General features: G+C 48.7%; 2 protein-coding genes across 2 annotated transcripts; both read right to left on the bottom strand.

Moving 5' to 3' along the window:
* Positions 1–45,544: 45,544 nt before the first annotated feature.
* On the bottom strand, positions 45,545–47,898 carry CSF2 (colony stimulating factor 2 (granulocyte-macrophage)). The gene is made up of 4 exons (XM_011969283.1): positions 47,714–47,898; positions 47,570–47,611; positions 46,779–46,904; positions 45,545–45,966 (listed from the first exon to the last, which is right to left on the bottom strand). Exons 1-4 carry the CDS (start codon positions 47,870–47,872, stop codon positions 45,859–45,861), a joined length of 435 nt encoding a protein of 144 aa, XP_011824673.1. The 5' UTR covers positions 47,873–47,898; the 3' UTR covers positions 45,545–45,858.
* A 10,353-nt stretch (positions 47,899–58,251) lies between these two features.
* IL3 (interleukin 3) lies at positions 58,252–60,429 on the bottom strand. The gene is made up of 5 exons (XM_011969284.1): positions 60,219–60,429; positions 60,080–60,121; positions 58,694–58,783; positions 58,525–58,566; positions 58,252–58,421 (listed from the first exon to the last, which is right to left on the bottom strand). The coding sequence occupies exons 1-5, from the start codon at positions 60,378–60,380 to the stop codon at positions 58,326–58,328; spliced, it is 432 nt and encodes a 143-aa protein (XP_011824674.1). The 5' UTR covers positions 60,381–60,429; the 3' UTR covers positions 58,252–58,325.
* Positions 60,430–62,927: the final 2,498 nt, after the last annotated feature.

The raw sequence follows: 62,927 nt of genomic DNA on the forward strand, positions 1-62,927 counted from the left end.
TTCTGGGGTACATGTGCAGAATGTGCAGGTTTATTACATAGGTTTACACATGCCATGGTGGTTTGCTGCACCCATCAACCCGTCATCTATATTAGGTGTTTCTCCTAATGCTATCCCTCCCCTAGCCCCCCACTTCTTGAGGCCCTGGTGTGTGATGTTCCCCCTCCCTGTGTCCATGTGTTCTCATTGTTCAACTCCCACTTGTGAGTGAGAACGTGCAGTGTTTGGTTTTCTGTTCCTGTGTTAGTTTACTGAGAATGATGGTTTCCAGCTTCATGCATGTCCCTGCAAAGGACTCATCCTTTTTTATGGCTGTATGGTATTCCATGGTGTATACGTGCCACATTTTGTTAATCCAGTCTGTCATTGATGGGCATTTGGGTTGGTTCCAAGTCTTTACCATTGTAAACAGTGCTGCAGTAGACATACATGTGCATGTGTCTTTATAGTACAGTGATTTATAGTCTTTTGGGTATATACCCAGTAATGGGATTGCTGGGTCAAATAGTAGTTCTGGTTCTAGATCCTTGAGGAATCACCACATTGTCTTCCACAATGGTTGAACTAATTTACACTCCCACCAACTCTGTAAAAGTGTTACTATTTCTCTACATCCTTTCCAGTGTCTTTTGTTTCCTGACTTTTTAATGATCGCCATTCTAACTAGCGTGAGATGGATATCTCATTGTGGTATTGATTTGTATTTTTCTAATGACCAGTGATGATGAGCTTTTTTTCATGTTTGTTGGCTGCATAAATGTCTTCTTTTGAGAAGTATCTGTTCATATCCTTCACCCACTTTTTGATGGGGCTGGTTTTTTCTTGTAAATTTGTTTAAGTTCCTTGTAGATTCTGGATATCAGCCCTTTGTCAGATGGATAGATTGCAAACATTTTCTCCCATTCTGTAGGTTGCCTGTTCACTCTGATGATAGTTTTTTTGTGTTTTTTTTTTTGTTTTGTTTTGTTTTGTTTTTTTCCTGTGCAGAAGCTCTTTAGTTTAATTAGATCCCATTTGTCAATTTTGGCTTGTGTTGCCATTGCTTTTGGTGTTTTAATCATGAAGTCTTTGCCTATGCCTATGTCCTGAATGGTATTGCCTAGATTTTCTTCTAGGGTTTTTATGGTTTTGGGTTTTCCATTTAAGTCTTTAATCCATCTTGAGTTAATTTTTGTATAAGGTGTAAGGAAGGGGTTCAGTTTCAGTTTTCTGCATATGGCTAGCCTGTTTTCCCAACACCATTTATTAAATCAGGAATGCTTTCTCCATTGCTTGTTTTTGTTAGGTTTGTCAAAGGTCCGATGGTTGTAGATGTATGGTGTTATTTTTGAGGTCTCTGTTCTGTTCCATTCGTCTATGTATCTGTTTTGGTACCAGTACCATGCTGTTTTGGTTACTGTAGCCTTGTAGTATAGTTTGAAGTCAGGTAACGTGATGGCCCCAACTTTGTTCTTTTTGCTTAGGATTGTCTTGGCTATGTGGGCTTTTTTTAGGTTCCACATGAAATTTAAAGTAGTTTTTACCAAATCTGTGAAGAAAGTCAATGGTAGATTGATGGGGATAGCATTGAATCTGTAAACTACTTTGCACAGTATGCCATTTTCAAAATATTGATTCTTCCTATTCATGAGCATAGAATGTCTTTCCGTTTATTTGTGTCCTCTCTTATTTTCTTGATCAGTGGTTTGTAGTTCTCCTTGAAGAGATCCTTCTCATCCCTTGTAAGTTGTATTCCTAGGTATTTTAGTCTCTTTGTAGCAATTTTGACTGGGCGTTCACGCATGATTTGGTTCTCTGTTTGTCTGTTATTGGCATATAGGAATCCTTGTGATTTTTGTACATTGATTTTGTATCCTGAGACTTTGCTGAAGTTGCTTTTCAGCTTAAGGAGATTTTGGGCTGAGACAATGGGGTTTTCTAAATATAGAATCATGTCATCTGCAAACAGAGACAATTTGACTTCCTCTTTTCCTGTTTGACTACCCTTTATTTCTTTCTCTTGCCTGATTGCCCTGGCCAGAACTTCCAATACTATGTTGAATAGGAGTGGTGAGAAAGGGCACCCTTGTCTTTTGCTGGTTTTCATAGGGAATGCTTCCAACTTTTGCCCATTCAAAATTATATTGGCTGTGGGTTTGTCATAAATAGCTCTTATTATTTTGAGATATGTTCCATCAATACCTAGTTTATTGAGAGCTTTTAGCATGAAGGGATGTTGAATTTTATCGAAGGCCTTTTCTGCATCTGTTGAGATAATCATGTGGTTTTTGTCATTGGTTCTGTTTATGAGATGGATTACGCTTATTTATTTGTGTATGCTGAACCAGCCTTGCATCCCAGAAATGAAGCTGACTTGATTGTGGTGAATAACCTTTCTGATGTGCTGCTGGATTTGGTTTGCCAGTATTTTATTGAGGGTTTTCGCATTGATGTTCATCAGGGATATTGGCCTGAAAGTTTCTTTTTTTGTGTCTCTGCCAGGTTTTGGTATCAGGTTGATGCTACCTCATAAAATGAGTTAGGGCGGATTCCCTCTTCTTCTCTTGTTTGGAATAGTTTCAGAAGGAATGGTACCAGCTCCTCTTTGTACCTCTGGTAGAATTCGGCTGTGAATCCGTCTGGTCCTGGACTTTTTTTTGGTTGGTAGGCTATTAATTACTGCCTCAATTTCAGAACTTGTTTTTTGTCTATTCAGGGATTCAGCTTCTTCCTGGTTTAGACTTGGGAGGGTGTATTTGTCCAGGAATTTATCCATTTCTTCTCAATTTTTTGGTTTATTTAGATTTCTAGTTTATTTGTATTTTCATGGGATCAGTGATTATATCCCCTTTATCATTTTTTATTGCATCTCTTTGATTCTTCTCTCTTTTCTTCTTTATTAGTCTGGCTAGCGGTCTATTTTGTTGATCTTTTCAAAAAACCAGCTCCTGGATTCACTGATTTTTTTGAAGGGTTTTTCATGTCTCTATCTCCTGATCTGCTCTGATCTTAGTTAACTATTTCTTGTCTTCTGCTAGCTTTTGAATTTGTTTGCTCTTGCTTCTCTAGTTCTTTTAATTTTGTTGTTAGGGTGGTGATTTTAGATCTTTTCTGCTTTCTCTTGTGGGCATTTAGTGCTATAAATTTTCCTCTAAACACTGCTTTAAATGTGTCCCAGGGATTCTGTGCATTGTGTCTTTGTTCACATTGGTTTCAAAGAACATCTTGATTTCTGCCTTAATTTTGTTATTTACCCAGTAATCATTCAGGAGCAGGTTGTTGAGTTTCCATGTAGTCGTATGGCTTTCAGTGAGTTTCTTAATCCTGAGTTCTAATTTGATTGCACTGTGGCCTTGAGAGGCTGTTTGTTATGATTTCTGTTCTTTTGCATTTGCTGAGGAGTGTTTTACTTCCAATTATGTGGTCAGTTTTAGAATTAGTGCAATGCGGTGCTGAGAAGAATGTGTAATTTTTGTTGATTTGGGGTGGAGAATTCTGTTGTCTATTATGTCCACTTGGTCCAGAGCTGAGTTTAAGTCCTGAATATCCTTGTGAATTTATTGTCTCATTGACCCATCTAATATTGACAGTGGGCTGTTAAAGTCTCCAATTATTATTGTGTGGGAGTCTTAAGTCTCTTTGTAGATCTCCAAGAACTTGTTTTATGAATCTGGGTGCTCCTGTATTGGGTGTATATACATTTAGGATAGTTAGCTCTTCTTGTTGCATTGATCCCTTTACTATTGTGTAATGCCCTTCTTTGTCTTTTTTGATCTTTGTTGGTTTAAAGTATGTTTTATTAGAGACTAGGATTGCAACCCCTGCTTTTTTTTTTTTTTTTGCTTTCCATTTGCTTGGTAAGTATTCCTCCATCCCTTTATTTTGAGCCTAAGTGTGTCTTTGCATGTGAAATGGATCTCCTGAATACAGCACACTGATGAATCTTGACTCATTATCCAATTTGCCAGTCTGTGTCTTTTCATTGGGGCATTTAGCCAGTTTACATTTAAGGTTAATATTGTTATGTGTTAATTTGATACTGTCATTATGATACTAGCTGGTTATTTTGCCTGTTAGTTGATGCAGTTTCTTCATAGTGTTGATGGTCTTTACAATTTGGTATGTTGTTGCAGTGGCTGGTACCAGTTGTTCCTTTCCACGTCTAGTGGTTCCTTCAGGAGCTCTGGTAAGGCCAGCCTGGTGGTGACAAAATCCTCAGCATTTGCTTGTCTCTCAAGGATTTTATTTCTCCTTCACTTATGAAACTTAGTTTGACTTGATATGAAATTCTGGGTTGAAAATTCTTTTCTTTAAGAATGTTGATTGCAAAAATTTTCTCCCATTCTGTGGCACTATTCACAATAGCAAAGACTTGGAATCAACCCAAATGTCCATCAGTGACAGACTGGATTAAGAAAATGTGGCACATATACACCATGGAATACCATGCAGCCATAAAAAAGGATGAGTTTGTGTCCTTTGTAGGGACATGGATGCAGCTGGAAACCATAATTCTCAGCAAACTATCGCAAGAACAGAAAACCAAACACCACATGTTTTCACTCATGGGTGGGAACTGAACAATGAGATCACTTGGACTCGGGAAGGGGAACATCACACACCTGGGCCTATCATGGGGAGGGGGGAGAGGGGAGGGATTGCATTGGGAGTTATACCTGATATAAATGACGAGTTGATGGGTACTGACGGGTTGATGGGTGCAGCACAAACATGGCACAAGTATACATATGTAACAAACCTGCACGTTATGCACATGTACCCTAGAACTTAAAGTATAATAATAAAAAAATAAATAAATAAAATAAAATAAAATAAAAAGAATGTTGAATATTAGCTCCTGCTCCCTTCTAGCTTGTAGGGTTTCTGCAGAGTGATCCGCTGTTAGTCTGATGGGCTTCCCTTTGTGGGTAACCCAAACTTTCTCTCTGGCTGCCCTTAATATTTTTTCCTTCATTTCAACCTTGGTGAATCTATAGATTATGTGTCTTGGAGTTGCTCTTCTCAAGGAATATCTTTGTGGTGTTCTCTGTATTTTCTGAATTTTAATGTTGACCTGTCCTGCTAGGTTGGGGAAGTTCTTCTGGATAATATCCTGAAGAGTGTTTTCCAACTTGATTCTATTCTCCCCATCACTTTCAGGTACACCAATCAGATGTAGATTTGGTCTTTTCACATAGTCCCATATTTCTTGCAGGCTTTGTTCATTCCTTTTTATTCTTTTTTCTCTGATCTTGTCTTCTTACTTTATTTCATTAAGTTGATCTTCAGTCTCTGATATCCTTTCTTCTGCTTGATCGATTCAGCTAGTGATACTTGTGTATGCTTCATGAAGTTCCTGTGCGGTGTTTTTCCGCTCCGTCACGTTATGTTCTTCTCTAAACTGGTTATTCTAGTCAGCAATTCGTCTAACTTTTTTTCAAGGTCCTTAGCTTCCTTGCATTGGGTTAGAACATGCTCCTTTAGCTCAGATGAGTTTGTTATTACCCACCTTCTGAAGCCTACTTTTGTCAATTCATCAAACTCATTCTCTGTCCAGTTTTATTCTCTTGCTGGTGAGAAGTTGTGATCCTTTGGAGGAGAAGAGGTGTTTTGGTTTTTGGAATTTTCAGCGGTTTTGCGCTGGTTTCTCCCCATCTTCGTGGATTTATCTACCTTTCATCTTTGATGCAGGTGACCTTCAGATGGGGTCTCTGTTAGTTTTCCTTCTAACAGTCAGGGCCCTCTGCTGCAGGTCTGCTGTAGTTTTCTGGAAGTCCATTCCAGACCCTGTTTGCTTGGGTATCACCGGTGGAGGCTGCAGAACAGCAAAGATTGCTGCCTCTTCCTTCCTCTGGAAGCTTCATCCCAGAGGGGCACCTGCCAGAGATGCCAGCCAGAGCTCTCCTATATGAAGTGTCTGTTGGGCCCTACTGGGAGGTTTCTCCCAGTCAGGATACATGGAGGTCAGGGCCCCACTTGAGGAGGCAGTCTGACCCTTAGCAAAGCTCGAATGCTGTGCTGGGAGATCTGTGCTTTTCAGAGCTGTCAGGCAGGGACATTTAAGTCTGATGAAGCTGCACGCACAGCTGCCCCTTCCTCCAGGTTCTCTGTCCCAGGGAGATGGGGGTTTTATCTGTAAGCCCCTGATTGGAGCTGCTGCCTTTTTTTCAGAGGTGCCTTGCCCAGAGAGGGAAGGTAGAGAGGCAGTCTGGCCACAGCGGCCTTGCTGAGCTGTGGAGGGCTCCACCCAGTTTGAACTTCCAGGTAGCTTTGTTTACATTGTGAGGGTAAAACCACCTACTCAAGCCTCAGCAGTGGTGGACGCCCCTCCCCCCACCAAGCTCGAGCATCCCAAGTTGACCTCAGACTACTGTGCTGGCAGTGAGAATTTCAAGGCAGTGCATCTTAGCTTGCTGGGCTCTGTGGAGGTAAGACCCACGAAGCCTGACCACTTGGGTCCCTGGCTTCAGCCCCCTTTCCAGGGGAGTGACCAGTTCTGTCTCACTGGCATTCCAGGTGCCACTGGGGTATGGAAAAAAAAAGTCCTGCAGCTAGCTCAGTGTCTCCTGAACGGCTGCCCAGTTGTGTGCTTGAAACCCAGAACCCTGGTGGCGTAGGCACTGGAGGGAATCTCCTGGTCTGTGGGTTGCGAAGACCGTGGGAAAAGTGCAGTATCTGGGCCAGAGTGCACCATTCCTCATGGCACAGTTCCTCACAGCTTCCCTTGGGTAGGGGAGATAATTCCTTGACCCCTTGCGCTTCCTGGGTGAAGCGATGCCCCACCTGCTTCTGCTTACCTTCCGTGGGCTGCACCCACGGTCCAACCAGTCCCAGTGAGATGAACTGGGTACCTCAGTTGGAAATGCAGAAATCACCCGCCTTCTGTATTGATTTGGCTGGGAGCTGCAGACTGGAGTTGTTCCTATTTGGCCATCTTGCCAACTCTCTCTATTTTACTATACCTATTTCATATGTTCTACTGTATACAATGCCAATTGATGTTTGCTTTTATTTATTTGCAATTTTGATTTCTTCTTTGACCCAAAGTTATTTAGTGACTTTAAAAACTTTTAAGGTGATTGAGATTTTTGTAAAAGAAAATATTTCTGTTCTTATGTCATTGTGGTCAAAGAATATGGGCAATAAAACTTCTGCTTTGAGAAATTTGTTGAGGTTGTTTTTATGACTTATTAAGCATAATGTATATCCAATGTTTATGTGCTATAGTGTTTAATGTTTCTAAGTCAAGTTTATTAATTATTAATAATAGTCAATTTCTCTGTCTTGATGAAAGAAATACGTTAATGATGTTCATTATTATTGTTTTATCAGTTTTTTCTTGAATTTTCTTTATTTCTTGTTGTTTTAGTTATTTTGTAAACTGTTATTCAGCCTAGAAATTGTTATGAATGTTTGTCTTCATTCTGTATTATCATAGCAAAATAACCCTCTGATTTCATTATCTATTATTGCTTCTGATTGCTTATTTTATGTATTTTTGCCCATCTATTTTAATCCATTTGCTTGTGTCTATATCCACTGCTAAAACCCAAGTCCATGTTTACTGTGATCCATTTTCTAGACTACTGAAATAGGTTCCTACTTGGTGTTCTTGCCCCGTCTTTTACCCTACAACAATTTATTGTTCACCCAGCAGCCAAAGGGAATATTTTCCAGCCAAAAGCTCTCTCACGACTTCCCTCATACTTATGCTTCTTATCATGCCTTACGTATATATGTATAAGCAGCCCCCAGCATACTTATCCAACCTCATCTCCTACTGCTCTCCTCTTTACTCACTGTGCTCTAGACATACTGACCTTATTTCTCTTCCTTAACTATGCTATACATTTCCCTCAGGGCCTTTGCGGTAGCTAGTTCCTGTACCTAGAAGGCTCTTTTTCATGATGAATGCTTTTTTTTCGTTGAAGACTAAGTACACTTGTCACCTCTTCAGAGAATCCTTCCCTGACACCTAAAGTAGCCATTCCATCACTAAGTCATCCTTATGTTTTATTTTTTCTTCAAAGTATTTATCAATATCTGAAATATTCTTGATTGTTTATTCTTTTACTCAGTAAGGGCGATTACCTTGTATGAGTTGTTGACTGTTATATTGCTGACATCTGTGACCCTGCACATCTCAAGCAAGTGGTGTGGGAGTGGGAGTTGTGATAAAGGCAAGAGTCGGGCCTGATATAAAGAATTGTCTGTCATCAAAAGGAGGTTCTCCAACCTTGGACAGTCAGAGGAAATGGAGACTGGCCTAGCTATGTCTGAAGGTGAAATGAATGTATTTATAAACTAGAGCCACCTCTCAGTTATCTGTATGATCCCAGGCAGGAACACTTAGCATGGTTTCTGATACAGAGTTGGTACTCAGAATGCATTTCTTGAAATGAATCAAAGTATACTGACTGATTGCTGTATGCCTCTATCCTAGGTGCTATGGGAAATACAGGGATAATAAAAGCACAGCCTTTCCTACAGGGGGCTTCATCTAGTGGGGGATATTAGCCATTTGAAGAGTTAAATAATAACCAAAGATTTCTGAAGAAATCTAGATATACTGAAAGAAGGGAGGGCTTTCCTCCAAATTGGATAGTTGGGGAAGGCTTCCAAAAAGGGACAAGGTTATCTACATCTTGAAGAAGTGGTTGGAAAAAGGAAGGATGTGGTTTGGGTGGACTAGAGAGTGGGAGTAACTGATAAAGATGATGTAGAGGCCCTAATCAGCATGACATGTGTGGGAGAAGTAAAAGGGTTCATTTGAGGTGGAAAAGGCATACAGGGCATAGAGTACGTAGGTCCTGGCCCAGTGAGCATTCATCTTGATTGCTAAGCTTGGGATTTGGGCCTTTAAGTTGTGGCTACAGGAAGGTATTGGAAGCCTTTGAGTCAGGAAGAACTATAGTTAGAAGTGCTTCAAGAAGTTCTATTCTGTATTAGGACAAGGGCTGTTAAAAATTTATTTAAAAAGCTCCATTGATGCAAGATGTCTCCTTTTGTCTTTTTCTGCCTTCACCCCATCTGCCTTCCCCCACCCCCTCGCTCTGTCAATGTGGTCTTACTCTCACCTAGGCTGGAGTGCAGTGGTGTGATCACAGCCCACTATAGCCTCAAACTCCTGGGCTCGAGCAGTCTTTCCTACCCAGCCTCCCAAGTAGTTAGTCCTACAGGTACACATCACCATGCCTGGCTAATTATTAAAAGTTTTTTCTTGTAGAGACAAGGTCTCGCTGTGTCACCCAACCTGGTCTCAAACTCCTGGCCTCAAGTGATCCTCCTGCCTCAGCCTCCCAAAGCACTGGTATTACATGCATGAGCCACTGCTCCCAGCTTGCCTTTTCTCTATTTCTTCCCTTCCCCCAATCTGGATCAGCCTCCTGATTACTACCATCCCCAAAGCAGTAACAAGGTCAGCACCAGACAGTTTACTTACTAGTGGCTACTGCAGTCTGAACCTGGCTAGCATGTCAGATATGGCAGATATATTAGAGTTTTCCAAAGGGGAATTCTGCATCCTGGATGCCTGAAATAGAGACTATGTTTGGGGCTAAGTAGACTACTTTGATGCCTTCAGTGTTGAACTTGTGGGGTTCTGGGTAGCCAGGGGCATTATCAAACATCAAAAAAACTTTTAAAGGCATTCCCTTACTCACCGGGTACTTCCTGATCTCAGGGACAAAGCATTGATGGAACCAATACAGAAAAGGGATTTTCATCATCCAGACCTTCTTGTACAGCTGAGAGACTGGCAGTTGGTATATAACTTTTCCCTGCAAGGACTGGGAGTTAGCAGCTTTATAGATAAGGGCAATGCTAGTGCTTGTTTCTGTTCCTTACTAATAAATATCCTTTGTGACAATTTTTTTTTTTCCAGAATAGGGCATTTTTGTCTGTATTAAAAACCTGTTGAGGCAGGTATCCTTTTTCCTTAATGATTTTCTTAATGCTATCTGGGAACCCATCTCCTGCTTTTGGTCAGCAGAAACTGCTTCTCCTATTACCTTGATATTTTTAAGGCCGAACCTCTTTCTAAAATTATCAAACCATCCTTTGCTGGCATTACATTTTTCAGCTTTAGATCCTTCACCTTCCTATTTATTTATTTAAGACAGAATCTTGCTCTGTCTCCCAGGCTGGAGTGCAGTGGTGTGATCTCGGCCCACTGCAACTTGCACCTCCCGGGTTCAAGTGATTCTTGTGCCTCAGCCTCCTGAATACCTGGGATTACAGGCATGTGCCACCACACTAAGCTAATTTTTGTATTTTTAGTAGAGATGGGGTTTCACCATGTTAGTCAGGCAGGTCTCAAACTCCCTCCTGACCTCAGGTGATCAGCCCACTTCGGCCTCCCAAAGTGTTGGGATTACAGTCATGAGCCAGTACACCTGGCCTCTTCACCTTCCTTTTGGTTTATGTTATCATACAATGACTCTGCTTTTTCTCAAGTCACAGTAGGGTCTACAGTTATACCTTTCTTTTAGCAATCCTCTACCCACATAAAGCTGCAATTTCAATATGAGATAAAAAGGTATTTCACACACACAAAAATGCAAGGTTTTTGCACCTGGTGATATAGTTGCAGAGATGGCTTCATTAATTTCATTTTCTTTTTTAGCAATGGTCCTTACAGTAGATTAGTTTATCTTGAAATGGTGGACACACAGCAGCTGCAGACCTCAATGTATAGTACATATTAATGGATTCAGTTTTTCTTAATGTCATGACTTTCTCTGCTTCTTGGGAGCACTTTCCAGCATGGTTAGAAAGTTGAGGCCTCTTTCAACTCATCACTTTTTCTTCCTGGGTCCCTGTCTATGGAAAACAGGTAAGTCAAATTTCAAAACTGTGCACTATGGTTCCAACCATAGTTTCCTTTGGCCACTTGCCAAAGCGGGGCTTCTCAGTAATGGGAGTAAAAATGAAGGTTTTATCCAGCTAACAGCTGGATCACACTGTTCTGTTATTCTGTTTGCTAGACTTGTTTCATATAACTCAGTTTCACTAATATTGCACCTTTCCTTGGGCTTTTCTGAAAATATCACTTGTACAAGATTTTCGTGTGTGAGCAGATTCTTGAGAAGACTTGAGGTGCCCAATGTGTTTTATGTTGCCATGGTGCTTGCTCTTAGCTTCATCTGTCATGAGGGTTTTGTTTCTCATAGTAGTGTTTTCTCCTACCAAATTCCACTACACAACCTCTCCTACCCTTCAGTAAACCCTGCCCCAAACAGAGCAATTAATCTAGAACTGTGTTGTTCAGTACAGTAGCCATTAGCCATATATGGCTATTTCATTAAATATGGCCAATTAATTAAAATTAAATAAAATTAGAAATTTAAAACTCTCAGTTGCTGTAACCATATTTCAGGTGTTCAATAGCCACATGTGCTAGTAGCTTCTATATTGGACAGTGCGGATGTACAACATTCTGATCACCACAGAAAGTTCTATTGGATAATGCTAATCTAGAGTAATACTGCCAAATTCCAGCAGGACTATCAAGGTAGATGTAGGTACTCCAAGGCACATTCCTATCACATCCCTGTTGCCACTACAGAAAGTATAACTTCTTCATTATTCCAGTTGGCCATCTGGTAACTGTTAGATCAGGCGCACGTGCACGTGTACGTGCACATGCACACACACACACACACATTAATTCTTACAGACTGGATATTCTAAATTTACAAGGAGAAGGAAAAGCATTTTCCTAATTGCTCCGTTATCTACCAACAATAATAAAGCGAGTACCTTACATTATTTTGCAGAGAAGTCCCTCCCTTTCAAATTGTGCCCCTTGGGCCTGGCATAAATAAGAAAACAAACCCATTTCTGCAGCTATCTCAGTTAATGACAGGTTGCTCAGCTATAAAAGGATGCAAAGAAAACTTTTCTTATCTATTTCTTTTAAGACCCTAATTATGCTCTCACCTTCTTCCCAGTTCCTGCTGAGTCTGTAAACGTAGGAGTGGGAAGTCTCGCATTGGAAAGGCCTTCTTAGGTGCAGTAGTATTTGTTATTTTATACCTTAACCTCAAAGGAAGTCCTTCTTTTTCTTGGGATGGAGCACTTTAGTTCTCATAATTCTTCTCTGAAGTCATTGCAGAGTGGGTGGAGGAAGGTGAGGGTGATGCTTTGGTCTGAACTTTCTTGGTAAACTTACAAGTGGATCTATCAAAACCAGAGGGTTTTTTCTTAACCACACCACCCCCAGAATTCCATTTCCTGCAGATGTAGCAGCAGCACCCCTAGCCATCTTGGCCCGGCCTCTGGACCATGCCTTGGGAGGGCTCTGCCCTGTGCCTTGAGTTCCACTGGAACTTCTCCAGTGGAAAGAGTGAGTTACTTTGTCCTGGCGTGGTGGGCAGGCTTTTTCCTCTCTGACTTGGCTAAATGAAATGGGATTTAAGGTAGCTCTCCCTGTGGGTAAAACACATTTTGCTGTATGCTGGAGAAAGAGGTAGGCAGTGGTTTCATCTGCCACTACTACCTATGGATGTGAACAGAACCTCTGCTCCTGATGCAGACCCCTGGCCCTTTCCCAGCTCCTATTCTGTTTTGACTTCTGCACACCCCTTTTTCTGACCCTGATACTATTCCAGATCATTCTTCTTTCTCTAGTCCTGCCCTTGTTCTAGCCAGTGCCCCAGACCCAAGGTGAGCTAAGGGACAGTCTCTCAAAGTCTGGGCAAACAGCCTCGGGAAGTGGGTGTATGGCTGAGAGGAGAGAGGGAAGTACAGGGGGATAGGCATACAAACTCTGAATGCTTGACCTTCCATGGCCTTCCTTCTTTTCTGTCTTTGAACTTATTTCAACAGAGGAACCCTTATCATCTAGCCCTGTGGCTCTCTAGTACCTTGTACCTGCTTCCTGTCCCATAATTGTAGGCCTTTAGCTGTGGTGCAGGTGAGAGACCCATTCTCCCACCCTGAGGAGCCAGGAAGGCCCACCAGTATGGCAGGGAGGCCTAGGCAGAGATATACAGGAGAGCAGAGGCACCTGGAGCTAGGTCACCCATGGTCAGCAGGGCCTCCTGCAGAGGGAGCAGCCTCCTTTGGTCTTTGCTTGGCTGACTTCTAATGATCCTGTAAAAATTTGTTTTGTTTTTTAAGCACCCCAATGATACATGAATACACTGTTTTGTCAAATCTTACAAGAAGAGTACATCCTTTTTTTTTTTTTTTTAATAAAAAGAAAGTTATTTAGTCTTAAGATTGTAAAATTGTAAAGTTAAATAAAGTGACTGCCCTTTGGCTGCCCTGATCCCCTTCCCCTACTCCAGCTTCTACAAGTAACCACAATTCTCAGCTAGTTGTATATCCTTCCAGATCTCTTTCTATACCTTTACCTTTCCTTATTGTTTAAACCAGTTTGAGTTGTGTTTTCTCTTACTTAAATCTGAAAGTGTTCCTAACTAATTTAATAACAGTTGCCTCAGTGCTGTTTATTGAAAGGTTCTTCGTTTCATACTGACATGAAATGCCAGTTGTGTTAGACCCTGGCCAGGCCTGCTTCCTCAAAGACCCAGAGTAAACATGAACTGTAAACTCCCAAACTGTACAACTAGTTAAAGAACGATTGTCCAAGATACTGGCAACAAGACTTTTTAAGGCCTGGGATTTACATATTAGACCTACGTAATGTGACTCACTGAAAAGCAGAGTTCTTGCTTTCTTTGGTAGTGTAAGCTGTTTCTGGTGCTCACACAGGAAGGACTGTAAAGGGCAGTGAGTGCTTAAATCTGGACTCCTCTGACATGAGGGACATCTCATTTTATGCAGGCTGCCAAGAGCATTGAACTTGGGGGATGCCTTTGTGAGAAAGCAAGAAAGGTAGTGGGGAGCTGCAGCCCCCACATGCACCTTCATCTCAGGAACATCCTTTGTACTTATAATTGTTAACTGCCTTAGGAATAAGCCAAAGTAAAAGTATCCTTGTTACTTGTTACTAACCAAGTTAACATTCTCACCTATTCCTGAACCTAGACTTTGTGTTACTCCATAAACCTATAAATATGTGAGTCTGTTTCTGGACTCTTCATTCTGGCCTATAGATTTATTCATTTATCGCAATACCAGCACCACTCTGTTTTGATTCCTATTGCTTTATATTTTGGTATAATATAGGGCAAATCTTTCACCATCATTTTTCTTCAAAATGATCTGATATATTCTTCCATATGGATTTTAGAATCAATTTGTCAGGCTTTATGAGAAGTTCTACAGGGATTTTGATTTTTATAGAATTAGGATATAATTTATAGGCTGATTGGGGAGAATTGATTTTGTGATATTTGAGAAAGCTGCTGAATTTTTGTTTGTTCATCTTAACTCTTGGATTTTCTGTGTAGAGTCTTATATCGTCAGGATAGTGATTAAGAGCACATACTCTGAAGTCATACTGCTTGGATTTAAATTCTGGCTCTGTAACTTATAACCAAGCACCTCAACATCTCTATTACTTAATTTCTTCCCCTGTAAAAATGAGTTTAATGCTAATACCTACCTCACAAGCCAGTTGTGAGGATTAAATGATTTAAGATAAGTAAAGCATTGAACATAAAAGTATTCAGTAATAATGATAATCATCATCATTTATTTCAAAATAAGTTTATCTGAGGTTTTTTCAATTCCTACATCAATTTTTCTCACGTTGATGCATGTGCTGGAACTTCAATAGTCAGACTTTATTAGCACTGATAACCGATATCATCTTGTTCTTAACTTAATGGAATTTCTTCTGTTTTACTATTAAATATATTTACTATAGGTTACTGGTATAATTCTTTTCTTTTCTTTCTTTTTTTTTTTTTTGAGATGGGGTCTTGCTCTATCACCCAGGCTGGAGTGCGGTGGTGCAATCTTGGCTCACTGCAACCTCCACCTCCAGGGTTCAAGCTATTCTCCTGCTTCAGCCTCCTCAGTAGCTGGGATAATAGGCACCTGCAATGACATCTGGCTAATTTTTGTATTTTTAGTACAGATGGTGTTTCCCCGTGTTGGCCAAGCTGGTCTCGAACTCCTGACCTCAAGTGATCCACCCGCCTTGCCTCCCAAAGTTCAGGGATTATATAGGTGAGAACCACTGCACCCAGCCTTTTTTTTTTTTTTTTTTTTTTTTTTTTTTTGAGACAGAGTCTCAGTTTGTCGTCCAGGCCGTAGTGCAGTGGTGCAATCTTGGCTCATTGAAACTTCCACCTCCCAAGTTCAAGCAATTCTTGTGCCTCAGCCTCCAGAGTAGCTGAGATTACAGGCACACACTCCCATGCCCGGCTAATTTTTTTTTTTTTTTTTTTGGTATTTTTAGTAGAGATGGGGTTTCACCATGTTGGCCAGGCTGGTCTCGAACTCCAGACCTCAAGTGATCTGCCTGTCTCCCAAAGTGCTGGGATTATAGGCGTGAGCCACTGCACCCAGCCGGTTTCTGGTATAATTCTTGATCTTATTAAGGATGCTCCCCAGTAGTCCTAGTAGACAAAGAATTTTTCTCATAAATGGATGTTTCTGTTGAGATGATCATATTTTGATTAACCCATTATTGTGGAGAAGTACATTGGTAGATTTTCCATAATCAAATTTGCATTCCTGGGAACGACCCTGCTTGATCATGATCTGTTATTCTTTTAATTCAATTTGGTAGTGTCTTAGTCCTACTGAGTTCTACCTCAGGAAAAATTTTCACCAAAACTGTGCCTAGCCTCCAGGCTGGGTGGCATGTTCCTTCTCTGTGCACCCAGAGCACCATGTCTGTCTTTTTCTAACACCTCTCTAGTTTTGTGCTTGCAATGTGGTATTATAGTTACCTGTCTCCCTCAGTGGAATATGCCATTGTTGAGAGACAGACTTTTATCTTCTTCCTAATTGTATCCTCAGTGCCCGGATAAGGCCTGACTTAAAGCAGGCCTTGGGAAAATATGTCTAGTCTATGTGAAAGTACTTACCACTCACCTGACAGGGACAAGTGCCAAGTCCCCATACTAGCTTAGCTTTGTGGGCAGAGCCCTGGCCTTGTTGGTCCAGCTTATCACTCAGATAAGAGCCATGTCAATACTGGTGGACCCCGCTTGCTGTGGGAGCTGGGCAGCCAGATATGCTCACAGCTCCCTTCTTAGTTACACCTAAGCAGCCCGTGGGGAGCTCAGGACTCTCCATGCGCCTCCACATCTTCAGGCTGAAGATTCTCCATCACTTCCAAGAAAGCACACTCAAATGTGAAGGCAGATAAATCATTAGCACCCCGTGCTGGAGCTTGTTACTGTTCAACAGGGGTTGTCTTTCTGGGAACCTAAGACACTTCATGTGTACCTTAGCAGCAGCTAATGGGGGTGGATGGAAGTGGTCACCAGGCATTCCAGTCACCCAGGGATGCCTGGGTCCCTTTACCAGGAAGCAGCAAGAGAGGCATAATGGACACAACTCTGTCTTTCTTATAGAAGACGCCTATTTCAGGCCAGGCCTTTAACTTGCTGAAGGTGACGCCACTGAAGGGTCATTGTGCTTTGGTGAGGAAACCACTGCAACCAAGGCCATCCAGTGACAGAGTAGTGGGATCCCTCCTACTGGAGCAGGCAGGCACCTACTGTCCCAATAGTCTCATGTCAGAAACAACACTCAACATACATTGTCTTTTGTGCCCAGGTTGGGAGCTGGTCTGTGAGGACTGAGGGATCCCAGGTACCTTGAGGTCTTGTAACCATACAGTGGATGGACATAGACATAGCACCATCCTGGCAGATACTCCATGCTCATCGGTGCCAGGCTGCTCATCAACAGAATCACCCACCTCCATTCTGTCACCCACCAGGTATTTACTGAGACTCTTCTACGTGACATGTGCCGTTGAGGGTACTGGGAGAATAGCAGCAGACCTATAATACAAAAGCTCATGCCCTTGCGGGGGGATACCTGGTTTCCAGGTACACCCCCAGTTTGTCTCATGGTTTAGATGGCACTATTTATGACTCGCCAAGTTGTGACAAATGATCAGTGTCTTCCTTCTGCTGCTGCAGTTTATCTGTGCACAGATGCTGGCATCCTTCAATCCAGGTCTCAGGTTTGGGTCAGGGCTTAGCTTGAGGCAGTAGGAAGAACAGAGCTCTCTGGAAGGTTTAGGCAAGCTTGTCCAACCCATGACTCACAGGCTGGATACTACCCAGCACAGCTTTCAGTGTGACCCAACATAAATTGGTAAATTGGTAAACTTTCTTAAAATATTATGAGAGTTTTTTTTTTTTTTTTTGGCTCATCAGCTATCGTTAGTGTTAGTGAATTTTATGTGTGGCCCAAGACAAGTCTTCCAATGTGGCCCAGGGAAACCAAAAGATTGGACATGTCTGGTTTAGAGATTCAGATGGTTCCTTCAACTTCAGTTGTTGGTGTACAGGGATGGCCTCTGACTTACTCCACATCCTCAATCCGGCCACCGCCTGGTTTTCTGCACACAGGAAACACTTGGCAATGTTGGCTGAAACAGTGAGTGAGAGCCAAGTGCCAAGTGCTGGGCTAACCTCGCTCACAGCCAACTAGGCATAAAGTAACCAAGGCTGCAAGAGAAGTGGAAACAGATGCAGATGCTCCAAGCAGGCCAGACACTTGCCGTCCTCTCTTGGTGAGTCCTGTGCTCAGAAGGGGCACAATGGAAACGTGCTTGGGCTGTCCATGTGGCAGTCTCTCTGTGGCAGTGGAGAAATCTCTGGCCTGTGTGTACAGTGTGCGTGCAGGGGAATGTGCATATGTGTGCATATTTGCATGCATGCACATGCATGTTCATGTTGGCTCTGGTCCCCACAACAACACCATTATAGGGTCCTGCGTAGCCATCCTTTCTGCAGCGGGGGGAAAAGGGGTTCCTGACTGCTGTGTCACTTTTGGATTGTCACTGTTTTTTGTGTGCAGCACTCCTACCTCACCTACCCCACCCCTAGAGGCAGGCAGGGTGATGACTGAAGTATCAGGCCTGTGGTTTCTGTAACAGGAAGTGATTTAGATGCTGAAAGCTAATTTTAGATGAGTTGATATGGGGTTTTTAAACAATCTTTCAGGGTTGGTTTCAGGCTCAAGGCTCAGCCCCCTGCTCCTCTTGCCTAAAGGGGATAGGCAGTTTCCCACTGTCCTTTTCACTGTCTAGCTGGGTGAGCTCATGCCTGGCTGGGCAGGGCTCTTGAGTAGAAAGCCAGTGCTGATTTTCCCTGGATTTCAGAATGTGTAAGTCATTGTTTTTGGCCTTGAACACCAGGCAGAGTCCTGTGACTCAGCTCAGGCCTGACTCTAGGCCAAGCAGACACAGGACCTCTTATCCCTGGAAGAGAACTGCCTCGAGGCTCCCAAGGATCTTGTTAGGACAGAGATGTCCACCCTTAGAACCCAGGCTGAGGCCTGGGCCAGAGGTCAGATGAGGCTTCTGGGCCAAGAAAAGTATAATCTCGGGTGGCAGACACTTAGGTGGGGCCTCTTCTCCCAGTCAGCTCTGTCCTGAGCCTCTTAAAAGGGGTGGCTTTCTGACCCAGATGCCACACTAAGGATCCCATCCTAATTGAGCCCTGTAGATTGGGACTCCTGATAGCAGCAGACACAAAAGAAACTGAGGAGTAGGCACAGAACTCTGAGAGTTCTGTCCTCCTGGTGTTGAGGTCCCACTGGTTGGGGACCTTGGAGCCTAGTGGTTTCTGTCTCTGCCAAGGCCTGAGCACAAGAAATAGAAGGTTGGGCCTCCCTGGTCACCTCTGCAAGGGTCTTCAAAGGCCATTTTAATCTGCTATCCCATTCCCTAGGGCTTCCACAGCACCCCCTATACCAGAGAATGCTGTTCCCATGATCAAAGAAGCAGCCAAATCTCAGCATGCTAAGAGAGATGTCCCGGGGTTACATAGCTTCACTCAGGTAGCATTGGAGACAGCCAGGCGAGGAGCTGACCCTGCCCCGTAGTACTGACGGGATGCCCAGCATTCAGGGAGAAGAGCTCACTCTGCAGGTCTCATCTAGACAGCAGCCAGCCTCATGAACCCCTACCACAAACTGGGACCTCTGGAAAGCCAAGTATAAGTCTCTGCCAGTTCTTAGTCCACCCCTTGCTCTGCTTTGTGTTGAGGTGTAGCTTGGGAGATGAAGCCAGGCCTATAGGTCTTGGTTGGTATACAAGAAGAAACACTTCTGCCTGGAGAGGCTGTCGACGGACATTTCCAGGGACACACAGCAGACGCTTTCATGGCCTTTATGACCAGTCAGTCCCTTGTGGAAGACAAGTAGGACAGGATGGATGACTAGCTCAGAGCCAAGACTGAACTCAGACCACAGAAGAGAAGAGCATTCTCATGAAACCTCCAGTGTTCGCAGCACAATGACATAGAGGTAGATGGTGTGAGCTAAGCCCTGTTTTGAGAGTTCCATAGAAGGTGTCTTTGACCTATTTTCAAGGGCTGTGGTGGTAGGAGGAATTTTTGGCCACATCATAAAGAGTTTTGTGGCCACCTCTGATACACCTAGCTCAGGAAGTTGTAATTTTCCATGATTAGGTTATTAGTCACCAAAGTGATCGCTGCCCCCAGTCCCTGGCCGCTGTGCTGCAGGAGGCTCAGAGATGCCCCTCCAGCACTGCAGCCCTGCCTCCCCAGCTGCAGGTCAGAAGCCACGGAGGCCCTGAGTACTGATGGTGGGCCCTCTGGGTGCCTGCCTTGTTTGTGGAGCCCCACAGCCCCATTCCAGCTTCTTGAACACTTTGCCCACCCCAGGAGATTTAACTGGGGCAAGAAATCCTGTAAGATCTCAACAAAGGGATGAAGGTAGAATAGCTCCCAGAAAATCTACTCAAGGGAAGACCCATATACTCCAATGTATCAATAATGGTGAGGGACCCAGTCTGTAACTTTCTAGGGCAGTTTCATTTCATTTAAAAAATCTTAAGATGAAGGAATATATTAATGGAAGTAGTTCATGAAGCATTTTCAGGAAACCACACAGGACTCAGAGCTCCTTGCCCATTAGAAAGATGGGGCTGTGTCAGCCTGTGTGGCATTCACACCTGGATTCCCAGGGTGGGCTTCCCTTAGGAAGGGAGAATTAGGTGCAGCCCATCTCTCTGTAGGAATCTCACCTGGTGGGCCCCTTCTCCCAAACTCCTGGAGTGTCTCACCCCAGCTCCTGGGCTCGACAGGGTGCCTCTGAGGAGCCTACCTGCTGTTGGAATTAGCGGAGCACTGCCAGACTGAGGAGCAAGGAGAGCCTGCCCCTGGGCCCTGCTACCAAAGCCTTGGGGGCATCCATGCTTTGCTTGCCAGTTGGTGGCAATTAGGTGGCATTAGGAATGTTTGTTGTTTCTAATTATTTGTTGGTTTGTTTGTTTGAACAAAGGCCTTTTTTCCAAAGGCCTGCATGCTGCCTTGATTCTGGAGGAGCCAGGGATTGGCCCAATGACCCAAGTGTTTGGAAGTCTGTAAGGGCCCTTCATGCCTGTGAAGTCACAGAAGTAGGTAATCACCCACCTACCCTCCCCAGGTACCTGATGCTGATGTGGTCAGAGAGGGTTGAGAAATAACTCAGACTCAAAGCCTTAGACTGCCTTCTCAGGGTATACTGTCTTCTCAGGGTGTAACTGCCTTCTCAGGGTATAACCGTCATCTCAGTATAGAGAATTCAGGAAGAAGATGCCTTGCCACACATGAGGAAGTGGGAGTGGCAAATGAGCAGGCATTGCATTCAGGGCAGGTTTAGAGGAAGGTTTGGCGGGTGAATGATGGTTTGTGTACAAACCACAAACAAGAAATTGAGAGGACAACTGGGTATAGGTGAGGTGACTACTCTGCCCTCAGAAAAGTGGAAGTCTGAGTTCATGGGGAAATGCCTCTTAAATAACACAGAAGGGCAAACTCCAGACATTAGTGAAACCTTCTTTGTTAGACATCCTTTTCAGGGGTTTCTCATACTTCCCCACCCACCTTAATCAACAGTGCTGACCACAACTGATACCTTTCTGGGTGACTCAGGGCCAGTGCTCAGGCTGGCCACTGTGCGTTGAATCCAGCTGAGGATGCAGGTGCAGCTGGAGGAAGGACTAGCCCTGAATGGGCACCAACCCCAAAAGAGTCCTCTGACTGTCACTCAGGCAAAAGTTCCACAGTCACATTGCTTTTGGATCCTCTGCCTCATTCTTCCTGAGAGGTATTTGGTGAAAATAGCCAGACCTCTGGAGTGGGAGACACCTGACTCCTGTTCCTGCCGCTTCCTCCTTCCTGCTAGTTGCCAGACCTTGGACAGTTTGGTAACTTTGAATTTGCCCCTGTCAGATTCATTCATTTACTTACGCACTCACTCACTCATTCACTCAACATAAATTCCTGAGCAGCTTCCATGTGCCAGGTACTAGTTTAGGTACTTGGGAGTGATCAGTAGAGGAAATAGGTAAGTGTTCCACCTTTAGAAATGTGTATCACAGCATGGGAGGTACAAAATAAACAACAAAGCTGTTAACAGGTTAGAAGATGGTAAGTGCTATGGGGGAAAACAGAGCAAGATAAATGGTGCTTGGAGTGGTGGCAGAAGGGGCTGCAATCTTAAACAGTATGGACATGGCAGATCTCTGAGAAAGTAACATCTGAGCAAAGACTTGAAGGTGTTGAAGGCATTAGCCCCTTTTAGGCACAGGGAAGAGCCAGTGCAAAGGCTCGGAGGCTGGTGTGTTCAAGGAGCAATGTGGAGGCAAGTGTGACTGGAGCAGAATGAGTGAGTGGGGAGGGTCACAGGGGAAAAGAGAGGGATGGAAAGATAAAGGGGAAGATGATGCGGACCTTGTAGGCCACTGTGGGAACTATGACTTTTCTCTGGTAAAACACAGAACTCCGAGAGGGTTTTGAACAGAGGGTGTGATCTGACTGGAGTGTAACAGGATCACTCTGGCTGCTGAGTTGAGAATAGATTATAGAGCAGGGAACAGGTAGAAGCAGAGAAATTAGCTAGGCTTCCACTGAAGTATATATTCTAGAAGATAATAGTGGCTGGAATCATAATGGATTCAGTGGAAGTGGGGAGAAATGAGAAGTGTTGGATTCTGGACCTATTTTGGAAGAAGAATCATCAGCATTTGCTGATGGATTAGATGTTGAGTATGAGAGAGAGGTCAGAGTCAAGGATGACTCCAGGGGTTTTTGTCTGAGCAGCTGGAAAGAAGAATTTGATATCAACTGAGACAAGAAGACTATAGGTGGGGCAGGCATGAAGGGGAAGATTAGGAGTTCACTTTAGTGCACATAAAATGGGATAATTAAACTTCACAGGCTGTAGTGAGGGTTAAATATGATAATATATGATAGGCCTTAGCACTAGCACCTAGTTAGCTCTTCGTAAATGTCACTTTCCCTTTTTCTTTCTCAAAGAGGTGGTGAAGCATGAACAGTTGGGGTCCCCAGACCAATTTGACTAATTGCCTTTCCGTAGAAATAATGTGCCAATCAGATGCCAAGACAGCCTCCTCCCTGTGGTTTTCTCACTCTTCAGGACACTTTCACTGTTGCTAACAGGGTCTTTAGATTTGTCAAAGGTTTCTCAGTGATGTTGACACACTGGTGTGATGATGAGTTTCTGCATCAGGGGCACTGTGGCGCCCAGACAGCCTCCATCTCTGTGCTCACTGTTTCCATATCAGTCACCCTGCTGGTGTCAGATGAGCAAGAGGCATGATCTCTTCAGCAGAACAGTTTGGTTCTGCAGACACACACACCCACATCCATATCACCCCTTGACCCCCCACCCCCAGATTGTTATGGGACTGTTGAAAAATTACTTACCTGTGAGGTAGGTACTGTTAGTCCCATTTTATAGATGAAGAACAAAGGTTCAGAGAGGCTTGTTATATGAATTAAGTGAGTGAGTACATGCAAAAGTGCTTAGTAGCATTGCGCCTGGAACTTAGTAAATGATTGAGAATGGTTAACTATTGTTAGTAAATGTTAACCATTGTCAGTAGTTCAAGAAAGGAAGGAGTTTCTTCAAAACTACACTTTTGTTATAAAAGATAGTAAGCTGACTTAACATTAGGTCACAACTTTATCTTAGCTATTTGAATCATTTGATTCTGAATAATATTGTTGGTATGTGGCACATCACAATTTTTAAATGAACAAAACAAAAAGGGTTATAGTCTGTATAGTAGAAGCATTTTCATACAGGGAATAGTTGGATATGCTTGTCTTTATGGATGAGAAAATCGAGGTACCTGGAAGGATGCTACCCAAGGGCCATCTTTGGATATGGGATGCTGTTTACTTGTATGAATTTTTAACAGTAAACAGAAATCCGTCTTAGGACAGTAGGCTAGTTTGTAAAGATGTCTCTGAAATGTCCGAGTAAGATTTGTGTGTTTTCAGTGGTTACATTGCTTCATCTGAGGGGCCACCTGACTGTGCTGCCACCATGATGGACAGCCCAAGGCAGGGTGCATAAGATAGTGAAGCCTAGCAAAATAGATTCCTTAGAAGTGCCCAAACTTCCCTCTTCAGCTGAGGTTGGTGACCGCTCAGACCCAGAGCCGTGCACACTCTTAGTCATTTGCCCACTGTCTGAGAAAGCCTTCTCTCCAGGTAGAAACACAAGAACAACTCGAGATTTGTAGTGTCCCTCTCAAGCTTGTCCGATCCATGGCCTGTGGGCCACGTGCGGCCCAGGACAGCTTTGAATGTGGCCCAGCACAAATTCGTAAACTTTCTTAAAACTCTTATGAGACTTTTTTTTTTTCTTTTAAGCTCATCAGCTATCATTAGTGTATTTTATGTGTGGCCCAAGACACATATGGGGAAGCCAAAAGATTGGACACCCCTGCTCTATACACTGGTTGGTGGTGAGTGAGGGCTCAGGTAAACATGAGACATCTTTGACAGCTTCAGGATAACAAAATCTTTAGGTACAGAAGTTCTACTTGCAGGCCTCCTGTAGAACTGGCATATATGAGAACAGGAATCTCATCTTTGTTCTGTTTAAATCCTGGAGATTTGATTCATGGCTCCTGCCAGTGTGGATATTTGCATGTGAATCTCAAATACACTGGCTTCAGTAGCCTGTAAAACAGTTCAAGAGACAGACCAGCTTCCCGAATGGTCTCTCAAGAAAGCTATAAAATTGTGCAGAAGCAGAACATTTGAGTACCTGCCTTTCAGCCATGATGTCTTCTATATTGGAAGCCTAGTATCATCCTGATTCAACTACATTTTCCTGGACTCATTCTTAGAGTCCAGGGCAGCTCGATTTGAAAATGGCATAATTCTCATACTCTCTGACCATTGGGGTCCCACTACCGGGTACCAAATCATGATGGGGGTATTGCTGGATGTGTCACAGACATCCACCCTGCCCCACGCCACTGAGATTTGCTGATTGGAGTGACTTTAATGGACCATTTCTGCCCCAACACTGAATGCTCACACAAGGCCCTTGACTCTTCCCTGATATTCCCATTTATGCTTCAGCTGTCCTTGCTTCCATTTCTTCCCCCTTCACCTTGGCATCCCTAGCCCTCTGCTTTGGTATCTTTGTGTCTTGGATGCTAAGTGGAGAGGAGAGCTCTCTTTGGTGGTGAGCAGGGGGTGAATAGTGGACCTCTGATGACAACTGACTATCTCTCCTCCTGGCAGCCGCCTTCCCTCGGCTCTGCACCACTACCACTGTTCAAACACTCCTCTCTGCCCTCCCCATGGCCAGGAGCTCAAAAGATGCTGCAGACCAGGAGGATTCCAGCTTGGGCACATTATGACCAATGGGCTACAACTTTAGTGGGCATCATCTGGGTATCAGCTTGGATTATGACCACCAGGTCAAAGTGCTGAGTGCCAGACAGTCAACAAGCAGCTGCTATGGCATCCACCTGTCAAAGTTCTGTCAGTTCAAGATACAAGAGCACCAGGTGGAAGGGCACTTGCTGCATGTCAAGTTCAGTGTTTTTTATGGTCAGGGTCAGAGTTCCCTGCAAGTGAGGACAGAACCCAGCTAGACCTGGCCCCAGGGCTCCCTTGCGGTCTGTTCCCACTTCCTTCTGGATACTTCTGGCCCTGTCCCAGGGCATTTGACAGGAGCCAAGTACCTAGGCCAACTGAGGAGCAGAGTATAGAAGTGTTGAAAAGCCTCCACCTGCCAAGACCTTGAACACTGAACCCAGCCAGCCTCCTGTGCCCCAGCCTCTGTCCTCTATTCCTTTGTGAGCCCTTCCTTGACCACTTCTCCTCCTTTTTACCCTCACTCTCCAGTTCAGGCCATCAACTCTGGCAAAGCAAATATAAAAACCTCACTGATCCCCTTACTGACTTTTGGCCAGCACAATAGCCTAAGGGATCCTTTAAAAACATAAATCCAGCTTCTTCTTGTCAGTCAGGTCTCAGCCAAATGTCGCCTTCTCAGAAAGGCTCCCATCGACCATCTAAAATCTTCCATGCCATTATCACATATTCTATTTATTTTATTTTTATTTTAAAAATAGGTTTAAAGGGCACAAGTACGGTTTTGTTACATGGATATATTGTGTAATGGTGAAGTTTGGGCTTTCAGTGTAGCCATCACGTGAATAGTGAACATCGTACCCAATAGGTAATGTTTTAACCCTCACTCCCTCCCATCTCTTGAAGTCTCCAATGCCTGTTATTCCACTCTGTATTTTATTTTATTGTATCCACTGACATTATCTTGAGCATTCTTTTGTTTACTGCTTTACTGTCTTCTTTACTACCTTGTAAGCATCAAGAGGGCAGACAATTTGTCTCACTTGGTCCTAATGCCCAGGACAGTGCCTGATAACATGGTAAACTGGTACTCAAAAAGTATTCACTGAATGAATGAATGAATCCATTCTTAAGAAGAGCTCACATTGCCAGTCACGGGGCTGTCAAGCAGTCCTCAGGCTGACTTGAGTGCTGAGTGGAGAGGAGCGCCTCTCCTTGCGGTGAGCAAAGCATGAGCCTGCCATAACCCCAGGAGTTATGGGGCAAGGCCTCTTGGCCTAGTGGATGCCAGCCAGTAGGCCACGTGTCTCTTTAAAAGCAGCAGGAAGCCAAGTCCTGGAGATAAGAAGTGTGGCTGCCAGCGTGATAGAGGTGGGAAGAGAGCCGGAGGGTGAAGGGTGGGGGCTGCTGGGTACCTCTGTGCTGCTCCCTGGGGATGCCCAGACCTCTGTGGCTGGCTGGCCAGCACCACATGCTTCCTGTGGAGAGCGAGGAGAGGAGATCCCCTCCAAAGGCCCTGGAACTGGGACTGCCCCAGCAGCCTCACCCTTGTCCTCACTGTGGTGGTTAAGACACAGGGCTACTGTCCCTCTTCTCTGCCATTCATGGACACTAGGGCAGCTGCCATAGGGCAGGTGTCATATCCATGTGCTCTCTGCCCCGGCTCCTGTGCTCCTCTGTGTTTTAGACTCTTCATTGGTACAATGGGTTCCTCCACACTGGTGATTGTAAAGAGTCTGGGAGGAACTGAGGGCTAGAGTCTCAAGGAGGAGTGAGGGTCTGGAGGGCTGAGATACTAGATAAGAGAGGCAGCCCGGGTGTGGTGGATGGGCTGGCAGGGGCTAGCTAGCATTCGGATGCAACATAACAAAGACCTGGCATCCCTTTCAGTGTCTCATCCCAGCTGGTTGATGCCAAGTAGCAGGAAGAGTGATGGAAGGGCACCTGAGGAGTCTCAGAGACTTTGGTTTATGTGTTGTCTCTGCCACTGTCTGAAATGCCACAGGTCATTTCTCTGCTCACAGCTTCAGTGATGCGTCTGTGAAAGGGGTCATGTTCTCTCTCTCACATGATCGTGGTGAGCATTAAGGAAATTATGTAAGTCATTTCAGTGACTCTTCAGGCTTTAGCTCCCCATTCCTGCTGGGGTCATCTCCTAGGATAGTGAGGATGTCTGTGGACACAAACTAAGGAAGCCAGAAAACCGCTGTCCTGACTCAGTGTCTTGCCCCACCCTGGCCTCTGGCCCAGATTCTGGAGGCCTTAGTCAGGGGGTGGGGGTCTGTTTGCCCAGAGCTGGGGTTTCCCTATAGATCCTGTGGGACAGAACAAGTGCAGCCCACTGGAAAGCCCTTGAAACAGTTGGATGTCACCCTGTCTGAGAGGAGCTTAAAGCTGCCAGAATGGACTGATGGACTGGTTGGATCCGCCCCCTTGGGAAAATCCAGGCATGAGCTGTCACTGGACCTGAGTACAGTTCCTGTCCATCCTGCACTAGCAAGGCCATGGGGAACACTCAGAAGGGGAGGCTTCCCCTGAAACCTGCTTAATATACAGCTTGTCCAAAGGTCCCAGCCCCTAGCCACCTGAACAGCCAGGACTGTTCCATTTCACTATCCTCCACAGGCCTGCCCCAAGGCCCCTGCCAACAAATGTCACTTCACCCCCGCACCAGCCTGCTTCCTCCAGGATTGGTATTTTCTGACTTCTGTATCTTTCATGGCTTCTATGATGCCACTGCTCCTGTTTCTCTTTCTCCTCTGTGACCAGTTCTTACAAGCCTCTCACACAGCTGTCTCCTCCTCTGCCCATCTTCTAGGTTTCCAAGTTCCTTGGGGCTTGGTCCTTCTCTCTTTGGCTACCCTACAGGTCTCAAACTTGTGGTCTAAAGGCCAAATCAACGTCTGCACCCTCCAACAAGGGTCCCTACCTTTTCTTAACCTGCCACCCTGCAAACAACACCTCAGACTAGTGGTGTTCCCAGACATGTTTCTGCATGCCCCTCTTTGGGGAGAAGCTCCACGATTATGGAGCCATCCTAAATGCGAGCTACTAGGTTCAGAATTCTTTGATCTAGCTTCAGCCTATCCCCGCCACACCTCTTACCAGGTCACCTGGCTTGGTTGAAGGGCTTTCTTTAAGGCATCCCATCACAAGCATGTTTTTCTCTGCCCCTTTGCCACCTGGCAAACGACTCCTCCTCCTTTCATAGACTGACGAAGAAGCTATAGCCGCCCCAACCCAGATGGTACTGAGTCTGCTCACTACTGCTCGGGACAAAAGCTGCCTGACAGGTGTCTCTGATACCTGGTGGCTGAGATACAGTGAGTACTCACTATTAGATGGGAAGAGGGACCCTGTAACCATTTCTCCTGAGGAGTTGAGTACCTGAGAATGACAGAGTGAGGCTCTTCCTTGGGCTTATGTGTTGCAATAGGAAAGCAACAGAACCCCAGTTGCTGGGGTTGCGGTGGGGAGCGTGGTTTGTGAGCGTCAGGCTCTGACCCATCTGCCCAGGGACAAGATTTGTACAGGCTTTTTAAGGTGGTCTTGTGGATGCCGTGATACACAGCTCAGCCCCCTTTCCCCCCCGCCCCCCTGCTTTATGAATGAAAGATTTATTTCACCAGCTGGTGGGAGAGCTGCCAGAAGACAGCCCCAGCTGTAGCCGTATTTTGGCCTGCCGCTAAAACATAATTGCCTTGTGTAAGGTCACACCTGCTTCTGCAGGGAGCCCACATCTACCAACTGATAAATATGAAGGTATGAAGGCTTGGCTCCCTCTCCTTCTTAGGAAAACTCTGAAGGATCATCACAGATGAACTCTCCTGGTCTCAGCTGGAACCTCGACTGGAACTGCATGGTAGCTCCACTTCTCCTTTTGCCTATTCCTGTTTCAGTCCTCATTTCCACTGATGTTGACCCCAAGAGCTTTTCCTAATAAAGGTCCTGCATGCTCATACCTACTCAGTTTGTTTCCTATAGAACCTAATCTACGGCATCTGGCTTTAGGAGTGATAGAAAAAAAATGAGATGCTAAGATGTGATTTTGGAGCTGGATCACCCACTGTTGGCTGCCAATGAGGACTCCCTTCACAGGTGGCAGGTGAAGCAGATGGCTTTTGGCCCATGGTAATAGTGCAATTGTTAAAACTTTTACCCATGTTGGAAAAGAATGCATTAGATGGTGCAGTGCCTCAGGTGTTTGAGAAATATGGGGGAATTAGCCACTTCAAGGACAATAGAATTGCTAAGGTTGACTAACTTTCAGTAAAAGATAATGAAGAGCTTAGAGTGATTAATTGGCAGTGAAAACATAAGCGTGAAAGCCATAGGCCTCTTTGGTGCATCTGTAGAAAAGAAGAAAAAGCAGAGAATCAGACCCATACTTTTGTCAAAGTAGTTAAGCTTCAAAGAAGGTTATATTCCTAACCAAGGCAGGTCTCCTACACCAAAGGCAGAGCCCTGGTTGGGGAAGAATGAGACCCTGACACATGGGAGGAGGACCTCTGTTGCACCTGAATATCTTGAATCCTCAGATTTCACTAAACACTCTGGACCTGGAGAAGTAACCTACTCATCTCTATTAAGAGCTAGAATTTGCTTCTTACTTTAAAAAGAAAATGCAGAGACTTCTGTCCTGCAAGACATGTTCTCTCATTCCTCCGGGATTTGCTCCCATGTTACCTGTTTGTGCTAGGCCAATAACTAGGGTTAAGTCAAAACCCAACCTGGCCAGACATGCTGAACTTGATAGTGTAGAAAAGGACTATACCTCAAAGGAAATTCTGTTCCTATCCAGAAAGTACTAGCGGGAGCTTGGAGAGTATGCACAGGACTGGATTCTGGACCAAGGCAGTGGAACAGAAATTTGAACAAAAGAGTCTATGGATATGGGAACATTCTTCCAGGATAAAGTATTTAAAACTGTGGCAAGACCCCAAGAGATGGTGCAAATACATCATTAGGATGGCTCCTAGAAGCGTGGAAAGAGGATGGCCCATATTAACTGAAGGTAGCCAGAATGACTGTGGCAGACTATGAAGGACGTGGGTATGCAGGAATAAATATACTAAGCAAATTCAGAATACTTGCCTGAGGGCCAAGAAGATACCAAACAAGGAATATGTTGGAAAGAAGGGCACCAGTATCATCAAGAACTAAAATGGTGGCTAAAATAGGCCAGCACTGACAGGAGATGTCACAGAACTGGGCTCACTGATAGCAGCAGGGGTGATAGGACTCCGAAATAATAGAGGCCAAGTCATAGCACCTAAAACCTCACAAGTCTGATGGGCTCAGTTGTCTGAGTGGCAAGATTAGAATGATGGTTGAGAGGGCCTGACTCCCTGGGAGTTAGGGAAATGGTTAATAGAACATAGCATCTCGAAGGTCACAATGGATGGCCAGCCAACAATGCTGAGGGTTATTCTGTGCAAGAGAAAGAAATCAATCATGGATAATGAGTCCGGTCACCCCAATAAAAAGTCACCTGCCGAGTTTCCAGATCTGACCCAGTTTTCAGACTTAGAACCTACTGATTGAAGAAGAAGCCAGATCTCCCAGAAGGAAGAGTCCCACACCACCACAGCAAGTGTGCACGATAACGATTTCCCTAGCCCTTTCCCAAGGGGACCTGTGGGCACTTAACTTGGATAACTACATACTAGGAAAGAGAATATCCAAACATGTGAAAGACTATTGAACCTGGGATTAGAATTGACATTGTTACCTAGGTACCTGAAGTAGCACAAAAATCCTCTCATTAGAATGAGGGGTATATGTGGGCCAGGTGAGAGATTCCTGGCCCGAGTTCTGCTAATAGCAGGCCCTCTGGGTCCACAGACCCACAGTGATATAATCAGATCAACACACTTGATAATTAGCACAGCCCCTACATTGGGTCCTTGGCCTGCATGGTAAGAGTAATCATAGTGAAGAAAGCCAAGTGGAAGCCTTCAAAACCTTCCCATTCCAGCCAAAATAGTAAATCAAGAACAATATCGCATTCCAGGGTTAATGGCAGAAATTATTGCCACCATTAAAGACCAAGAAAGGAGTCCATCACATCTTCATTTAATTTACCAGGAAAATCCAGTTAAATCCTGAAAGATGACAGCAGGCTACTACCAATTCAGTAGTAGCCCCATTTGCAGCCACTGTGCTTGCCAAATGTGTCTTCACTACAACAGATTAACGTGGCCTCAGGCACACAGTGTGTAGCTGCTGGTTTGGTGAATCCATTCTTTTCCACCCCTGTTAGAAATTGTTTGCATTCACTTGGGACAAACAACAGTTCAAATTGCCAAGGCAAAGTTAACTCTCGTGCCGTCTGTCACAACATAGTTGCAAGAGGTCTGCACCACCTAGGCATCCTGCAAAACATCACACTGGTCTACTCTATTGATCATATTATGCCAATCAGACAAGACTGGTGGCCATGGCAAAACACATGCACTCCAGAAGATAAACCCTATGAATATTCAGAGCCTGCCACATCAGTAAAGTTTTTAGGAATCCAGTAGTCTGGAGCATGCAGATAATTTCCACCAAAGTGTAGGACAAATCACTATGTCTTGTACTTCCCACCACGAAGAAGGAAGCAGAATGTTTGGCAGGCCTCTTAGGGTTATGGGTGCAACCTATATGGATGCAACCTATTACACACTTGGGAATATTACTCTGAACCACATATCTGGCAGTGACACAAAAGCCTGCCATCTTTGAGTGGGGCCCCAGGCAGGAAAGGGCTCTTTGGCTGTAGTACAGGTAGCCCTGCCATGTGGGCCATATGAGTCATCAGATACTGTGGTTTTAAAGGTATCTGTACTGAGAAAATACACTGTCTCTAGGATTCTGGAACAAGGCCATACCATCTGCACTGGAGAATTACATACCTTTTGAAAAACAGCTCTGCCATGCTTCTGAGCCTCGGTAGGACTGGAGGGCCTGACTCAGTGACCATGCAGCAAGAACCACCATGATGAATTGGTTTTTGTGAGACCTACTAAGTCATAATGTCAGGTGGGCTCAACAGCAATCCATAGTAAGATGGAAGTGGTACAACTGGAACCAATGAGCAGGATTGGAAGACACAAGTAAGCTGCAGGTACAACTGACCCAGAACCCTGTACCGTCCAACTCCAGGACCCCAAAATCTTCCCCCAGCTCACATCTATGGCTGCATGGGTGATCCTTTGTGTCCAGCTGATGGAGGTTGTAAAAGCTCAAACTTGATTCCCAAATAAGTTCAGATACAATACTTGGCCTCAAGGAGATCAAGAGGCCACCCCACTGCTAGTTGACTACATTAGCCTTCTTAAACCCCAGACGGGCCAATGATTCATTTTGACAAGAATAAATACACAATTTAAGTATGGGGTTGCCTTTCCTGGCTGCAGGGCCACAGCCAACATCACTATCCAAGGGCCTTCGGAGTTTTTTATTCCCCTGGTATGGGATCTCACATAACACATCAGACTGAGGGATCTACTTTATGTCAAAGAAAGTGGAAGCACAGGTCCATGACCATAGGATCTGCTAGTCATATCACATATTACACCACTCAGGTGTTTTGTTAGTTTGGTAGAATGTTGGGCAACAGCCTGTTGATGGCATAGTTGAAGCACTGGCTTGGGGGTGCTACTTTACAGGATAATGAGCTGTCCTTCAGGATGCAGTTTTCACTATAAATCAAAGACCTTATATGGAGCTGTGTTCCAGTGGGTATAATACAAGAGTTTCAGAACCAAGAGATAAAAGCAGGAGTAGCCCCCTTTACTATCATTCCCAGTGACCCACTTGGAAAATATATGCCTCTCATCCCTGCAAATCTGGGCTCTGTGGGTTTGGAGATCTTGGTTCTCCAGGAGGGAACATTTCCAGCAAGAGTCCCATTAGACTATCAGCTAAGGATGCTGCCAGGGCACTTCAGCCTTCTTGTGTCTAGGGACAAGCAGGAAAGAAGAGGAGGTGCCATCTTGGCAGGGGTACCTGAGCCTGATCATCAGGAGCTAAGACTACACGGTGGAAGCAGGGAGGCATACATGTAGCACCCCGGTGATCCAGTTGGATACCTCTTTATTACTCCCTTTCCCAATGTTTACAGTAAATGGACAAGTGCAACAATCCCAGCCTGAGATGGAATCAGATCCCTTAGAGATGAGGGATTGGGTCATGCTACCAGGTAAGCCACCAGGATGAGCAAACGTGCTAACTGAGGGTGAGGGGGAATCTGAAGTGGATAGTAGAGGAGGAGATGATGAGTGTCATTTGTGGCCCTGAGATAACTGCAACAGCAGGGACTGTAGTTCATTGTGAACCTTCCTCTTCTAAGTCTTCTCCCAGGAGTAGAAGCCTACTGGAACCATTGGTGTGCTAGAGCTGGCTACTTGCTTGTGAGATCCCATTGCTAAAGTTGTTGCCAGTCTGTTTTTAAACTGTTGGTAGCTTGATGATGGTGGGAGTATTTATACCATGACAGTGTTTTTTTTTTTTGTTTTTTGTTTTTTGTTTTTTTTTGAGAACCAGTTATTGATAGCACAGCACTAGAATCCTGGAGGAGCTGCTCCCAGAACCGGTGGGAAGTGTTTATATGAAGAAGTGGATCCAAAAAGCTCAAAGGGTGGACTGTGGTGGATGCTGTGATATGCTGCCCTGAACACCCTTCAGGAGTCCAGGTCTGATTGCTCCTGCTGAAGAAAATGTCCATGCCTAAGGTCATGCTTCCTTCCAGGGGCAGCTTATATCCAATTACTGATCAAACTGAAGGCATAAAGGCTTGACCTCCTTGCCCCAACATAGGAAGAGTCTGAAGGGCCATCCCAGCTCTAGAAGTCTCCTTAGGATCAGCTGAGACTTTTGTTGTGACTGTATTTTGTCCAATTTCTCCCTCTGTTCATACCTGCTTCCTTCCTTTCCCTTCCATGAGCAGTCCTTCAAGCCAGTTTCTGTCTCAGAGTCTGCTTCCCAGGCAACCCAACCTCAGGCAGGCAGACTGGTCATGCTTTCAGCACAAAGGTCCTCTGAAAGTAGAAAAACCTCAGCTCACCCCAGGGGAGTTCTTGGACCCTACAGGTTCAGAGCAGAGTGTGTTCAAGTCAGCCTTAGTCTCCGCAGCTATGAAGGGGACTAATCACCCCATCCTCGCCCGGCCTGGAATCGCTCCCCTGGGTCAAAACCTTTTAGGCCCTCAGGCCTCTGGGGCCTGAGATCATGAGGGGTGGTAAGAAAAGAAGGTGGCCAGGTAGAGCTCAACATCCTCTGATAGTCATGGAAATGCCGGACTGTAGCCTCTGCTGGGCACTGCCCCCTGTGCCCACAGTCTGGACTCATAGTGGTTCCTAAAAAGACCTTTTCCATGACAAGCACAGCCACTATGCTGTGAGTAGGTGGCCCCAGGAGAGAGATCTCTGCCCCACAGGCCGGGAAGGGGAGGAAAAAAACAGGAGAATGGGTTGATTCTTGAGTCTGACTCCAGGGGCAGTGAGGGCCACAACCTGCTGCCTTCCTGGGCCTTGTGGGGTTGAGGGCATTGTAGTCCTGGAGAGGTGGGTCCCAAGAGTCCCACAGAGCCTCTGATCACAGTGCCAAGAGGAGGAACCTCCAAGAGAATTGGGATCTACAGTCAGGGGCTGAGCTCAGAGACAGAGCGGCCACATTTTAACCCGACCATAGCTTGCAGCTGTGTCTCTGTCTGTCCCTGCCAGGGGTTCTTACCAAGTCCGCCATCTCATCTATGTCCGTCAGTCTTTCGCTGTCAGCGTTCCCGCTTGTCTCTCCATCTGTCCTTTCTAGGCTCTCGCTGAGTCTAACTGTCTGTCAGTGTCTGTCCATTTACTCATCACTGCCAGGAGCCTGAGCTGTGCCTATCTGTTTGTCTGCCCCTGTCATGGTCCTGCTGTGTCTGTCTATCTGTCTGCTTGTGACACCTGGTCCTTCAGCCTGACAGAGTCTAAGGTCAGATGCTTCTTCCTAATAGGGGGGTTCATTGAAACTTGGGGACCCAGGCCCACGACCATTTTTGTTTGGTCTCAGAGCCCAAGGCTGCATATCTCTGTCCCTCAGCCCCATAGGCACAAGAACCTTTGGTGTGACTGTAGCCCAGGGTATAGCTCGAGGCTCTGGCAGCTTCCTCTTATTTCCACCTGGGTTCCAGCACTGGTTGCTGTGCTTGTCCAGGGCTGGATTGGTGAGAGAGGCATTAGGGTCTGTCTGATTCACAGCACTGCCCCTAGTCCTGAGAAGAGAGAGAGCTTCCATTGCAGTTGAGGACTGAGAGGCACCCACAGAAGCTGCCCCAGAGAGGTCCCAGTGGGAGAAGGGACCTGAGGGCTGTGGAGTTCACTCCGGGACAGCTTCCTGGAGTGTGAGGGGAGAGGGGAGACTATGAGTTATCCTGTTATTGTGTTGTTTCTGACTGTGGCTCCAGCCCAGTTGCTGCTTCCCTGGCCTCCCTTCCCCACCCTTCCCCAGCACATGACCTCACCCTTATCCAGTCTGGTGGAGGAAGAGGCCTGGGTAGGAGCCAGGGCCTCCACCAGGAGAGCTTGGGGCTGCCCCAGGCCTAGCTGGAGGAAGTGTGACACATTCCCAGAGAGCTGGGCTTCCCTGCCTCCTGCAGCTTCTTTTGAGATGGTTCCCGAATCCGTTAAGTGGGAAAAAGAGCTGGCAGCTGTGCTGGTGTTGGGCTCCCAGTTCCCCTGGCTCCTGGATGGCCCCAAGGGCCTCTTATTGGCTCCCTCACAGATGTTATTTTTGATAAGAATAATGCAGACAATAGCCCTGGCTGTGGACTGAGTACCTGCTTATAGCCTGTGGCTGATCTTGACCCCAAGAGCATTTTCTAAACTTTGGAAAATTGGATGTTGCCTTTCCATCCAGACTTCTGTAGAACCTGTGTGCATTTCTTTTATTCAAAGGTGAAAAGAGGCTCACTTGCATCAGACTCTGGAACATAGTCACTGCTGGCACTTGATGCCATGAGGGGCCCTCCTCGGAGCTGGGGGATAAAGCAGTAGTTCAGAGCAGAGACCCTCACAGTCCCCTGAGGAACAGATGACAGTCCACCCCTGTGGCCTAAGAGGTGGGCGGGCTAGCCTCAGAGTAGGTGTTGAGGAAGAGGGGGCCCCAGTGCAGGACCTCTCCACCTCCCGCTGGACATTGGTCTTACCCCATTGTGGGGACAGATGTCAACCATTTGGCTGGGGTGCGTTCCAGGCAGGGGTAGCAGATGACGGTGGCAGTGCTGTGGCTGTTTCGTGTTACTGGTGTCCAGGGCTGATATGAAGGAGATGGATGGTGAGTAATGAGGCTGGAGGTGTCTTCAGGGGCTGACGGGGCCAGGGCAGTAAGGGAGGGTCTTAGGTCAGACCAAAGGGCTTGGAGTTCATGCTGAGCTGGCAGGTAACCCTTATGACACACAACTAGACTAACCCCTAAAGTGTAAGCTCCTCAAGGGTTGGGTTTCTTTCAGAGCCTGGCACAGTTTCTGACACTTTGTAGGCGCTCAGTACATATTTATGTAATGAATTAATGGGTGGCTGGTGTGGGGAGAGAAGCAGGAAGGGTCTGTCTAGAGACAAGGCCTGTGGATATTTGGCGTGATTGTTTGCATTAGTGAGGTGGACTGGGTCAGGGCAAAGCCATAAAGACAGAGAGAAGTGGGGAGGTTGGAAAGGGGCTGGGAAGATGAATGCACCAGGACATGGCAGGGGACTGACTTAGGGACCGAGACCTCAAGAGGAACCCAGGACAGTACCCAGGTCTCCACTTGGTTTCTCCACATAGGATAGCAGCACATCACAGTTTCCTTGGAGCCTCCCAGAGGCTCTGAGACTTTGTAGACAAGGGCTTCACTCCACAGTGTGCTGGCAAGACACCATCCACATCCACATCAAACTGGGCCCTTTGTGAGCTACCTCTCCCAAAAAGGAGATGCAGGAGTAAACAACGTAGAGAAGAATTTCCAGTAATGATGAGAGCATTTGGGAAGCAGGCTCAGATCATGTGAAAGAAGAGGAGAGTTCCAGAGTCTGGTGGATAAGCAGTGTCTACAAAAGGCAGGAAAACCAACAGCAACGTTGTTTACGAAAGACTTTTTTTTTTTTTTTAGATAGAGTCTCACTCTGTCACCCAGGCTGGAGCACAGTGGCACTTTCTTGGCTCACCGCAAGCTCCACCTCCCGAGTTCAAGCAATTCTCCTGCCTCAGCCTCCCAAGCAGCTAGGGACTACAGGCATGTGGCAGCATGCCCGGGTAATTTTTTGTATTTTTAGTAGAGACAGAGTTTCACTGTGTTAGCCAGGATGGTCTCCATCTCCTGACCTTGTGATCTGCCTGCCTCTGCCTCCCAAAGTGCTGGGATTACTGGCGTGAGCCACCACGCCCAACCAATGAAAGACTTTCCTTGGGAAAATATTAAATATTTGGCAGTACCTACTAAAGCTAAAATATGTATATCCTATGACCTAGCAATTCCATGTCATTCCCAGCATTTCCAGAAGAGAGGTAGACATATGCTCACCAAAACATGAGTGCAGGAATATTCAGTGAAGCTTTATTAATATTAGCCCCAAAGTGGAAACAGCCCAAATGTCTGTCAGCAGTAGAATAGGAAATTATTTTTTTAATTAAAAAAAATTTTTTTAGCTACAGGTTCTCACTTGTTTGCTCAGGCTAGAGTGCATAATGATAGCTCACCTTAGCCTTGAACTCCTGGGCTCAAGCAGTCCTCCTGCCTCAGCCTTCCAAGTAGCCAGGACTACAGGCCCGTGCCACCATGCCCAGCTAATTGTTTTATTTATTTTGTGGAGATGAGGTCTTGCTGTGTTGACCAAGCTGGTCTCAAACTCCTGGCCTCAGGCAGTCCTCCTGCCTCAGCCTACCAAAGTACTGGGATTACAGGCATGAGCCACTGCCCTGGCCAGAATAGGGAAATAAATTGTAGGATATTTTTATAATGGAATATTACACAGCAGTGAAAAGTAACATTACAATGATAGGCAACAACTAGAGAATTACACAGACACAGTGTTGAATGAAAGAAGTCAAACATAAAAGGGTATAGTACATGCTTCTGTTTAAATAAAGTTCAAGAATGGGCAAAACTAATTTATGGTGGCAGAGGTTGGAATAGTGGCTATACGTGGAGGGAGGATACTGATTAGGAGCAGGGAAGCATAAGGAAGGCTTTGGTGGTGGTGAAAAATGGTCTATGTGTTTCCCTGGGTGCTGGTTATTTATATAGGTATAAATATAAAAACTTGCTGAATGATAGATATACTTAAGATTTGTGCACGATATACTTAATAATTTGTACAATAATACAATAAAAATGAAAATAATTTTTTAAAAGGTTTTTCTCCATCTACACAAGAACTGCAGGCTTTTGAAGGAAGTGCTGAACTTCACCTTGGGTGAGCGTCCAGGTGGTATATTAAGGGAAGGGCCTGGAAAGTTCGTGCTGATCTTCCCTTGAGGTTGATAAAAAAAAAAAGGGAGAAAGATTTTAATTAATCATCTCTCAGGTTGAAAGAACAGGTCTGGGCCAGAGATAACATCAGCAGCACCAACATGAAACTGTTTCGCTGCTCTTTTCTTAAACCACAGTGAAAATAACTTTTGAAGCTGCATTTTTCCTGGCAGTCATGGTGCAGGGTCCCCTCACAGAAGGGAAATTGGTCAGCTGTTTCCAAGAGTGAGGCCTGTGTCCAGCAGCCCTTTAGAGGACCCAAAGAGGGGATTTCTGTGGGGCCAGGCTCAACGATTCTGTCTAGCTCACCTCCTGTGTGGTCCTGAGGAAGTCCCTGCCCTCTCTGGGCCTTGGGGCTGGGGAGCTTCCAGCACGGACAGTAGGTGAGATGGCTGCTCATCACCCCCAGCTCCCATCTTGGGGGCTGCCCCTGTTTTGACTTGCTCTGCAGACTGCATGTCATGAGTGTCTGGCCTCCCCACCCCTCTGAGAAACAGGGCACCCATCAGGGTATTCTCAGCAGCAACAGATTTTCCCAACTCTGCATCTGCCTGGGCTTAATGGTGTCAGGGCAAGCTGGTCTTGGGCTGGGGTCTTTCCATTTCTGTCTCACCCCTACTTCACAGATAAGAAAACTGAGGATAGAGAGGGACCCAGGCACTACATTTCTTGTGAAGCCCATGTAACAAAGTGGCAGAATCCACAGCAGGAGCCGCTGGGTCCAGGGACACCAGCCATGCACCTTCAGCACAAACCAGCAGCTGGCTAAGAAGCCTGGGACAGCACAGCGTGGTGCCTGCAGCCTCTGCCCTCCACTTCAGTCATGCAGACCCGGCTTACCAAACACATACGTATGCAGGCAGCCAGGTACCAGGAGTAAAGGCTCCAGAACATAGCGATCTGATTACCAGGGCCAGTCCTGTCCATTTGGGGCTGACGTGGTGCAGGCCAAATAGCCCCCTGTATGGGACTCCATGCACAGGGCATTAACATGTGAGGTTAACTGAGGATGTCTGGACAGCACTTGCACCCTCTCAGGCCATGCTGTGAGCTGTTCTGCCTGGCCGGGAGGAGCAGACAGGCCTCTTCTGCTGTCCGTGCTGAAAGAGGCACCTTGACTCTTGCCCAGGCAGGAATGTTCTGGGCCTTTGAGGAAACCTGCCTCATTGTAAGCTAATCAAGATGGTCAGCATCTTGGCTGAACAACCAACTTGTGGAATCAGTTGACGCAATGCAGGACACCACAGAGAATCTCATTTAGCCAGGGACACTGAGGATGGACATTTTCTATAAGCACGGGGACCACGTGATGGCCACTGACCTGGGCACTGAGCCCCTCTCTTCAGATCAAACCATGAGGAAAATCTCATCTGCCATCCCATCTCCCAAGTCATAATCCCAATTCCCTTCCAGTCCTTAGCCCACATGGGGTTATCCTGGCAGCTGCACCATACTGGACCCTTCAGGGATGCCTTTTCACATTGCCCTGTTAGTTTCATGCGCATCAGTTCATCTCACAAACTGACAGATTGGCCATTTCCATGGATGAAGCTTCCCTCCTTATGTGTGGTCTCTCTGGGTGTGAATGTCAAGTCAAAGGGTATGGCCATACTATGACTGTGACAGAGACTGCTGTGGGGCTGCCGGTTCTCAAGGCCCAGCATATAGAGAGGGCTGTCCTGCTGCCTTAGTGTATTTCTTAGATTTCTGGTTCCAACCTCAATACTACTGGTTTCTGTAGTGAGAGAGAGTACACAGGACACGGAAGGTGGTAGACAGTGGAGGTGGTCTCTTGGGAGGCCCCTGTGAAAGGAGGGGCTATCCCATTGTCTTGAGAGATCTCGATGTGTGAATGAATCTTCTTAGGCCACCAAGCCCTGCTCTTCCTCCCAGTCTAGAGCATTTCCTCAGGGCCCGGCCTGCTATAGTTGTCTCCTATGGAAGAATATCGTTTGGACCTATTTGTTGGCCTCCTTGGGAAAGGAGGTACCCAGGGCCAGTCCCAGCCAATGGAGTCAAGACCATGCTTCTTGGGCCCAAGTATCTAGCCCAGGGCTCCAGGGATTCAGCGGGCCAGCATCTTGAGATCCTGAAGCAGCAATGCCAGCAGGCTTCTGGGGAGCCATGGGTTCAGGCCTGCCTGGGTCTCAGGTGTAGTACCCACATGGCCCTCCCACCTGGTTCCAGCCCCCAGCAGCCTCCCCAGCCCCACTGTCCAGATATGAGTCTACCTGACGGTAGAACAAGGGCACATGGAAAACCCAGGTGGCCGTCACTGTAGAGTCTCTTCACGGGTAGCTCTTTGGTGACTTTGATCAAGAGTTAAGGCTGTCAGGGGGATGAGGACAGTCACTTGGTTTAGTACAGCCACCTTCCCACCGGTGCCCCTTCCAACTTCCCTGTTTACCAGAAAAGGTACCAGAAGCTCCCTGTCAATCCTTCTGACCTCAGTTTCCCCAGAGTTGAGCCAGATGCCCTGAGGTCCCTTCGCTGGTTAAAAACCGTGGACCTGAGTTCTGATCTGGCCTCTGGGGCTGGAGTTCACCTCACCTTTGTGGACTCTGTGGCTGAGAGACTGAAGTACCTGTCCCAGGTCACACAAGAAGCTAGTGGCAGGCTAGTGTCACATGTACCGTGCTGTACTGAACATGGCACTGAGGTGACGAGGACATACATCCACACTGCCCACCCCCACTGTCAGGTACCTCAGGCTTTGTCAGGAGCTCAAGGTCAGGAGACTTCATGCCGTCTAAGAGAAGTCTGTGACAGGGAAGTGGGGGGTCTCCCGCTAGTGTGTCCCAGCAGCGCCATCCAGCTATGCACCTCACACACTCCAGAGCCTTGGGACCTCTGAGTACCCAGGTGGTGCACCCAAGGGACAAGAGTTCACAGTCTCTGGTGACTGGATCATGGGCTTTCTCTGGACTGAAACCACCCTTGGCCCCTGGCCCTGCACTAGCCCCTGACACCTGATCCTGAGTCACAGGGCTACCCTCCATATTCTAGACGATTTGGCACCTTTGCTCAGGCATAGTTGCTGACCTCCAGACTGATGTGTTCCCTCAAGGTGGAGATGAGCAGTGGGGATCTCGGGATCCTAGGACAAGGGATGGGTCAGCAGGTGTGTGGTTGGCCTGCGTGGCTGCAAGCGCTGTCTGAAGCTTTACAGCTGGGCAGGTCTGTCAATGGGCAGATGTGGCAGACTCCCTGCAGGTCTGGCCTGGGCTAAGTTGTGGTTGCAACTTAACAATTCTGTTCCAGAACAAATGGGTCTTTATCGGTCCTGGTCGGGTGGAGAAGCTCACGGTTGGAGAGGTTTGGATCGTAGGAAGCTATGTGGACTGTGGAGTAATCCCAGGTGCCTCCAATAAACTCCTCAAATGATTAGAATTCAAGTTAGAGCTAAGGGTAGGGGGTCAGAGCTTTGTAACCCAGTCTGGCAGCACTTTAGGACTCAAGCAACTGGCATTTCGCCCCAGGCAGGGCCCAGTGCTTTGCGGATGTGAGGGGTACTAGTCAGAGAGGGGCCGTCATGCCATGGAGACACAGGAGAGTGCTGGCCAGGGCTTTGCAGGCTAAGAAAGAGGTTTTACTTTGAGGTCAGATGACTCTGTTGGTCCAGAGGAAGCCAGGGATTTGGAGATGTCCCTGGCCTGTGTGGGCCCCCTCCTCCTCAGGTCCCACACTGTGCCCAGTGCTCTGTGAGTCACCTGAAAGGCCCTGTTCCCCTGAGCCATTTATCAGGGCTGACATTTCTGTGGCACCGCACTGGGCCTTGAGGGGGTGGCAGGGCTGGATTAGATTTCGAGCTCCCCAGGAGCTCTGATACAGAACAGAGAAGGGAGGGCTTAGATCTTCAAGTCCTGGCACTTGGATCTCGAGTGGGCATGTGCTGACTGAGGCTGGGGAGGCGGGCCTGGGAAAGGACCTGAAATCTTGAGTTCTGATGGACACAAGGAGAAGGGGGGCATAACAAGCTGATAGAGCCCCCACTGTGTGCCCACTGGCACTGGAGTTGCAGTGGGGGTTCAGATGAGGTGGGGTCCCATTTGCCCCATCCACGGCCAGATGCTTCTCCTGAGAGACCCGTGGAACTCCAGGTACGGAGCCCAGAAATGGAGCCATCGCCCCCACCCTTTGCAGTCTGACAGGACTCTGTCCCTGCGAGGCTGGACTCCGTCATGACTCTCACTCACCAGCATTTCCACACCCTGGGCTTTAATGAAGCAGCAGGTGTCAGTTACAGAAATGTGTCCCCAGGCACCACCACCCCCAATACCCACCCACATCCTTGTCTGCCAGCCCAGGGCCAGCAAACTCACACCCCAACCCAGCAGTAAGTTGTTCCTAATGCTTTTCCAATCAATTTCCTGCAGGGCTAACCCCGGGAGATGGCAGGAGCCCAGAGGCTGCCTTTGATCCTCTTACATGATTTCCATCCTTCTATGGATATGATAACACTCTATAAGGCTTCCTTAAACTTGGAGAAATGACTTTACTCAATAGTACCATTCTTGGGTGAGTCTCTTGGCTAAATGAGAAATACACATTTAAGTAATCTTCTTAGTAGGAAAAACAATGAATAAATGAAAGCAAACTCTTGTCCTTCCAGCCATCCTCTAGGAGGTAACTCTGGCAGGCCCTCCCCAACTGTTTGAGGGAGGGCACAGGGGCTGTGTGGTGATAGAAGGGCCCACAGTCTGAGGACTATCCATAGCGTTGGAGAGGGAGCCCGCAGGATAGGCAGGTCCCATGGCTGTCCGAACAGGGACATAAGGACAAGCAGGCTGGGAGGAGTACCCGGGACTGTCCGAGCAGTGGGAAAGGAGGGAGGGGCAGCTCAGTCACTTCTCCAGGCATGCCCCCGCAAACTGCTGCTCATCCCCCTATCATGGGTTCTCAGTGGGGCTCATGATCCAAAAGAGGCCCTAGGGACAGGGCAAACTGGAGCAAGCTTGCGCTGGCTCTCAGTTCAAGTCCATGACCTCATCCTGAGTCCATGACCGGCCCTGCTCTGACCTGTCTCAGACCTGTCCCACGCTGATCCCTGTGCATGGGGGCTTGGCAGACAGCACAGACAGAAACCCTGAGAATCTGAATCGCCACTTCCTCACACCCAGCCCTCCACTCCCCACCCTCCACCCTGTGTCAGTGAGTGGACTTCTTTTAGATTGGAGACAATGCCAGAGAATAACCACCTGTGGCCTAAGAGTAGCCCCAGAGACCTTGCGTGTGCAGGCTGGGTGTATAAAAACCCTTCGCCTCACGGGGCCCCTGGTGCAGGGAAATGATGTGTCAGGTTCCCCTAAGAGCAAACAGCAACTTACTTTCAGCTTTGGCAGATTTTGGTGAGTTCTTCCGTGTCCATATAAACCTTCATTATGTGATGGTCCTGTTTGTCATATTTGTTAATGAGATCCTTCAGGGTGAAGGTAAAGTTCTTTGTAAACTCCCCATAGCAGAGCTCCTGAAACAGGGTTGGGGCTCTGGGATGGTGGTGGTGCACAGCAGGGCACCAGCTGACCCATCCTTATCCATCCCTGGGTAACCTGGCCGGAAGGAGCCCTGGACCCAAGCTCAGGCCCTACCCTGATTCTCCCACAAGGAGACCTGTGGGCCCTGCAGGCCGAGTAGTGGAGACAGTGGGCATCTGCTCTCTCCCTGGGCTCAGGGCTGCACTTGGTTGGGAGGCTCGCCTGCTGGCTAAGCTGGAGGTTCCCTCCCCACACTCCGAACTTTCTCACTCCACCATTGTTATCTCTTCCCTGGGCACTGACTGCTGGGATCTCTCTCTCCTTGTTCAAATGTGGTGTGAAAGGTCGCGGGGTAGCTGTTTCTTACCTCACTGGCTTTCTGGGGCCTATTGAAGGAACCCTGGAAGCCAGATAAATTGGTCAGGAGCACAAAGGGCCACTAAGAGCAATATAACATTGGATGGAGACCCAGACTTACCTTGTATGTGTTATTGTCAGCCAAGAGTTCTTTCTGAATCTCAGCACAGATTACTGTGTGATTTTTGTGGGGAGACGTGGCTACTTTCACTGGGGAAGAATGGCTTTCTGACTGCCGGAGCACATGAGCCAGGAGCACGTACAGGTACATGGTATTACTTGAAGGTGACTCCAAGCTGGTCTGAGCCCTGAGCTTGGCAGCATTTCTGTGGAGAGAGGTACCTATATATGTGAGTCTAAGGAAATTCGAAACCTCTTATCAGTCATCACTGGCTTACGCGGAAAACAGAGAGGACCTTATCGCTGGGCAAGATGTAATTTTCATGCATTTTCAACAACCACAGCACACTTCATGCATTCTTCCCTGTGCTGATACTCAGGCTTCGTCCTGAGTGTTCACCCTGACTTCTTATTTGTAATCACACCTGAAGTCACAGTCTTTCTGCATGAGCATGGAGTGGGTCTCTGGCCAGGCCTGGCGCCGTCTGCAGGTGCTGACTGAAGCAGAGAGAGCAAGTGGGGTGGTGGGCACATGACGGAGGACAGTGCCAGGCAGAAGCTAAATATGCCACAGGCCAGCTTCCCCAGGCCCACCTGTCAAGGAGAAGCTGGCCCTGCTGCCCACCTGATCCTCGGGACACATCCTCTTCCTCATAGTCCCGGAGGGAGATGAGAGAACAGGTTCAGGTACAAGGCCTTCAGCCCAGCTATCAAAGCAAGGAGGAGGAGGCCTGCTTTGTTTTTAGCCTGCAGGCCATGAGTTTTAGGGAAAAGTGCCTGATTAGATTCAAAATTTCATGTAAAAATAAAAACCAATTCAGAAAAATCCTGCACTACAGCCAACAAAATTATGACCAACAAATTATGACCTTACATTCTGACTCTCAGAGATTAAGATCACTCATTTGGGGGCAAGTTTGGTAAATATGTTGCATTCTGACACCTGTGGTTTGGTTTCTTTTCCCCTGAACAGTTAGTCTGTTTGTTATTTACTTTCGGAGTGGTTGAATCCCAGAGTATGAGGGGCAGCGCGTGGGGCACAGGGGCCAAGGCCTCTACAGGGCGGGTATTTTACCTGATCCCAGGGTGGGCCTGTTCAGCCAGTGACCAGCCAACCCCCAGGCCTCCCCAGGAAGGGTGATGCCCTTCTCTGGGACAAGATTTCCCTGGACTGGGACTTCTAGGTGAACTTGAGAGCCATTCTCTGGGGTGGGAGCCCTGAAGCATCCAGGGAAGCCCGTCCAGGTGCGCAGAATTCCGCACCTACGCCCGGCTCTCACCTCCCCTCTGCTCTGACAGTGTTGGCCCTTGGATAGTGCCAAACCCCTGGCAGGCCCCCACCCCCTCCCCACCCCGCTGTTTCCTCCCTTCCCTGCCTCATGGGAAGGCAGGCACCACCAGCATCTGCTCATGGTTGAAAACAAACTAGAACACTGGACACATAGAAGCAGATTTTTAATAATAATTATTATGGTAAAACATTTTGAATAAATATGGAGTATGAACTTAAATAAATAAATAAATAAATATTTTAAAAAATATAAATATATAAATATTACTGATTTCTGTCAGTATAAAATATTCCCATTCTTCTGCCATGCCTGTATCAGGGTCAGTGTGGCCCAGGGCAGGTCCGGGCCACTGCCACCATGGCTGTGCCCATCCCTTGGTCCCTCCAAGATGACCATCCTGGGTTTCTAGCTCTTGTTTCATGAGAGAGCAGCTCCCCGGCTTGGCCAGCCTCATCCAGCCGGCCTTACTCCTGGACTGGCTCCCAGCAGTCAAAGGGGATGACAAGCAGAAAGTCCTTCAGGTTTTCTTTGAAACTTTGGAAGGTGATAATCTGGGTTGCACAGGAAGTTTCCTTTAAAAAAAGAAAAATAAAAAACACTTGAGTCCAGGCAAGTGGGTAATGTGGGGGAAGCACCAGTGTGTTTCTGTACTGCCTCTTAGAACTCAGAGACCAGGAGGCCCACTCCAGGACCCACACAATGACCTGGGTCAGGTGACACTGCTGCCACCCACGTGTTCCCCAAGGAGTGCATAGCTCTGCCGGTGACAGCCAGAGCCAAGGGTCTGACTTAAGTGCCAGCCTGAGGTTGGCCTTCTGGGTAGTCAGACGCCTGTCTCTTTTGGTCCCAGAACAGGGCAGAGCAGGGCGGCTGGGCTGAGGTCGTCTCCGGACACCCAGAAGGAGTGGAGTCAAGGCCACAGACTTTGCTCCCGTCCCGCAGGAAGGAGTGCCTGAGGTCCTTGTCCATTCCAAGCAGCCTCCCTTCCTTGATCCTCTGCAATTCAGGCACCCCATCTGGGGCCAGAGGAAAGTCCTGCTAGGAGGTGGCACTTGGGCCTGGGCACTTCCTCTGGCCCTTGGGCAGGCCCCAAGTTTCCTTGGGTTTGCCTCACCTCTGACCTCATTAACCATAATGACAATAATGACCAGGATAGGAGCAGCTTCTGCTGGGAGCACTGTGGGCTTCAGTGCTCTGTGGCTCTGACTCCTTGGGATGAAATGGGCTATCTGCCTCCTCCTCTCTGGAGGGCTAATCATTACATAACTGTTGGCACAGAAACCCCCTGGGATCCTGAACAGCCACAGCCACAGATCTCCCCCCATGTCGACCCTACCCCCTAGATTAAGACATTCCTGCTGGAGGCCCTGCCGTAGGCACTCACCGGGGTTGGAGGGCAGTGCTGCTTGTAGTGGCTGGCCACCATGGTCAAGGGGCCCTTGAGCTTGGTGAGGCTGCCCTGCAGGCCCTGCTTGTACAGCTCCAGGCGGGTCTGTAGGCAGCTCGGCTCCTGTGGAAAACGTTGTTCCTCGGTGAGCAGCGGCCAAGTGCCTGCAGTGGCACGGGAACTCTCCACCACTCCTTTCTGCTGCTGTCCCCAGCCCCCAGGAGTAGGGCATGGGAGGGGCACAGGCTGGGTCCAGTCATACACCCTGCTCTATCCATGACAGGCACGAGCCAGCCCTTCTCACTGCCGAGCCCAGACCACCCTCAGCGGTACCTGGAGAGGATCCCAGCCTTAGGGAAGGAGGTGATTCTCACCCCATCATTCAGGGAGAGGGGGGCGGGGCCTCACCTGGACCTGCTGGACCCCTCTGTGTCCCTCTGTAGTCAGCACTGTCTCAACAGGACTTGGTCTCAGGGCACAGTGAGCACCCCAAACCTGCAGCTCCTGTCTCATGAAGTGACCCCCACTTTACCACCTGTCCCCTGGTGACTCCTGGCCCTTGAATGCTAGGTCTGCCCATGGCCACTCAGCTGATAAAGGAGCTCATGTGACTGCCACAGGGGCACGGCCAGCAGCCTCTTGAGCACCCAGTTGCTGCCCCCTCCCCCTGCAGCCAGCTGATTAGAGAGAAAGTGGACAACCCTGTGAGGTGCCATCTAAAATGGAGTCCCCACCTCCACACCAGGGCAGGGGCTTCTGGAAAGCTACGTCAGAGAGAAGCGTCTTACCTGGAGGTCAAACATTTCTGAGACGACTTCTACGGTTTTATTCTGTAGAAAAGGAAAATGTCATGTTATCAAGCTGACAGGCATAGCCAGTCCGGGGCCAGCGGGGTGGCCTAGGCACGGGCCCACACTCTCTCTCTCACTCACCATCTCAGCAGCAGTGTCTCTACTCAGGTTCAGGAGACGCCGGGCCTCCTGGATGGCATTCACATGCTCCCAGGGCTGCATGCCGGGGCTGGGCGAGCGGGCGGGTGCAGAGATGCTGCAGGCCACAGTGCCCAAGAGCAGCAGGCCCTGCAGCCACATCCTCCAGAGAACTTTAGCCTTTCTCTCTGTGTACTGGGCTCACTGGCAAAAGAGCTCTTAAATACACAGAGGAAATGATTAATGGTGACCACAAAACGCCAGGGAGGCGGGGGAACTACCTGAACTGTGGAATCTCCTGGCCCTTATCAGCCACACATGGGAACGGTGAGCCTTTTCCCTAGGTGGTCAGGCTCGGGGGTTTTCATTAATGAACCTTTCCAAGAACCAACAGCCCATCCGCCCGCTTCCCTGAGGGCTCTCCAGCCCTCCCTCTCCAGCAGTCTGAATGGGCCTGAGGCTGCCCCCTCCCTCTGAGGGGCACAGTTTGGACTTCCTGGCCTGGAATGGCTGGGGTGGGGCGTGGGAGACACTTAGATAGGGCTCCCCATCCTGTCTGTAATCCCAGGGGCCTTTGGGCAGGCCATGCCTGCCCTGGTGCCTCATTCTGACTCCAGCCTTCCTCTTCTCTGGCCACTGTGAGAGACTTGAGTGTGAGGGGAGCTCTCACAGACCTGCCCCACTGACGGTTCACCTGGGCTCCCACCCAGGACCTGGAGCAGCCGGCAACCTCAGTCCAGTAAGGGGGGACCCCTGCCCCTGTGAGCAGATGGAATGACCACCATGTGCACATCCAGCAGCGAGACTGCAGCCGCTCTCAGCAAGCTTCAGAGAGGGTGGGGCTGGGCCAAGTCAGGACCCAGAGTCTGACCCTTGGCTCTGGAGCCACCTTGCTGAGTGACTCCTCTCTCTGGTTGTATGAACCTTGACTCCCTCTGCAGAGCAGGTTTGCCCCTCTGAGGTGGATGCTACACTCCTACATGTAGCCCCCAGGAGGCACCAGGAGCTTCAGGCTGGCTTCAGGGCTGTGGCTGCACCCATCTCAGGTACAGGGACAATGGCTTCCCCAGCAAGGCCCTCCAAGCTTAATTTCCTACATAGCCCCAGTACCCCCAACTCCAGAGGCTTTTCTGTGGAAGTAGGAACTGCTTCTGGAAAGCTAAAGGCTCTTGAGGGGCTGATAAGTGTTTGATTTTCACAATGGAATTCAGAGAAGACAGCACGAGTTTGTGTTTGCACAAGGTATCTGGCTCAAGCTGCCCCGTGGCTGGGTTTCATAGCTAAAGGGGTGTGGGCCCACACGTGCCCATTTCTAGGTGTATGTGTGCCGCTGTGATTGGTTGCATCTGTACATATAGGTGCATGGTGGAGGGGAGGATGTTTTCCATGCAAGTGCATCTATGTGAGTCCTCTTACCTGCTTTATGAAAGGCTCCAGGCCTCTGAAGGTGACCCTGATACTGGAGAAGCTCCCCACCCCAGGTACAGTGCCTCTGGGCCCTAGAGGCTGATTCAGCCTAAACCAATGGGGTTGGACACAAGCGAGAACATTCTGCTGGACTCAGGTTGGCGAGCCTTCAGAGAGCAGGTGGAATTCATGGCTGTAGCACTGTGGTCTGAGTCTGCAGCCCTGGCAAGTTTCCCTGTTTCGTGGGAGTTTTTCTGACCTTGCATAGAGAAGCCAAACCTTAGTCCTCCACACCTCACTGTGAGGCCAGGTCCATCCATCTGAGCCTGCGTGGAACACTCCTAGGTGGCCAGGCTGGGTTGGGAACATGAAATGTCCAGGCCCTGGCCCTTCCTCCACCTTTTTTGCAAGACCTTGGCTCAGCTCTTTCCAGGGAGCTCTCGGGAGGGAGATGAGGACATGGATACTACACGTAGATATCACATGTGTTGGATAGCACCCTGGAGGCTGGAGGGCAGGGAAGGGAGCCATAGACAGTGGTTCAGCTGATGGCCAGGGAGGTACAGAGCCTGTATGACCCATCTGGGAGGGAAGGTCACTTTCCTCCTAGAAATGAGTTGTCATAGCTTAGACAGTCAGTCAACAAGTCTTTCCAATCCACACCAGGCCCTATTCTGGGGAGAAGGTGAACGGGACCCTCCCACTGGCCCTCACATTTGGCCCTTGAGGCTCTCGGTCTGGTAGGAAACAGATTGCAATGGACCCTCCCACGGTGTGACCTTGACTCGGCAGGGGGAAGTCCAGAGCTGAGGGATCCCAGAGAGCCACCTTCTCTAGCTTGGGGATCCAAGGGGACCAGAGAACTTCCCCAGAGATCCTGCCTGCAAGCCCAGGTTGGAAGGAGATGGGCAGGAGAGGACAGGGGAGAATGTTCTGGGCACAGGGAGCCCTAGGGTTTTAGGAATGGGTATAAGGAACAGGAGGCAGACTCCAGAGAGATTGAGGAGGTAGAATCTCAAAAGGCCTTGGTGCTACAGTGAAGTCACTCAGTCATTCATTATTTTCTGAGCACCCACTAGGTTCCCAGCAGGGAAAAGGGATATAAGGATGACAAAAACGGTCAAGGTCCTGCCTCCAAGAACTTTTTAACCCCATCCATGGAGGAGCAAGATTAGTCTACTCTCCCCCTCCCCACCAAAGCGTGCTTTGAATGTGTGTAAGAGGAGTTAGAATCACTGTCCACATGGCTAAGATAAGGACCCAGGGGACAAAGGAGCAGGTCTTCAGAGTGCGAGGCCCACAGGAAGTTTTGGAGTTTCAGAGGCTGCATGTACAGGAGACAGATCTGGCAGCAGTACACGTCCGTGTGGTAGCTGAGGCCACGGAAGTTATTCAGGAAGAAGAGCTGAGGGCCAGCAAAGCTGTGTTTAAGGGCTAGGACATAACAGATGGGCAGGTAACAGGCCAGTGGCCAAGGGCCGAGGAGGGAAGGAAAGGAGGAAAGCAAGAGTCATAATGAGAAATCTATTTCAGCAGTGGTGGCCTGCAGGTGCCCAAGTCAGCACATACAGGGCAGAAATCCATGGGTTTGGTGATGAGGTTTGTGGGCAGCCACACGTCTTTCTCATGGAAAGATGACATCAGGGCTGAGGCCGTGACACAGGCTGGCATTCCTAGATTGCACCGTATTTTAAAGTGTGAATAGATAGCATCCAGTCAGCCATGCTGACTCAGGGGCTCCAATGGGGCTGTGGCAGGGCAGAGGCGGGGACCACGATGGGTGGTATGACCCCTCTGGGGCCCCCCTTCCTACAGGGACAGGAGAAAACCCTCTGGAAGGAGTTTCCTATGCGTGTCCACCCCACAGGCTCTGTAGGAAACAGGGGCTTGAGTCACTCCAGGATTCTTATCATGACAGACGTTATCACAAGGGGAAGGAAATGGGCCTCAAAGTCCCTTCGGTCTCATGGCACCCCTGCACAGACTTCAGGGCTGATCTGATCTTCTTAGACCTGTCCACCCCTTGGTGAGGGTCCTTGTTATCTCTGGGGGCCTGAGATCTGGGAGACCAGTAGTCGGCCCAGTCCACACAACCAGTGACCACAGAGTCAGAATTTGAACCTGTATCCATTCCTGCTATCCTAACGTTTTCCATTGTCTTGGGGTCAGGAAGCTGGGAAATGCTGGTCACCTGATTGGACCAGCAGGGAGTGGATCCAGCATGCTTGTCCCCTCAAGGCAGCTGTAAAGAGAGATGCCTGCCAGGTGTGGGCAGGTAGGCTGGAGTGGTCTGTGACTGTCCCAGGGAAGTCTGGGGTGAAGGCAGAGTTTCCCCAGCAGATCCTGCCATCCAGGCATCTCTATGCCCTAGGCTTGGTCTCTTGTCCTTACCCAGCCACCACCGACACCTGAAGCATAGGAAAGTCCCTCCTCCCTGAGCCTCAAACTCTGCATCTGTACAATGGGTTAGTGGCCACTGCCTCACAGAGGAAACTGTTGCCTGCCCCAGGAAACTTTGTGGGAGATCCTCCCAGGGAAGAGGCAGTGCTTCAATTTCTCCTCTCCCCAGTGCTAGGAGAGATTTCTGAAGCCCAAACTGGTCAGAGGAGCAAGGCTTGCTGGAGTTTCTAGGGACAGCTGCCCCTTGCCCAGTCCTAGCCCCAGAGGGCACCTTTCTGGACACACACGGTGAGGTAGGGAGTCCAGCCTCCACCTGAGTCAGGGCTCCCGGCTCCTGCATCACCGACAGGAGATCCTGGTACTGCATGGCACTGTGAGTGGTTTGCCCTTCCCTTGTCACTCCAGGCCACACCAGACACATGAAGCAACATCTCTGGCTTCTGCGGTTTCAGTCCCAGTCTGTCTGCACCTGCATCCCCTCTGTCTCGGTCCACAAATGCACACCTCAAAAAGGGAAGCTGCCCTGGCCAAGCTCCAGTTCCAGTTTGGTCTCTGGGTATTCCCAGGTTCCTGGCACTGGGAAGTCTTGACTGGCCTGGGAGGATCTGAGGGTGGTTAACCCTCAACCATGTGTGGTCTCTGCATCTATTCAGCCAAGCTTCCAGGAGGGTCTGCTGTGGAGTATGCACCTCACAGGCCCCTTGCACTCTAAGCGAGCTCACTTCTGGTGGTCCCATGGGGTGGGGGACAGGGAGCACAAGGTCCACACTCACAGTCAGAGACGTGGAGGCCATTTGCTGTGATGGCGGAGACACGAGGCCACAGAGAGGTTTGAGAGGTCAGCCCATGCTGCCTTGGAATGGCAAGTTTGAGAGGCCAGGGGACCTCCAGGAAGACTCAGTCAGTTGTGGCCATGTGGGTCTGGAAGTCAGGGTATTTGGAAGTCACTGGAGGCTCCTGACACCAGAGGGGCCGTTGAGAGTGAGCCAGGCAGGAAGCAGTGGCAGGATGTCAACTTTTAAGGATGGCCAAGGACAATGAGACCTCCTTGTTTGCTTCTTTGTTCTTGGGGCTTCCTCGTTTTCCCTCAGGATCTGGCAACTCCACCATGCACATTACTCAGGCAGAGGAGTCCTTGTGGACACAAACACCCCGTGGGTGCGCCAGGCCTGCCCACCACAGCGCCCTCCCCGACTTGTCTACTGCTTGCCCAGTGTACTCCCTCTAGGGCCGGAAATGCATCCCCTGCCTCTGAGTCTCTGCTCTGAGCCTCATCTCCAGCTGGGAGGGTCATCAGGCACCCAGAGGGGCCACTGCCTGTGTCTGCCCTCTTGGGAAGAGCCATCAGGAGGTGCATTAATAATCAAAAGTAGGAGAAATCATGAGACCAGAAGCCTTTATAATTTCTGAAGTCCTGCGGGCATCCGTTCCTGCCCTCTATGTCTGGAGCGACAGTCTGGGTCAAGATGCCAGGTGGAAGTCCCAGGCCCTTGCCTGGCTCACGAACCTGCATCCCCCTGGAACTGATGGCTCAGAACTGAGGTGGCAGATACGGGATTTCTGCTCTCAGCAGAACGAGTGGTTCTGGAATGAGCCTCCTCCGAGACTTTTCTGGATCCCCCACCTGTCCCTCAGACTTTTCCTGAGGCCCTGTTTGGATGGGCACAGCTCGCTGCATGACCTTGGACTGTGGCCTGCCCCTTCTGAGCCCCAGCTGGCTCTCCCCACAGGGCATGCAGCACTACTTTTGCAGGCTGTTGGGAGATGCACTGGATATCTGCACGGGAAGGTGTTTCTGTTTTGGTTTTCTGTTTTGGCTTGCTAGGTGCCTCCATCTAGCCTCAGTCTCCCTGTCCATCAAAGAGAGGGGAGTGGTTGCCAGGGTCCGGACCAGCCTCCCGGCCTTGTCATGCCCTGGAGGTGAGTGTAAATTTAGGCTTCCCTCATGGGACGTGGGCCTATGTAGATCAGAGACCCACTGCGTGGGGGAGTCCTCCCTGGTTCAAGGCTCTCTGAATGGTAGCGGCGGCTGCCCAGTGTTTTTATTCCTCATGCTCAGGAGGGCCTTGGCCCGGCCCATGGGATCAGGACATAGAGCAGATGCGCAGCCGGTGCTCATGAAGGGAGGCAGGGAAGGAGACCCCTGCTTTGCTGCTCGGCCTTCGCTCCAGCGCCCGCTGCCCTCTGTTGCCTCCCTGCAGCTATCCTCCCTCCCTGACACCCTGACTTGGCCCCTCTCGGGGCACACACACCACCCCCACAGCCTGCTGTCCTTGCTGCCTGCCGGTCTTCAGCACAGCCCACTTTCCCTCCAGGAAAGGGCTGAGTCTCCAAGTGCAGGCTCCAGGCAAGTCTCTGCCGAAGCAGGTCCTGGGAGCAGCCTGGGTCAAGGGCTTATGAGTCTGAGGAGGAGGCAAGGAGGCCTCACACCAGAAGGATTCCATGGACCCCGCAGGGCAGGGAGGGCTCATGGAGGGGAAAGGGAAGGGGTCACATCATGAACCACGGCTGGAGGTGGAGTTAAGCTTGGGGTCTTTGGGGGGCCTGAGTGGGAGCTGGAAGAGGCCTTGGCAATCAGCCATGGCAGGGGACAGCTGGGAACCAGGGTCTCTCTCAGGAGTCCACTAAGGCATGGGGACAGAGACAGAGAGGAGCCCAGAGGACCACCTCCCTGGATCTAAGCCCCCAGCATGTGTGTTGGTTGTGGGGAGGGAGTGCCGGGTAGGAAGACAGGACAGATGGGCATGTAGAGGCATTTACTAGGCAGCATGAGAGTGGTCAGGTGAGAAGTGTGGAGCTGGAACTGGGAGGTTGTAGGGCAGAAGTTACCATGGGAGGCTTGGATCCAGTCAAGGGGAGACCCCAGGCATGACCAGAGTCAGACTTAAAGAATTCCTGGGCCTCGGTGGGCACTGGTGAACCACTATTGCTTAAGGATTCAGAAGCTCTGGACTCAAATAATCTTCATTTTTCTGCCTCAGTCTCTGTCTGTGTAATGGGGCTAATCACAGCCTGAGTGCCTGGGTCATTGTGGGGATTCTTCCAGTCCCTTCTCAGTCCAGGAGGGCAGCAGCAACTTTGCTGATCCACCTCATTGAGCCTGACCTGAGGCTTCCGAGGGGGAAAGTTGGGCCCCTAGCCCCCACCCCTGATCCACACCACCTCTGCCTCCTCTCCCTCTCTCCCACCATGGGTCCCACATCTTCCTGGGCCCAGGGATCCCCCTCTGCTGGGCTAGCTCCTGTTTCCTCCAGCACCACTCTCCCTCTGCCCTGGCTCCTTCCTGTTGGTGTTAAACACAGTGTCTGCCATGGCTCCATCCTGTCCTTCCGCCTCCCTCCACCCACCGCTCCTCAGGCCATGGCCGTCCAGTCTTGCGGTCTCCACAGTGGCCAGGCTGGGCTGGACTGGGCTGGCCTGGGATCAGGGAGGGAAGAATGGGGAGAAGAGACTAGCTAAGACTCAGAGGTGTCTGGGGCCGAGACTGGCTGGGTTCCAGGGGCAAAAGCAGTGACCCAGGGCACCGTCTTCACCTTGGACACCTGGCACCCAGCCACACTCTGGTCTCTGCACTACTTAGACTCTCCTGTGCCTCCGCTTACCTTGTCTTCTCGACCTCCATGCCCTTCTCCCCCAGGGCATCTGCCTCCTTCCCTCCCTGTGCCTTTCCCACCCTTCTCTGCTGGATGAACTTCTCAGGCCCCTTCTGCGCCACCTGTAGGCAGTGCCTCCGAGGAGGTCCACGCCCGTCCGTCAGTCCTGTGCTGTCTGTAATGATCCCCACCGCACTGTGCGGAGCCAACTGCACATGGCTGGGAGGCCCGAAAGGCCTGGCCCAGTGCCTCACCTATGCCCGCCCCAGCCTGGGGGAGCTATGGAGAGTCCTCAGAGCAGTTGCTCCACTGAGTCAAATGGGGGCTTGAGGCCAGGGCAGAAGGAGCAGAGCCCCTTCCTGGAGTGGAAGGATTCCCGTCAGGGGGTGAGGCTGGTTGTGCCTTCTGAGTTATGCCCTCCTTAGGCACTTGCCTTTCTGTCAATTTTCCCTTTGTTCTATTTCTCTGCATTTCCAAGTTTTTCAGTAAAGAGTATATATGCTTTCCCATCTTCCCCTCCAGTGAAAAACAATAGTGTTTTTTTTTGAGACTGAGTCTCACTCCCACAATAGTATTTTTCAGTGAAAAACAAAATTCCTGGCTGAGAGCTGTAATCCACCTTCCCCCTGAGGAGACAGACGCCTGGGATGTGGGAAGGCAGAAACTTGGGCCTTCCCTGGCGGTTCTGGAATTTATAATGGGGCGATGCTGCCCCCTGGTGCCATCTGGACACATAGACCTGGCTCAAAGGACAGGCCCCACATCCTAATACCATCACAGTGGGGATTCAATTTTAACATATGAATTTGGAGGGAACATAAACCTTTTGTCTAAAGCATGTAGAAATTTCCCCAACCTGTCCAGGAACTGACTGCCACTTGGTTCTGGCCCCAACCTGGCTTTAAGCTGCAGTCTATACTATTCCAGAAGGGCAGCGAGGAGCCCTCAGCACATTTGAAAAGGCCCGCCTGCTGCCCTCTCCAGCATGTCACCTCCACCTGCCACCCTCCGGCCAGCCACAGGTCCTGCCGACTGGCCTCTTGCACCAGGTCTGTGTCTGGTCCAACCACTAACCCTGCCTCTTGCCTGCATCAGTCACTAACACAGGACCAGCAGAGGAGATGGCTGCTGACCCACTCTCCAGGGTGTGAAGAGGAGGTGACAAGCAGCGACTCCTCTGGGAACATGAGACTGGGGCACAAATGCTGCCTCAGCCCAGGATGAAAACAGGACCAGCTGTCACATTCGAGAGGGAGGGAAAGTGAGGGCTGGGGGGCTGGGTGTACAGGAGACTTGGGAAACCCAGTCCAGAGTCAGGCCTGTCACCACACCCTCTAAGGCCTGGCTGCTCCAGGACCCTGGTGTGCCCTGAGACCAGTGGCACACACCTCCCCCTACTGGTCAATTCAGAAACTGCAGCAGCATCCTCTATATCTCCTCCCAGGCTAAGTACAACAACAAACATCCCGGGATGGATCAAGGTGGAAAAGAGGAAAAAGGGGGACAGGACCCCAGCACCTGGTGTCAGCCTCTGAAGCTTTTCTGGGACTTGGGAGGAATCAGAGAGGATGCTATTGCTGCTTACGTGGTGACAGAGGAAGACCCCTCTGCCCCTCCTTCCATCAGCAGACTGGACGAGGGCCACAGGGTGGTGTCAGGGGCATTAGAGGGGGGCACTCCTGCCTCCAGGCTGTCCCTCCAGTGGGTCCCTGTGTACCCACCTATTTCAGAAGAGGGCCCCATCCTGGGACAGTGTGGACAGTCCAGAGGTGGGCAGAGTTTGAGTTGGTCCATGGAATAGGAGCTCATCATGCCAAGTCAGGGCATGCCATACTGAGGTGACAGTGTGGATAGAAGCTCAGGGGCATGAAGAGAGGCTTCATGGAAGCCTCTGTAGGAAGTCCCAGCACTCCTGTTGGCTGGAGCATTGATTAGGGTTATAGCCATGGGGGAAATAGAAGCAACAGTTGGAGGCGAGCCTTATATATTGTCCTAAGGATATGGACAAGGTCCAGAAGACCCTGAGGACTGGAGGATTCAGTATAGATCCACATGGTCAGATTTGCATTTTCTAAAACTCCGTCTGGCTCCCCAGTAGGGCACAGATTGTCAGGGTGTGGGTTCCAGGGCTGGCCAGGAAGCCTGCAGGGGGGCTGCTAAATCATCAGGCAGGAGAGGTTGGGGGCTTAGGCAGGGGTGGGGACTCCAGGCTTGGAGGGTCTTAAAGGAGTGGAATCAAGGGTTGGGTGGCCTGTGTCAGCAGAACCTGCTGCATTGTGGGGATCAGGGGATGTTGGTCCTTGAACTTGGCCCTGGGAGGAGCAGGGGCGGCTGTTGCAGTTTCTGGAAGGACCACTAGGGGGAGACGTGCCACAGGATCAGTGTGCTCCAGAGCCCCAGGGACTTGAATTCAAGCCACAGCTGGGCCATTATCAGCTGTGTGACCTTAGGCAGTTGCTCAGCCACGCTGAACTTCAGTTTCCCGTGAAACGGAGAAAACATACTCTTGGTTGGTGTGAGGAGTAAGTTAGGTAGCACAGGTAAAGTGCTGAGAATGGCTTCTGGTACCAGGTAGCAGTTCTGTGGATATTCAAGATTGCTAGGGTTATCATCACCTTTCTGGAAATGGGGGTGGCAGGAGGGCAGTGTGAGAACAAGCTCACACAGACAACATCCACGTGGCAGGATCAAGCCACCCAGGATTCGTGGCACACCAGTCTCCTCTAAAATGGTCACTAAGTCCCAAATCAAATTGAAACACTGGTAACAAAGCAGTTGTTCAGAGTCTGATTTATTCTCACACATCCCTAGGAACTAGTTTAAAACTCGAGGTACAAATGAACATGCTTCCCACCCTACTGTGAGTTTTTTGCAGAAGCAGCAGGACATGGCTCCTCTGCTGAAATAAATACACTTCACATTCCAGAAAGCAATAAATAAATAAATAAATACATAAATAAATAGTCTTAATGGGATAAAAATGAGAACACAACTGCACAAGGTCAAATGGGAGCTGCACATTTCAGAAATTAGATAATTGACAATTCGTCTGATGCCGCAGGAAAAGGTGAAATGCTTCTGGTCCTGGACTGTGTGAGAGATGAGCCAGAGGTTTCAGAAGTTCTGCTGTTTTCAATGTCCTGAAGCTCTGTGGTGAGAAGACCCAGAGAACGAGCTGGACGTTGGACTCAAGAGATCTCGAGGCTCAGAGTCGTCTATTGAGCCTGCTCATTGTCAAGGGTTTTCAGATAGAACTTCAGTTTCCTCCGGAAGTCATTCCAGTCACCGTTCGTGATACGGATTGGAGGTCGCTATAAAGAAACCAAGAAGGTGGGATTAGGTGAGTCCAGGCTATAATGGTGATGACCAACTGAGGAGCAAGCCACGACAGGGGCATCTTGGGGGACAGCTTACCGTGGGTGCGGCCGTGGCCATGGGCAGGCATGGTGGGAGATTCTGTGGAAAGAGATCAAAGCAGATGGTCAGAGATTCCCTTGGAAAGGGAGTGGGCCCTGCTGTCATCCTCCCCAGAGGCAGGGCAGGGCCAACACAGGGATCCCAAACCCTCAACAGCTTCACATACCTTAAGAATGCTCTCGATTGCTGATGCGTTCTGTAAACTCTTGACAGCCTTACTGAATGCCTCCAGGTTTGACCTTCGAAGGTTTTTTTCCTAACAGGGCAGAGAATACACTTACGGGGGAAAGGTTATGGAGTATTCCTCCCACAAGCAGCTGGAAGTCACCCCCACGGTTTCCCAAGCCCACTCTCGGGTTCCCTCCTAGTCCCATTCTTGCCTCAGGTGGGTCCCTGCCCAAGAGCACAGGCCTAGAAGTGAGTGGCAGGCAGGACCTGGTTTCCTCAAGCCCCTAGTCTCTGGCTCCATGTGAGCTGCCTGAAGGGCCTAGGTGGGCCGGGTGCGGTGACTCAAGCCTGTAATCCCAGCATTTGGGGAAGCCGAGGCAGGCAGATAACCTGAGGTCGAGTTCAAGACCAGCCTGACCAATATGGTGAAAGCCCGACTCTACTAAAAATACAAAAATGGGAGTGGTGGTGCATGCCTGTAGTCCCAGCTACTTGGGAGGCTGAGGCAGGAGAATGGCTTAAACTTGGGAGGCAGAGGTAGCAGTGAGCCAAGATCGTACCACTGCACTCCAGCCTGGGCAACAGAGTGAGACTCTGTCTCAAAAAAAAAAAAAAAAAAAAGGGGAGGGGAGGGGGGACCTAGGTGGATCTTTCTGCATTTGGGGTAGAAAATATCTCCAAAAAGAAACTCTACAAAAGGCAGGGGGTCTTCCACGGGAAGTATTTGTAGCTCAAAGGCTGATAACAGCATTCATGCCCTGACTGAATTAAAGTCTCCTAGAAATCAAGAAGAAAATCACAGAGACCGCAACATGGAAGTGGGTGCAGCATGTGAGCAGTGAGTGCCCCAAATACAGATGGCCCAGGAACTCAGCAAAGGCTTCCACTTCTTGTTTGACCCAAGAAATGTCATGCAAATGTGAGACAGAACCATTGCAACCAACTGGAACCATGAAAAATAACTGTAAATGATATTGCCACAACCAATGAGGGTGGAAAACACAAACTCACTTTTTAAAGGGAAAAAGAAGCTGGCACATCTGTGGGGGAAATTTCCGTCTGTCAGTCCAGAGTCTGTCCTACCAAAAACTGACCTTAAGGCCCTTAGTATTCCTCACCTAGAACTGCCTTTTCATTTTCTAATTTAAAAGTCATTTTCATTCTTATAGCCATGGCTGTGGCCACGTATTGAACCCTTAAGTGCCAGATGCTGGGCCAGAACGTTATGCACATTGTGTCATTTGACTGTCATAACAGTCCCACTGAGACAGGCGCTATTAACCCTATTTTACAGATGAAGAAAGCAAGGCTAGGCAAGATGGAATGACATGGCTGAAGTCACCCAGGCAGGAAGTGGATTGGGATCCAGGGGCTGAGCTCTTACCACCAGAATGGTTTGGTCTTCCTCATTGAGGTTGTTGAAGTCCTATGGGGTGAAGGGAGAGAGAGGCCCATGAGGCCTGTTGGCCTGAGGCAGCCACCACCCCTCCCTGCTGCAGGCCAGTCTTATCCCAGCTACTCACCGGCGAAGGCAAAGGTGGCTGGTTTAAGTGTGTTATAATTTCATCGATCATGTTAGAGCAGTTAGCCCAGCTTGTCTTCAAGGACGTTGTCTGGGTCATGGGAGCTTGGAGTCCGGGGCTGACCAGGAGATGGAGCAGGAGCAGGACGGGCAGGCGGCTCATGTTTGGATTGGTGGGAGGCACTCTGTCTTGTTCTGGTCCTTCGTGGGGCTCTGAAGAGTCGGCAACAGCCTCCCGCCTTATATGTGCAGCAGCACGGTGCCCACAACCCCGGGCAAGGCGGGGGGCGGGTGGTGTGGTGCAGGCGTCGGAAGGATCTTTATCTGACATGGAACCTCCATAGAAAACCACAGACGTAATTATTCATCCATGACTTTCTAGTACTCAAGATCAGTGAAACAAGAAAAAAGATTACTTAAAGGGTATCCCCTCATCTTGTCAAGGAGGATGAGAGATGGGAAGCATGGCAGCAGGTGAGAGGACCCCTGTGGCAGGAAGGGGAAGCCTGACTCAGCTCACTCAGGCCTCCTGCCCAGCGGGATCTCATCTGTCATCACCTCCAGGTGGCCCTCTGCTACCCGCCCTGCTTGGTCCTGGTGGGTGGCCAGGAGGCCACTGGAACAGATGAGTTTGTCTGGTAGCCGGTTGCACTGCTCAACATCCATGTGCAGCCTCAGGCTCTGAGAAGCACATCTCTTGGTGCCCCCTCCCAATGCGGAATTACTGGTGTTCCAATCCCCAGTGGTTTGTCCCATGGGCTTCGGGCAGCTTCTCCTTGACACTTTGTTTCTTGTAGGTGACCAAGAGCACTCAGGCCCCAGGTGGCCATTCTCTTACTTGTCTGCTAGCAGTGGCATGGCTGTTCCCTGCGATGGGGGACTCAGCCTCTGCAGGAGGCCTGGCTGCAGCCCCTGGCAGTACCTCTGGTATCACCAAGAGCTGAGCTTAGGTACCTAAGGACAGGAGCTCTTGAGGACACTGTCACTGGGAGCTGGGGGAGGGGCTGGCCTGGGAGGTTTAGGAGGTAGAATTGGCATGGTCCGAGGGGCGAGGTCAAGGGAGGAGAGGAGAAAGGAGAGCAGCTCCCTGGTTGCAGGCTGGGCCTCAGGCTGCTGGGGCAGGGATTGGCAGGAGACAGTTGTATTGAGAGATCTCCATCCCTGTCTGTGCTGAGCATGGATTTGCCAGGTGCAGGCCCAGTAGGCAAGGTTTGCAGAGAGGGGATGCGAGTGGGCACAGACCATGGGGAAATACACAATGGGCCTGAAAAGCTGCAGCCAGATAGGAAGCAGGAAACCAAAGAGGGCGGGGGTGGTGATCCCAGAGGGCAGCCCCTGAGGGAAGAGGCGTCCCCCTGATACGGGCCTGTGTTGAGGCCTGCCTGACCCACCCCATGGGGTAGGGACTTTTGGTAAAGGGATGAGTGTGATGGGGGCGTGTGGAAGAATTCTTCAAGATGATTGGCCCCGGGTGGGAGGGAGAGGAGAGCAGGATGGAAAGGCCAGGGTCTGGGTCGTGGTGCGGTATGATGTGATCAGTGTGGGGAGATGGAGGATAGGAGGTTATGCTGAGGCAGGGGAATTTGGGTGCTTTGGCCTTCTGAGCATAAGCAGATCAGGTGAAGACAAGAACCAGGATGTGGCTGTGGGGAGGCAGGTGAAGAAGCTGTGACTCAAGGCCATGCTGTGAGGATAATTTCTGTAGCTGATATGTGCTCCTGGCTCAGCTCCAGGCTGGGCCGTGGACCAGGAGGAGCCCTCGGTTCTGGACCCAGAGTGGAGTCTCACAGGCACAACTCAACACAACACAGAGGAGCCTTAGGACCAGCTTGGGTACTCGGTAGGCACAATTCATTCAACAGATGTCTACAAAGCACTTGCTGTGTGTCGGCGCTGTGAATAAAACAGACGTGATAACCTCCACTAGCAGCTCAGTCTTGTGGGGAGACAGATTTCAAGTCTTGCTACCCTTCCTGCCCTTCCTGTGGTCCCAGACCCGCAGGTCAGCACTGCCTGGGAGCTTGTTAGCAGTGCCAACCCTCAGGCCCCAGCCCAGACTTTCTGAATCAAAAATTGCATTTTGACAAGATCCTCGATGATTCAGTGACATTTGAGGGGCTCTGATCTAACTATCTCATCAACCTTAGCTCCGGTAGGGTCTCCTATAGCCCCAGGGACCCAGAGTTTGTTCCTTGCATACTCAAGTATTCAGTAACACCAAGGTACCATATAAATGTTTTGGGGACTTGTGCACAAATAATGTGATTCCTTATAGAGAAAAGCTGTATTTTTTTTTTAATGTAAGTGGGCTTTTCTAGGGAATTTTAAAGCTTAATGAATTTAAAGCTGTGGAGACAAAACATTCCTGTATATTTTTTTGTTTCTTTAAAAGGCAAGACTTTGTGTTGTAACCATGCATGCCCACAAAATCCTGAGTAGTAGTAGTATTATAAATCTTGTCATTTGTAGTGTTTCTCTCTTGTTTTAAAAATGATTATATACCAGCCTGAGCAACTTGGCAAAACCTTGTCTCTACAAAAGGTACAAAAAGTTAGCCAGGTGTTGTGGTGCACACCTGTGGTCCCAGCTACTTGGGAGGCTGATGTGGGAGGACTACCTGAGCCTGGGAGGTCGAGGTTGCAGTGAGCTGTGATTGTGCCACTGCACTCCAGCCTGGGTGTCAGAGTGAGACCATCTCTCCAAAAAAATT

The sequence above is a fragment of the Mandrillus leucophaeus genome, unplaced genomic scaffold (genome assembly GCF_000951045.1).
Source record: "Mandrillus leucophaeus isolate KB7577 unplaced genomic scaffold, Mleu.le_1.0 Scaffold88, whole genome shotgun sequence".
Classification (NCBI taxonomy): domain Eukaryota; kingdom Metazoa; phylum Chordata; class Mammalia; order Primates; family Cercopithecidae; genus Mandrillus; species Mandrillus leucophaeus.

What these genes read in the sequence shown, in the direction of transcription:
- CSF2 (XM_011969283.1), bottom strand. Translation starts at nt 47,872, where the DNA reads ATGTGGCTGCAGGGCCTGCTGCTCTTGGGCACTGTGGCCTGCAGCATC. An exon ending in GAGACACTGCTGCTGAGATG is followed by an intron (nt 47,612 to 47,713) that starts GTGAGTGAGAGA and finishes CCTTTTCTACAG; the next exon opens with AATAAAACCGTAGAAGTCGT. An exon ending in AGCACTGCCCTCCAACCCCG is followed by an intron (nt 45,967 to 46,778) that starts GTGAGTGCCTAC and finishes CTTTTTTTAAAG; the next exon opens with GAAACTTCCTGTGCAACCCA.
- IL3 (XM_011969284.1), bottom strand. Translation starts at nt 60,380, where the DNA reads ATGAGCCGCCTGCCCGTCCTGCTCCTGCTCCATCTCCTGGTCAGCCCC. An exon ending in AGCCACCTTTGCCTTCGCCG is followed by an intron (nt 60,122 to 60,218) that starts GTGAGTAGCTGG and finishes TTCACCCCATAG; the next exon opens with GACTTCAACAACCTCAATGA. An exon ending in TGGCCACGGCCGCACCCACG is followed by an intron (nt 58,422 to 58,524) that starts GTAAGCTGTCCC and finishes GTTTCTTTATAG; the next exon opens with CGACCTCCAATCCGTATCAC.